General features: G+C 46.7%; 2 protein-coding genes and 1 non-coding gene across 4 annotated transcripts; 2 read left to right on the top strand and 1 right to left on the bottom strand.

Annotated features, from left to right (window-relative positions):
- Positions 1 to 16433: 16433 nt before the first annotated feature.
- MGME1 (mitochondrial genome maintenance exonuclease 1) lies at positions 16434 to 26808 on the bottom strand. The gene is made up of 5 exons (XM_068987346.1): positions 26730 to 26808; positions 24309 to 24883; positions 20717 to 20936; positions 17874 to 18006; positions 16434 to 17526 (listed from the first exon to the last, which is right to left on the bottom strand). Exons 2-5 carry the CDS (start codon positions 24817 to 24819, stop codon positions 17365 to 17367), a joined length of 1026 nt encoding a protein of 341 aa, XP_068843447.1. The 5' UTR covers positions 24820 to 24883; positions 26730 to 26808; the 3' UTR covers positions 16434 to 17364.
- Positions 26809 to 26943: 135 nt separating this feature from the next.
- On the top strand, positions 26944 to 51623 carry SNX5 (sorting nexin 5). 2 transcript variants are annotated; one of them, XM_068986966.1, is made up of 14 exons: positions 26944 to 27157; positions 27409 to 27486; positions 37540 to 37644; positions 38681 to 38791; positions 39633 to 39754; positions 41196 to 41319; positions 42045 to 42140; positions 43276 to 43381; positions 43465 to 43540; positions 44500 to 44539; positions 44638 to 44724; positions 46678 to 46837; positions 49704 to 49789; positions 50904 to 51623. In XM_068986966.1, exons 2-14 carry the CDS (start codon positions 27436 to 27438, stop codon positions 50952 to 50954), a joined length of 1215 nt encoding a protein of 404 aa, XP_068843067.1. In that variant the 5' UTR covers positions 26944 to 27157; positions 27409 to 27435; the 3' UTR covers positions 50955 to 51623. The 2 variants fall into 2 exon arrangements, with proteins under 2 accessions (XP_068843067.1, XP_068843068.1); XM_068986967.1 differs by lacking the exon at positions 26944 to 27157 and adding an exon at positions 36393 to 36448 and having other exon boundaries at positions 27234 to 27486; positions 37585 to 37644.
- On the top strand, positions 32902 to 33137 carry LOC138091923 (small nucleolar RNA SNORD17). The gene has a single exon (XR_011145955.1). It is a non-coding gene; the product is annotated as a small nucleolar RNA SNORD17 (small nucleolar RNA).
- Positions 51624 to 70150: the final 18527 nt, after the last annotated feature.

Genomic DNA, 70150 nt, shown 5'->3' with positions numbered 1-70150 from the left:
CAGTAGTCTTGCCTGGAAAGTCCCATGGACGGAGAAGCCTGGTAGGCTACAGTCCATGGGATCGCTAAGAGATGGACACGACTGAGCGACTTCACTTTCACTTTTCACTTTCATGCATTGGAGAAGGAAATGGCAACCCACTCCAGTGTTCTTGCCTGGAGAATCCCAGGGACGGGGGAGCCTGGTGGGCTGCTGTCTGTGGGGTCGCATAGAGTCGGACATGACTAAAGTGACAGCAGCAGCTATTGTAGCCTGTGGATATAGCACTAACTGCTAGTGATGGGCATTTATGTTGTTTCCAATATTTTGCTACTATTAAGAATGCTACAATGAGTAACTTTGTATATTTGTTATTTCACATATGTGCAGACATGTCTGTAGGATAAAGTCCCAGAAATGCAATTGTTAGGGCTAAGGATAGACCCTCCATAGCATTGATCAATATGGCCCAATTCCCTAACACAGAGATATATCAATTTGATTAGCAGTCTCACAAACAAAGTGTGAGATTGCCCTCTCCCCACACCCTACCGACCTTGTTTTGCCATGATTTGGGATTTAGACCAAGCTGATAGGGGACAAATAGTTTTGTTTTGTTGTTATTATTCAGTCACTAAATCTTGTCCAACTATTTGCAGCCACATGGACTACAGCATGCCAGGCCTCCCTGTCCCTCACTGTCTCCTGGAGTTTGCCCAAGTTCAAGTCCACTGAGTCAGTGCTGCTATCTAACCATCTCATCCTCTGCTGCCCCTTTTTCCTTTTGACTTCAGTGTTTCTCACCATCAGGATCTTTTCCAATGAGTTGGTTCTTCCCATCAGGTGGGCGAAGTATCAGAGCTTCAACATCAGTCCTTCCAGTGAATATTCAGGGCTGATTTCCTTTAGGATTGACTGGTTTGATCCTGCTATCTAAGGGACTCTCAAGAGTCCAGCACTACAATTCGAAAGTATCAATTCTTCAGTGCTCAGCCTTCTTTATGGTGCAATTCTCACATGTTTTGCTTCACATTTTTCTTATTCTGCGTGAGAGAAAGAGGTTGCATGCTTTTCATTTGATTAAGGCCTGTTTGTAGTTCCTTTCCCCAGGAACTGCCTGAATGCCCATTTTTCTGTTGGGATGTTGGCCTTCTTTTCTGTCCAACCAGGAATTTGTTTGTTTGCTGATTTTCTCCTAGATCATCATTCATCTTTCAGTTTTGCTCATGCTGGCTTTTTTTGGCCAAGCAGAAGTTTTGTGATGTTTCTGTAGTTTGAATTGATCCATCTTTTTCTTTTATGGCCGCTGGAGTGTGAATCGTAGTTAGAAAGGCCTTCCTACTCTAAGGTTGTATCCGAATTCTGTCATGCTTTTTTCTAGGACTTTAATGGTTTCATTTTATCACGTATAAATCTTTGATCTGTTTGGACCATTTCCTGGCGTATAGTGGGAGGTATGGATCCAACTTTATCATTTTCCAGATGGCTGACAAGAGATATTTTTTAACAGGGAGCTGGTCCAAAACACACCAGAGAACGCTGTCTTCAGGAAAAGGTCTTATGCCTCGGCAGAAGGTATTGCGAATTATAGTGAGGAGCAGTTTTCTTTAATTAGCAGAGATTCGTGTGTTCAACGAATATTGACTGAGTACCCACTGTGTGTGTGGTACTAAATACCAAGGCTGGAAGAAATGGAGCCAAGTCCTTGCCCTCCAGGAGTACTGTCTCTCTTGGGGGAAGACAGATGAGAAATAAGGAATAAACATATACTTTTTGGGGGGCCACGCTGTGTGGCTTGTGGGATCCTAGTTCCTGGACCAGGGATTGAACCCAGGCCTATGGCAGTGAAAGTGCCAAGTCCTAATCACTGGACCACCAGGGAAGTCTCCTATGTTACACAGTATAGAGAAGATCAGAATTGGTGTCCCATTACTATGACCATAAACACTGCCAAACTTGGCTCGGGGCGGGGGGTGGGCAGGAACGGGGACAGGGCACAGCACGGGCCGGCAGGGACGGCCGCCCTCCACTGTGGGGAGTCTGGGCCTCGGGCCCATCTGAAGGCTGGTTCTCTTGAGCATCTGGTACCTGATGCTGGCTGTCGCCTGCGTGTGTCTCCCTGAGCGTCTCTCCTCATTGTCTCTCTGCGGGTTTCCTCTGATGTGGTGGCTTCCTAGGAAATGTGGTGCAGGGAGCATCAGGCTGCTGTCTCCTGTGAGGAGGCTGCCTCCAGAGCCCTGCTGGGTCACTTCTGCCACGTTTTCTGTCAGAGGCAAGTCCCTAAGGCCGGTCCACATTGAGGGGAGGGAAATGAGTCTTCCCCTTTGGTGGGAGGATGGTTCTAGATGAGCTAATGAGAACCGTCCATGTCTCTCTGTGGCCCTTTTTAGGCAACGAAATCTGCCATCTACAGCAAGGACGGTGGGACAAGGGAAGACAGAGGGACGAGGGAAGACAGAAAAGGTGGGAGTTTAGGTGTTTTGTGTTGGGGAGGTGGGTGGGGACATGTGGCCTGACGAAAGTGAGGGCAGAGAGGAGAGCCTGAGGCTGGGACAAACATGCGCTCAGCTCAGCATGTCTGAGAGCAGGGGCTGAGCAGGGCTGGGCGAGTGTAGACAGGTCAGAGAGGTGGGGCAGCAGGCAGCCGCTTCAGGCTGTTGCAAAGAGGGCAGCTTTTCTCCTGAATGAATTGGGAGACCATTGAGAGTTCTGAACCGAAGAGAAAAGTGATCTCACTGAGGTTGGAGTAGGCTGGTTGAGGCTGCTGTGGGAACAGATTTGGAGGCGGGAGACTTGGGTAGAGGTGGGGAGACCAGCTTGGAGGGCACTGCAGAAATAAAGGCAGGACATGAGGAATGTTTGGACCAGGGTGATAGTGGAGGAGGTGGTGAGAATGTCTAGATGCCGGGTTATATTTTTCAGAGTGAAGCTAACTGGGTTTGTTGATGAATTGGATGTGGGTTATCGTCAGACCATACATCTTTCTTTGTCTGGGGCAGTTTCAGTTTAAATATGAATGACACAATCGTCACCCTAGAGTCAAGGATGACTCCAGAGTTTTTGTGCAAGAGTCTAAGTGCCATTTACTGATATGAGGATGACCAAGCATGAGGAGTTAGGTCTGGGGAGGTTTGGAGTCCGGAGTTCTGGTTTGGATCTTTTCAAGTTGATGAGATGTCCAGGAGTCTGGGAAGGTGAGAGCTCTGCCTCGAGATTGGAGTTGGATAGGGGAGCCCGAGCCTTGCTAGAGCAGAGAGGGCATGAAGGCATGAGGCTAGACGCCAATGTTCCAGGGAAAAGAAATGCTGTAGGTTCATTCATGGGCATGTGGGCAGGCCAGCGTGGGGGTAGGGAGTGAAGGAGGGGCCAGCAACAGGGACTACGAAGGAGCTGCCATTGGAAAGGAGGGGTGCAGTGGGGTGGGCATAACTTCACAGGTATTTTCTATCACATTTTCTGTCGCAAGTAGGTGAGCACCTGCTTGTCCCTTCGAATGAAAATCTTTCCCAGATGTGTGTACTTCCTCATCTTAAATGGAAGACGGTGAACACAATCTGATCTGTTATGAGTGACCCGGTCACTTTATAAACGTCACCTGCTGTCACACCATTTATGGGCAAGGCTTCCCGAGCCACCATGGCCCATGGACTGCTTGTCTCCTCGCCCTGCAGCCCAGGAGGCCACACCTGCCCTGGCTTCACTTTCTTCATGTCCTCTCACCACCCCACTGCCTTTAACCCAGGACTCTCTAGGCTGTGATAGTTAGTCTGAGGACTGGCTTGCAGGGCACACTGGGGTCACAGGTGAAGTGGAGGCTGTCCTGTGACCTGCAGTCTCCACTGAGGCTATTTCTAAGGCTATTTTCTTGACTTCTTCATTCTCCCTGGACAATTGCTTACTGGAAGGTGACTGAGATAAATGGAGTGAACTATTAATATAAGAGCTATTCTGCTGCCAAGTTAATCTAGGTGTTCATTATTTACTAGGCAGTCCCGCCCCATATGTCCCAAACGTTGTTAGATCAGGACGGGGGTGGGGGTGCTGCAGGGAGTGACCGATTAGTTTGCTCACACATGTATTATTCATGGGCCTGCACACGAAGCCAACCCAAGTCCCTGCCTGTCTATTCACAGCACATTTTGATTTACAGAAGGTCAGGAAGATCCCCTGGAGGAGAGCATGGCAACCCATCCAGTATTCTTGCCTGGAGAATCCCAGTGGACAGAGGAGCCTGGTGGGCTACAGTCCATTGGGTCGCCAAGAGTCGGACATGACTGAGTGCACATGCACACAGAGGTAAGATAAATGAGTAGAGCCTGGAAGCGTGTAGGGGTGTTCAGAGCTGTGGAGACGTCATCCAGCAGAGGAGGCACACGCAGAGCTGCGGAGGGGAGGCTGCAGGTGAAACAGGGTTGTCCTGGGGCCTCGGTGAGAGTGACGGGGAGTCTGGACCTGAAAGCCCAGGATCCAGCAGCACTGAGACCAGGTGACTGTTGTGGGTCCTGAAGGTCACAACTCCCCGGTCCCCTTCCCTGGCCTGCAGGCTGCCCCTGACCTCACGGCCCAGAGCTTAGCTCTAGCCACAGTGGACTCTGCTTTCCTCTCACAGCCCAAGCACATCCCTGCCTCAGGGCCTTTGCACGCCCTGGACAGCTGCATGCTCACCTCTTCACTTTATTCTGGTCTCTGCCGAAATGTCACACCATCATCAAGGCCTCTGGGTGACCAGCACCCAGTGAACCATGCCCCTCAGTGCTCTGTCCCATGCAGCCCCCCTTCTACATGGAATCTGAGTTGGTCCCATGACTTACTTTAACCAACATGATGTGTCAGAGGTGATGCTGTGCCAACTCTGGAACTATGCCTTAACGTGGCCTGGCAGCTTCTGCTTTTTTTTTTTTTTTTAATAAAATTTTATTTATTTTAAAATTTTATTTTGTTATTTTTTGGCCGTGCTGGGTCTTCATTGCTGTGAGGGCTTGCTCTGGTTGTGAGTGGGGTCTCCTCTCTAGTGGCAGTGTGAAGGTTTTCATTGCAGTGGCTTCTCTTGTTGTGGAACATGGACTCTAGGGAGCTGGCTTCAGTAGTCGTGGCACACAGGCTTAGTTGCTCCATGGCATGTGGGGTCTTCTGAACCTGTGTCCCCTGCACTGACAGGCAATTTTTAACCCCTGAACCATCAGGGAAGTCCCGGCACCTTCTACTTTTCAATTTGGGGAGCCTTGAGCTGCCACATAAGATGTCTGACCACCTTGCTGGAAAGGCTGTGGGAAAGGCCATATGGACAGGCCAAGCAAAGAGGGAACAGCCCTGAGACTGCACGCAGAGGGGCTCAGCTCTTCTGACATCCCAGCAGGGCCTGGGCTTCTCATCATCCAGCCGAGATACAGGTGTGTGAATGAATCACCTGCAATGTTCCCACCCAGCGAAGCCTCATATGACAGCAGCCCCAGGAATACTCTACGGGGAGCAGAAGAACCACCCAGCTGAACCCAGTCAGTCCGCAGAATCTTGAATGATAATAAAGTGATTGTTGTTTCCATCACTCAGATTTGAGAAGGCCTGTCATGCAGCCCCATGGAACTGGAACACTGCCTGATTACCACTCAAGAGGTAGCCTCTCTGTTTCCTTTCCTCTGTGTTGTTTTTCTTCACAGCACTTAAAACATGACATTTATACACGCATTTGTTTACTGCCTGTCTCTCCCACTGCCCTGCAATCTCCGCGAGGTGGGCATTTTGTTTGTTCTGCTCATCATGTTATCCCTGGGGCTGAGGACACTGCCTGATTCATGGTAGGCTCTCAGTACGTGTTGAATGGATGAATGTGTAAGCACCCACTCTTCTGAGATCAAAACAGCCTTGGTGAGAATGACCCCTTTCCTCTGAGGAAAAAAACATCCAGTCTCCAGCTCGCCAGAACACAGAGATCTTAGTTTGGTCCACCTGCAGCCCTCTGCAGTGGAAGCATAGAGTCCTAACCACTGGACCCCAGGGAAGTTCCAAGAATCCACACATTTTTATTGTACTCCTGCCACATGGAAGATTGATTGGAAAACTAATAGATAAACATATTTAATAGCAGCTTTAAACATATCCTGTTTTATATCTGGGGAATTGCCTCTGTTCCCAGAGAGGGGACAAGAAGCAGGAGGGAAAGGAAGTTGGAAGAAGGGGTGGAGGCACCAGGCCTCAGGTAGATGGGTGGAGGGAGATGACCCAACTGCTCACACCTCCCAGGGCCTTCCCTGCACCCCACACCATGGAACAATCCCTCTGGAGAGGCCTTCTGGGCCCCGGAGTCTGGCCTTCTGTGCCGAGGCTCGAGTCCTGTGGCCACCACGACAGTCCACAGGGTTGCTATTTCAGGTTTCTCCTCGGTTCCATCCGCCTGACGTTTTCTCAACCAGTTCCAAGCCCAGTGCACCATTTTAGCTGACGTGGGGGAGTGTTTCGTGGGGACAGCAGATGGATGGGATGACAAATAGCAGGCTGGTGGGGACAGCTGAGAAGCGCTTTTCCTGTGCCGGAGCTGTAGGCTGCACACGTGCCCTGTGTGGTCTGGACGCGCTGGGAGCAGCAGCCTGCATGGGGCGGTGGGCAAGCTGCGCCCCTGTCCTTTGCTGCCAAGCGTCTTGTCCGTTCATCCAGTTGACCAGCTCACGACTGTCCGGGCAGCAGACAGGGCTGTGATGTGGTCCCAGGGAAGTTAAAGGGAAAGAGAAGACAGCTCAGGGTTAACCAGAAACAGGTTACTGCTGGGGGCTCAGGGCACCCCGAGGGGTGGGGAGCTGGCTCTTCATCCACCACGTGTGACCTGTTGGCTGAGGGTGGCCCCAGGGGCATTTAGCCCCATGGAGCTTTGGTCCACCTGCAACACCATGAAACCTGTAGGCCAAAGTTCTCAGCTTCTTACTAAGAAGCATTAGCTCAGGCTGCTATAACAAAGTACCATAAATGGGGTGATTTAGAAACAACAGAAATGTATTTCTCCCAGTTCTGGAGGCTGCAAGTCCAAGATCAGGGGTCAACATGTTCTAGTGAAGGTCCTTTTCCAGTTGCAGATGGCCACCAAATTCTCACTGTGTCCCCAAGTTGGGGGAGGTGAGCAATCCGGCTCTCTGGCTTCTTCCTGTAAGGGCACTGATTCCATCACCAGTGTGCCCGCACTTGATCATCTGTCTATAGCAGCGGCTAGCAGGCAGGCTCTCCCTTCCTCTAACTTCACCCTTTTGCCCCCACTTCTTCATGCCTGGCCTCGGGGACTATCCACATGATCAGCTCTGTTTATACAGTAGTTTACAGATTAAGAAGCAAAGCGACATACAAGTTCGTTCACAATTGGGTCTTATGGCCAATGAGGCACGTAAGAAGTTACCAGCTGCATTCTGCCATTGAGGAAACCAAGGTTTCCTACATACCAATGGATGGGCCCAAGGTTACGTGGCTAGGAAGTGACAGGTCCAGGAGGCACACCTGAGACCTTGTCCCACGGTATGTCCCCCGTCTTAGAGCCCCTCAGAGGCCCACGGCTGTCATGAGGGTGGGAGGGGGCCAGACAGGCCATTCTCTCCCTCTGGTCTCTGGTCTGGACTCAGTGTTTTCCTGACGACTCGAGACCACTCTGTGTGCTGCTCCAAATAACCTGAGCGCACTACGAAAAAGGCCTCTTATCTCTCCAAATATACTAAAAAGGAAACCTCGGTAGGCTGTAGCTTTGGGCACTTATTTAACCAAGAGAAAGTGGGCCTCAGATTTGACCTTCAGAAAGCAAGGGAACTGAGTTAGAATGAAGAGCACTGTTTTATTTCTGTTGTCTTTATTTTACATTGCCTCCTGTTTACAGCAAGTCATAGCTCCTTTTCAGAGTGGTGGTGAGATACAGTTTGCTTTTGAAATAAATTTCTTCAAATAAGAGAGTGTTGAAAGAAAAACATTGTGTGAATAATTGTCTAAGTGGTCCTTGGGCATGGTGAATGTCCTGGTGGTGGTACATGATTGACAGAATTTAGGAAACACTCGTGCCCAATAGAGATGATACGTCTTCGTTGCTCACAACAATAACACAGCTACTACTGAGTATCGGTTATGTGCAAGGGACTTTACATTTGTTATTTCTAATCTCTATAAAAACCCTACAAAGAAGTTATTATCTTGTCCATTTACAAATTGAGGCTCAAAGACTTTGTGTAGCTTGTCTGGGTCATGCCATTAGCATGGTGGACTGTAAAAACAGCCCCATTTCTTCCCTTCCCTGGATTCACACACCTTTGCAATGTTTTGGCCTTTCTTTTCAATAGGTAGAGTTTAACACTGGTATATTTAAAATGGATACCAAAAATGATCTACTGTAAAGCACTGGGAACTCTGCTCAATGTTATGTTCCAGCCTGGATGGAGGGGGAGTTTGGAGAGGAATTGGATACATGCGTATATATGGCTGTGTCCCTTTGCGATTCACCTGAAACGTGTTATTAATCGGCTATTTGCCAATACAAAATAAAAAGTTTAATAATAAATAAAACAGCAACGAGAAAAGAGGTGGAGTTTATTTCTGTAGCTCTAGACTGTAAACTCCATGTCTCTCTTGTGTCCTCAGTGTCTTGCCCAAGTTGTCACAAAACAGACACTCAGTAAACATTTGTTGGGTGAAGGGGTGAATAAACCTCTAACTCACACCCTGCGTTCTCATCATCCTGTCCTCCTCTATCCTGCCTCACAAAGCCCCCTCTACAGGCCTGTCTCCTCTAGCCTAGATCTACATATAAAGTGAAAGGAAAGCGAAAGTGAAGTTGCTCAGTCCTGTCCGACTCTTTGCTACCCCATGGACTGTAGCCACCAGGCTCCTCTCTCCATGGGATTCCCGACCCAGGGATTGAACCCAGGTCTCCTGCATTGCAGGCAGACACTTTAACCTCTGAGCCACCAGGGAAGAGCTCAGATCTACATATACTACCTTTCAAATTGCCAAGCTCACGAGTGAAGCCACAGCCTCTCAGCAGAGAGCTGACCAGAACTAACCAGAATGTCTCTGGGGGCCACTCTGACCCACCAGGTCTTTTCCTGCTCTCCGGCAGGCTAGCTCCCTTTCGTTGTTTGTCCTTCCACTCATCTCTCTTAAAATTGTTCATGTGACTTTTATCAGCCTCTTTCACTTTCTTGGTCTTGCATTCAGGATGCACACAGGTTCACATCTTGTGCCCACCTGGCCCTTGTGTCATGTTCTGTGGTGGTCACCAAGTCTTGGATTTTTAAAAAATCCCCCACCTTGTGTGTAACTGCTGATTGTGGTGATGGATAAAGAAGCACTCACATGTGGGGCAGTTTAATGAGCGCATACACGGATGTACTGAAGACCCCGCATCTGTCAGGCGCTGTTGATGTGTCCTGTGAATGGGGAGGCGACACAGACATCTGGAAGGGTGAAGTGACAGAAATAGTAGGACACAACTAAGAATGCAAACGGGTGGTGAAAACAGTGGCTCCAGAGGAGGCCAGAGGAGGGTGGAACTGTCACGTGCTGATTGGTGCCAGCTCCAAGGAGGATGGAACGGATGCTTGTCCAGTACCCCTTCCATCTCCAGCATCATCACACGTTTCCTTGAATTAATTTTCCCGACAGCACTGGGGTCAGAACTGTCCCCATTACCTGATGAGGAGAGAGACACAGGGGAGGGGAGTGACTTGCCTGACACTGCAAGGCTGGACTTGGATCCAGCCCGCCCGATGCTGAGGCTCCCCGTCTCTGCTCTGTACTGGTCAGGGCAGGCTGGGGTTCAGGTTCAAGCACTTAAAGAGCTAAGGCTTGGTCAAACAAAGGGATGAAGGGAAATTGTTTTCGGCAAAGGCTTCAGTGCAAACAATAACTCAGAGACATGGGAGCCCATGCTATAGATGGGACTGGCCTGAATGGATGTTTCTAATCACAATTGACCTTTGCTTGTTGTTTAAACTTTCTTTTTCTATCATTTTCTATTCCATTCATTTAGTGACAGTCCTGACTTCTTACAGACATGTTATATGACATCTCAGCATCATTGCTTGTTTAAGCGTGGAAATCAATTAATTAAAAAATTTTATTGGAGTACAGTTTCTTTACAGTGTTATGTTAATCATTGCTTTAACAAAAAATAATTTTATTTATTTTTGGCTGTGCTGGGTCTTCATTGCTTTGTGCAGTCTTTCTAGTTGGGGTGAGCGGGCTTCTCATTGCGGTGGCTTCACGTGTTACTGAGCATGAGCTCTAGGGTACATGGGCTTCAGTTGTTGCGGCTCCCAGGTTTCAGAGCACAGGCTCAATAGTTGTGGCACACAGGCTTAGCTGCTCTGTGGCATGTGGAATCTTCTGGGACCAGGGGTTGAATTCGTGTCCCCTGCATTGGCAGGTGGATTCTTATCCACTGTGCCACCAGAGAAGACCCAGTCATTGCTTTTTAACACCCTATCGTTCACGGAACATTTTTTTAGAGATCTTTTAATATGTATAGTAACCTTGATTAGTATGGATTAATATTTTCATGTTGGAAAGTGTCAGATTTCATTTTCTTGGGCTCCAAAAATCAGCGCAGACAGTGACTGCAGCCACAAAATTAAAAGACACTTGCTCCTTGGAAGAATAGCTATGTCAAACCTAGATAGTGTTTTAAAAAGCAGAGACATCACTTTGACGACTAAGGTCCGTCTAGTCAAAGCAATGGTTTTTCCAGTAGTCATGAGTGGATGTGAGAGTTGGAACATAAAGAAGGCTGAGCACCTAAAAATTGATGCTTTTGAACTGTGGTGTCAGAGAAGACTCTTGAGAGTCCCTTGGACTACAAGGAGATCCAACCAGTTAATCCTAAAGGAAATCAACCCTGAATATTCATTGGAAAGACTGATGCTGAAGCTGAAGCTCCAGTACTTTGGCCACCTGATGCAAAGAACTTACTAATTGGAAAAGATCCTGATGCTGGGAAAAACTGAGGGTAAGAGAAGGGGGTGAGAGAGGATGAGATGGTTGGATGGCATTATCAACTCAACGGACATGAGTTTGAGGAAACTCAGGGAGTCAGTCAGTGATGGACAGAGAAGCCTAGCGTGCTGCAGGCCATGGGGTCGCAAAGAGTTGGACATGACTTAGTGACTGAACATTTTCGTGCACTCATCTTTCTCAGCTGTGATCTTAGAAGTCTTCAGAGCAGACTGTCCAAGGTCTTGGTTTGGAAGGACGTTGACTGGGGCTCAGCTCAGCCCCGGGAGGCAGTTTTTCAGCACAGCCCTGATGACTTCCTGTTCCTGAATCTCCCCCCATGGGACGATGTTTGCTCAGGGAAAGCCTCCCTGGCTGGAGCCTCAGAAGCCACCGTTCTGTAAACAGCTTCGTTCCTAACCTACCCCACTCCAGCACTGGGCAGCCAGGTCTCCATACTGTCATACCAGAAAAAGTGAGGAATCACAAGCTGCCTCAAATGGGAAGAAGAGAAGAGAAGAACTCTCATGTGGTTTGCTTCACGTCAGATGTGTGTGAATGACTGAAATGCCCAATGAGGTACGCGTGGGTCCACCCGTACTTGGGCTTCACCGGTACTTGGGCTTCTTGCCCTAACTGCAGGCCATCTTCTCCCACCACTAGGTGGCAGTCCCGTTTTAACACAGATTTTAGAGGAGCCGGAGGGTTCACTTTCACTTTTCACTTTCATGCATTGGAGAAGGAAATGGCAACCCACTCCAGTGTTCTTGCCTGGAGAATCCCAGGGATGGGGGAGCCTGGTGGGCTGCCGTCTATGGGGTCGCACAGAGTCGGACACGACTGAAGCGACTTAGCGGCTGGCTACATTTATTGGGGTTGCAGTTGGACACGACTTAGCGACACAAACGACAATTCAAGCAATAACACTTTTGAAGCTATAAAGTAAAAATTTTCACCCCATCGTGTTAGCATGTTACACACTCTTAATAGTGAAGATGCAGAAAAGCAGGACATTTCAGCAGCACTGGTGGGAGCGGGAAGGGCTTCCCAGGTGGCGCTAGTGGTAAAGAATCCACCTGCCAATGCAGGAGACATTAAGAGCCGAGGGTTCGATCCTTGGGTCGGGAAGATCTCTGGAGCAGGAAATGGCAACCCACTCCAGTATTCTTGCCTGGAGAATCCTATGGACAGAGGAGCCTGGAGGGCTACAATCCACGGGGTCTCCATGAGTTGGATACGACTAAAAAGACTTAGCATGGTGGGAGCTGGAGCTGACATCACAGTGGTGGGGGAACTGGGCAGTGACGCTCATGCCAGGCACGATGGGGATCCGGTGGACACGGCAGGCCTTATCTTGATGAAGATGAAGCCTGTCGTGTGCCAGGCATGCAGCCACATTTAATCTGCACAGCTCAAAGAAATGCTCTCATTTCCCGTCAACTTACAAATGAGGAAGTCAGCCACAGAGAGGTCAGGTAACTTGCCCAAGGTCACAGAGCTGGTTAGTGGCAGGGCCAAGACCCACATCTGCTTCCGCTGCACTGCATGTGCCTCGCGTGTCCTGTGAACAGGCACACGTGGGCGTGCTCACTGCAGCGCTGTCGGCGGGAGAGAACAGTCTAACAGCTCACGGGTGAGACTGTGAAGTAGGAGGGGACATGCAGAGTGGCTGGGGGCCCTGCGCTGGATTTAGGGCCATCAACCTGGATGTTCTTGAGACTCGTGTTGAGACAGAGGTAGAAACCAACACAGAAAGCAGAACTGCCTGTTATGCATGGAGACCAGCACAGGTGTAAGTTTTAAGACTGCAAAAGGACATGCTAGAAAGAGAATGCACCAAATTTATGATGGTGTTTATTTATGATGGAGGCTTCCTTGGTGGTTCAGATGGTTAAAGAATCTACCTGCAATGCCAGAAACCCGAGTACTATCCCTGGGTCAGGAAGATCCCCTGGAGAAGGGAATGGCTACCCATTCCAATATTCTTGCCTGGAGAGTCCCTTGGACAGAGGAGCCCGGCGGGCTACAGTCCATGGGGTTGCAGAGTCGGACACGACTAAAGTGACTTAACAGGCATACACACATCGCAAGGGAGAGGGAAACAGGATTAAGGAGAAGGGCTTTTATGTGTAATGCCTATTATTTTTTTCTCTCTGTCTCCCCATCTCCCTCCCTAAACCTCTTGAGCAAAAAGGAAAAATCTCAAATCCCACTCTAACTCCAAATAGTGTTTTATGATTGATCTTCGCAAATGCATTTCTTAAACCTGACAGCTATGATTGTCAAGGCACCAGGGAAGCCTTTGCTCACATAAGGTGGTCTCCCTAGAAATTCTCTTTAGTGTAAATAGCTTTCAAGTTGAGCAGTTAGATGCCAGCCAGGACATCTTGTTAACCTGGAAGGAAAGGAAGGAGGTGGTGGGAACCCAGGAGAGTCACTTCTGTCTTTTACTTAGTAACTGATTGGTTTGATTTAAGACAGTGTTTCTCCTTAGGCACCAACTCCAAACGACTAAGGTATTTCTTAAAACATAAAAGGTCCAACCTACCTTGCTTTGGTTTTTGTGTGTAGGAGGACGGTGGGGTAGGTTATAAGCAAATGTATCATTGCTCAGGTGGAAAGATCAGTGATTAAAACAAATTATCCCCTCCAACTCCTTCTAAAGCCTGTAGGCAAATTAAGTAAGAATGACTTTATGTGCTCTCAGTCATGTCCGACTCTTTGTGACCCCATGGAGTGTAGCCCGCCAGGCTCCTCTGTCCATGGGATTCTCCATGCAAATGGGTTACCTAGAAACACAATGACTTAGGACTAACCTGCTTCCTGTATTCACTAGGGTGAATGCTTACGAAAATCGTTATGTTGGATTTTGTTGACAAGCTTTCCTAGAACTGGAAGAGGTTTATAGAGGTTAATGGTCCCAGATTAATGGGGGCTAATGGCTCTGAGCAAGAAGCCAAGTCTGAGGGGGGTAAAAAATTGAAATTTGGCTTTCAGTGCCACCATGGAGCTTTTGCTAGCTGCTAAATGCATTAATAATAATAAGGCATAGGGAGTTTTCCCAGTGGTACAGTGGTTAGGATTCTGCACTTTCAGTGCCAGGGCTTGGGTTCAATCCCTGGTCAGGGAACTAAGATTCCACAAGCCACAGGCCAAAAAAAAAAAAAGTGTAGGATTGCAGATGAAAAAGGGGAATAGTTTTTGAGCAGATAGCTTTGCATCTACTGGATGCTCTCGAAGCTCAGGGCAGTTTGGCTGTTCTGCACTTTTGTGAGAGCTATCTGCACCTCCTTTTCAAAATGTTTGAATTATCCTCAATTAGACTCTCTCCTTGCTGCAAGTCCTGTTTCACTTCACTGGAGGTTAATACGCCACGTCACACTTGGGAGCAGGAGGAATCCAGACACCGGTAACAGCCACGGCGACTCTTAAAAAGCTGTAGCTCCTTAGATGCGCTCTTCTGAGCCTCGGCAGTGAAACTGCATTTCGCTTGACCCCCCCGCACCCCCAGGGCTGAGCATCCGTCACTGGGGAGGCTGAGGCGTGGGGGCTGCAGGGAGGCTGTAATTGTCCTTGCTCCCAGCAGGGCTTCCTGGGCAGATTGAGGGTCCTTCATGGCACAATTGGTGCCACCTTAGCTTGGGAGCAAATTGCCAACATCCACTGGATCATAGAAAAAGCAAGAGACCGCCAGAAAAACATCTACTTCTGCTTCATTGACTATGCTAAAGCCTTTGACTGTATGGATCTCAACAAGCTGTGGAAAATTCTTCAAGAGATGGGGCTACCAGACTACCTTACCTGCCTCCTGAGAAATCTGTATGCAGGTCAAGAAGCAATAGGTAGAACCAGACACGGAACAACGAACTGGTTCCAAATTGAGAAAGGAATACGTCAAGGCTGTATGTTGTCACCCTGCTTATTTAACTTATATGCAGAGTATATCATGCGAAACGCTGGACTGGATGAAGCACAGGCTGGAATCAAGATTGCAGGGGGAATATCAGTAATCTCAGATATGCAGATGATACCACTCTTATGGCAGAAAGCAAAGAGGAACTAAAGACCCTCCTGATGAAAGTGAAAGAGTGAAAAAGCTGGCTTAAAACTCAACATTCAAAACACTAAGACCATGGCATCTGGTCCCATCACTTCATGGCAAACAGATGGGGAAACAATGGAAACAGTGACAGATTTTTATTTTCTTGGGCTCCAAAATCACTCAAACAGTGACTGTAGCAATGAAATTAACACACTTGCTCCCTGGAAGAAAAGCTATGGTCAACCTAGACAGCGTATTAAAAAGCAGAGACATTACTTTACCAACAAAGTTCCATATAGTCAAATCTATGGTTTTTCCAGTAGTCATGTATGGATGTGAGAGTTGGACCATAAAGAAAGCTGAGCGCTGAAGAACAGATGCTTTTGAACTGTGGTGTTGGAGAAGACTCTTGAGAGTCCCTTGGACTGCAAGGAGATCAAACCAGTCCATCCTAAAGGAGATCAGTCCTGGGTGTTCATTGGAAGGACTGATGCTGAAACTGAAACTCCAATACTTTGGCCACCTGAGGTGAAGAGCTGATTTAGTGGAAAAGACCCTGATGCTGGGAAAGATTGAAGGCGGGAGAAGGGGACAAGAGAGGATGAGATGGTTGAATGGCATCACTGACCCAATGGACATGAGTTTGAGTAAATTCCGGGAGTTGGTGATGGACAGGGAGGCCTCGTGCGTTACAGTCCATGGGGTCACAAAGACTCAGACATGGCTGAGTGATTGAACTGAACTAGCTTGGGACTGAACTGAACTAGCGCAGGGTGCAGAATGACAGGTCCAGGGTGTGACTATCTTCACCAGAGAGAACTTGCTGGGTCTGGGCTTCTGAACTCCAGGGTGGTGCTTGGTGGGGCTGGGGCCACACCAGCTGGGACACTCCGAATAGTCTCACGTGATTCCTGACTTTGGAAATTACAGGAATATAGGCTGCTTGAGAGGCTTCCTTTGTGGCTCAGCTGGTAAAGAATCTGTCTGCAATGTGGGAGACCTGGGTTTGATCCCTGCATGGGGAAGATCCCCTGGTGAAGGGAAAGGCTACCCACTCCAGTATTCTGGCCTGGAGAATTCCATGGATTCTATAGTCCATGGGGTCGCAGAGCTGGACACGACTGAGCAATTTTCACTCACTCACTCACTCGGCTGCTTGAAAAGCATGAGAGGTGTGGGGACTCATCACAAAGTCTCCCTCAATCCTCCGCCCCACTCAAAGCTCACGTTCCCTGTGAGGTGACCGTGTGTGCATATACATAGAACACACCCCAAAGCTACTGGGTCAAGATTAAGATGGGTTAAGATTCTGAATTTACAAACCAAATCTAAACAATTCCAGGTTTGTGAAATCACCCTGTAAATGCACATATTTAAATAAAAAGCAAAACCAAAAGCCTTTACTTCATCTTTTATTTCTTATAATTAATGGCTAATGAAAGCAAAAAGTGACTGTAGCACCTACTATTTTAAGATAGCAACTATAACTTAAGTGCTAACCTACTCCATGAAACAGGAAGCCATCCCTCAGGGCTGTAGTGGGCGTTTATTTAGGTTTCCCAAACCCAGTGACTACTAATCAATTTTATCACTGATCACAGAAAAAAAGAAACCAAAACATGTCATTATTATTCCCCATAGCTGGAAAATTCCATAAACAATTTTCTCCATGTACACGGTTCCTTGACTGAAACCAGAAGATAGCTACCAAAATACCCAGAAGTATGATTCTCAGAGAAGGCCCAGCCACTTCTGAGAATTACCTGGAAGGCGGCCAAGGGGCAATGCAACGATACGGGGAGTGTGTACCATCTTTCCGGAGAGCAATGTTTACTGGAGGCTAAGAGATCACATGTTTATTCTTTAAAAATGGTAAATGGATGCTTTCTTCCTCATATGAAATACAGGGAACCCCAAAACCTAAGGCATGATTTAGGAACCTCCACTGGCAGAGGCAGTTAGCTGATAGGAATTCTCACTACACACACACCCTGGGGATGTGTGGCCCCATCCCCACGGTGTGCCCTAGGAAAGCACTTGGCACACCAAACCTCACCACCCTGAATGTCTCAGTGCGAAGACTGAATGTCCTGCCCTGGACACAGAAGGTCTGAGAGTCACCAACACTGTGCCAGTCCAGTGCTGCCTGCCCCTTATCCAGGAAAATGCCAGCCAGAGGTAGCAGAGCTGGTCTTCTATGGGCACGAGTCCAATTCTTTGAATTTAACTTTTCTGGCTTCACCTTTTTAGTTGCAATAATTCCAACAAGTTACTGGTTGCGCCTGTGTTGATGCAGCTCTCAGACCCTATGGCACCTGATCTTAGATCACAGCAAACAGCGACACAACTTCCCGACTGTGATCAAGCACTTCCTGTTCCCATGAGGCTTCCTGCCCCTAATCTAGTTTCTGGATATTCTGGCTCTTTTCCTTCTTTGTATATTCTTCCAGTCGAAGAAGCCACTTTGCCCAGTACTGGGAGCAGAGCTCGGCGTCCATGAAATGTGGGTGGGCAGGGGACCCGTTTTTGTAGGCCACCACGATCAAGCCGCACTGAACCTAGGAAAGAGCAGGGCGATTTCAGAGTTTGTAGCGGCAGCAGGATAGAAGCTCGCCCCCTTTTCACTCCAGGGCAAGCCCAGAGCAAAACAATCAGCACTGAGAGCTCCCACCTCAGTTTCTAAGTCGGGCTGATGATACACAAGAACAGAAAGATGAACATAAAGAACCCGCTGTGATCATTAAAGAACTATTAACAACAAAAAGCCCAGGAAGTGGGGAAAGTGCTCTGTGAAGTGCAGAAGGACAGAACAGAGGAAGCAGTTGCATACACACAGGACAGAACTTGAAGGCGCTATGGCCTGGCATGGGCAAAGCCTGAAGCAAGCCAGGCTCTGCGTCCTGACCTGAAAGCTGTAGTTGGCGTCGTGGTTCACAGCACCGACATATGCCACAACTTGCAGCGGGTTGTCAAATGTGTTTCGGATGAAAGGCTTTGGCTTCTCTGATGTCTTCCAATCAATCACACAAAGCTTGCCCCTAGAGAGAAACCAAAGGAAGCCCTTGAAGGTGACAGCTCAAACTGAGACTCTGTTAGGTTAACCCTTTTCTTATTATAGTTTGCTGCTTGTCACCCAATGACTATGGCTTCCATTGCCCCCAGTTCCAAGCAGACAGCCCTCCTGAGCTTTCCTTGGAACTGAAGAGGTGTTGAGCCCCTCATTCAGGTCAGTGACGAGGTGTGAAGGGGTTGACCACAGGGCTGCAGCAAGGGCCCAGTCTCCCCAGAGCAAGCCTCTAAACTTTCTAGGCTTCTCTTTGGACCTCCACAGTTTAATAGTTGACAAGGGAACTGAAACTACATCTGCTTTGCTTCAAACGTCTATCAGAATGAACCACAACAGACCAGCAGCAAAGTCCCCATTGTAAGGGACCAGGCATCATGGCACCTCAGAAACCAAAGCTGGAGTTCAAGTCCATCAACACTTAAAAGTAGCAGCAATATGTATAAATTCAAATGAGAAGACCTGGTTCCTGTCCTAGAAGTTTACACACAGGGAAGGGATATATTATTTTCTATTAGGGATCTTGGGAAAAGAAAAAAAGTCCTGCCACTTCTTTTTTTTTTAGTAAAATAACCAGTACATTCCTCCCTCTTCCCTATCCTGGTGGGGTTTTACACTTGCCAACCGCGTGTCAAAAGGACTGCAGGGCAGATGGGTTGAGAACCAGTGACCCTCAAGCGCGCTTACTGCTCTGCCTTGACTTCAGGTTCAAAACCAGCTGTTCAGGGGGAGATCTTCCTGTTAACATAGCCCTGGAGTTAGAACCTATGCAAGGTATTTAGTGAACTCCGGGAGTTGGTGATGGACAGGGAGGCCTGGCGTGCTGCAATTCATGGGGTCACAAAGTTGGACACGACTGAGCGACTGAACTGAACTGAAGGTATTTATAAAACCAGGCTAGAGGAGCGCTGTCTAAATGAAAGAAAATGTGAGCTATACACACCATTTAAAGTTTTCCAGTAGCTACATCCAAAAAGAAACAGCTAAAATCTTAATATTTTATTTAACCCAATATATCCAAAATATGATCATTTCAGTATATAATTAACATTTAAAAGTTGTTAGTGAGATATTTTACATTCTTTTTTGTGCAAACTCACTGAAATCTAGTTTGTGTATTTACAGCACACGTCCGTTTGGACCAGCCCTAGTCAAGCGCTTAGCGACCTATGGGGCCCACTGCTACCCTACTGGATGGTGCAGATATGGAGGTAATACATCATCTTCGTAACTGTTTTCCATCCTGTAAAGCTTGACAATCTCTGCAAACGAAGAGAGGTCCCAGCATCCCCAGGGGACTACCATTCCCAGTTCTCTCCCTTGATAAAATCAAAATATCCTACAGTATCAACTTCTGCCATGTACCACTGTTTCCAGAAATGTGCTATAACTTATAGAACTTAATACTATGTAAAAAATTCTTAATAGTATAAACCCAAATTAAAATTGCAGTAAGACAGTCCACAAATAGCTCTTTAACAAATGAAAAGGTGCTTAGCCTAGTTCATTTTGAAACGCAGACTGGAATGATGAGACACAGTGTTAAAACACCCGTTTCCTGTGACCCCGCAATTTCCCTTTCAGGTCTGTACCATAGAGCAATGGTTTGATATTCCGGGTACAAGTGACAAGTGCCTGGAGAATTTAAGAACTATTCGTGCCCAGGCCTACTTCAGATCGACTGGATTTATTCATATCTCATAGGTCACTCACCAAAACAAACCAATGAACCTGTGCACCTGCCGGAAAAAACTGTCCAGACAGAACACGAGGAGACCTGGTCACTGCTACAGTTTGTAACTGTGAAACTCTAGAAATAACCCAGAGCTCCCAATATGGAAGTAGATACAGTTCATTCATACTAAACAGCAGTTAAAAAGAGAGAAGAGGGTCAAAATAACAAAGCTAACACTTTCTGAGCAGATAGTATGCATTTTAAGTACTGTACCAGGAATGTCTCATTTAACCTCTGCAACAAACCTGTGAGGTAGGTACTATTATTTGTCCTATTTTACAGATGAACAAATGGAGGTACAGAGAAGCTAAGTAAGTAGCCCAAAGTTAAGAAGAAAACCCAGAAACCAAACTCAGGCAGCTTGTCTCCAGAGCCCAGTATCTTTTAACTAGAGTTCCATGGGTTATACTAACAGATTTTGCCCCCACCCTCTTTATTGCTCACATGCTTTTTTTGGGGAATATGGATATCTGCAGATTATATCTACCCTTGAAATCTGGAATAAGTGGGGAAAACGGTAACAGCAGCAATTTAAAGATCACAGGAAGTTTTAGTGAGCTCAGTGTTCCTATGCACGTCAAACACTGCATGGAAGCCTTGAAGAAAGTTGATTTTCAGGGCCAACAGACCACGGTGTCGTTTTTAGCAAAACAGGAAAAACAATGCAGGAATCAGATTGGATCTTATGGCTGGTACCTTGCCTGAGCGTAGGGAGCGGGGGGACATGCTGGAAAACAGGCCATCGGACAGTTACACCTTTCCTCCGCCAAACACCCTGACTTGGGCACACAGATTGACAAGGATGATGTGGCTCTCACCTGATGCGACTTCGCACAGGCTCTACCTTGAAGCAGGAGCTGAGAGGAAAAACTAGTGCTGGATGGGAACCATGCGTCCACACAGAATTAACTCACCTCCACACTTGATGTGAAAAACCAAATATACTTACTGATAATCAGCCACACAGTCCAGCAGACCCACATACTGTAAGGTCTCATGTTTCACCGCACTTTCCAGGGCCCGCACTCCACTGATGTCTTTCAAAACATGCTGCACACTTTGGACGTAGCCAGATTCAAGGAGACTTTCATCTCTCTCTTTTAAGTTACCCTGGGGTGAAAGTATGCTTTCCAAGGCTCCATGAAATTGCTTCCCTTGTAAAAACATGTCTGAAAAGAAAATCAGAGGAAAGGGACAACAACAACAAAATATCCCAAACAAAGCTAGTACTAAAGAACAAAAACTCTGTAAGACTCTGAAGAGTGAAATTAAAAATCACATGAATTTCCTTTAAGTGATAACCTCTAAGAAACCATATTTCAGCCTCCTAAGAATGCCTAAGAATGCACTTTGAGAACAAAAGGGACTAGAAGAGCTTAGATAATACAATGGATTAAACTGAAGCATTTCTAGTAGAATTAGGCCAAAGCTAGAATTGAAGATTTGGGGGCTACAGGACCATATCTAGTGAATTCACATAGCACTGTGAATTTTAGAATTCATTTCATGTAGGTAACCAGTAAGTTAACCAGCTGTGATAGTTGTTAGACATTTAGAGAACTGCGCTTGTTTATAGTTCTTTTTACAACCAAATCTGATTTATGAACACTGGTGGAGGCGTCCTTTACCAACAGGCTTAGTGACAGGAAAGGCATGAAAACCAAGGCATGCAGGAATTAACATTGTGGGGCTTGGGGGAGGGGAGGAAAACATGACATTCTGCACCTGCGCTTGCTTTTAGGACGAAAGCAGCCTGAGATAGTGGCTCTGTCCTCATTTTTTTTTTCTCATACACTTTTAAGTTAAGAAAAGAGGACACAAACATATTCAACAAGTGCGAGATATATTATATATTCACTTGACTCTTGATTAAGGAAGGAAAGACAGAGGGTGTTGCTATGCTAAGCACTAAGTTTGGCACTTTCAAACACAGCAACCTGGCAAGATAAGGCTCTTCACTCCCATTTTAATGAGGCCCAGGCAGTGGCTATTAAATTGCCCAAAAGCAAAAAGTTGCATGGGCCTGGCCTCAGAGTCCAAGCTCATTCCAGCCCATCACCCAGAAGAGGAAGAAGAAAACTCAGGGGCCATCAGGTAGAGTGACACACAGAAACAGAGGAGGAAATATATGCTTGGAGACACCCACAGAAAATGGGGAGTCATCTCAGCTAATGAGGCAATGTCAAACCATGTTACCTTTGCCAACTAGTTTTTACAAAGGTTTTGAAAGGTCAGTTCTATTACTGGCAAAAAATGGAATTACTTTAGGGACACAACTTAGAAAGTGAAGTGAAATTCAACTGAGGACCTAAGTTATTCCACTCCAAATTTACCTGGCTTAATTGGATTTATCAGTACATAAAAGGCCTACAAATGTTTAAGACTTATGGAATTAAAACCCAGGGAAAAGAAGTGTAGTTTTCATCTACAGATTAGCTTTAATGAAGCAGAACACAAACATGTTAAAAACAGGAAGGAAAGAAACTGCTTTATCAAGAGCCAAGCTAAGAGACAACCCATTCTCCAGTGCAGTCTTTATCCCTGGCGAGCTCTTCACATGTAAGGTGCGAGGCAACAAACACGAGGATCTGGGTTACAGGATCCCTTAGGATTGTAAAGCTAAGAACACTAAACATGATTCAACTTGTGAAAATAAATTTTAAAAGATTTAAGAGTTATTGCAGATAGCAATTAAGTTAGAGTGTTCCTTGAATAAATTAAAGGAATAAAAGTGCAGTGTTTTCAAGTCTTATATTAACAACAAAAAAATCATGAATCTCCTATATTCTAACTGACAAGCATGGGTATTTTAGAATTAAAAAAATATTCAATGTAGCAAAAAAAAAAAAACCCCAGAAAAAATAACCGCCAGCTTTCCCTCTAGGATCAACACAAGTATAAATCAAAGTCAGACTTTCTTATCCTCTGCAATCTTCAAAAGGTAAATTGGTGCTTGGGAAAATGACCCTGTTTTGGGGTTTTTTTGGTCACACTGTGCAGCACGTGGCATCTTAGTTCCCTGACTAGGGATGGAACTAGCACTGCTGCAGTGGAGCCACTGGACTGCCAGGGACGTCCCTTCCTGCTCTTATTCTTTCTTCTTTATTTTGGGCCATGACATGAATCTGTATGTGACTGCCCTATTATTAAAAAAAAAAAAATTAATTCTGCCTGTTTAAGGTTGATCCTAAATTGACGGAAAAATCATATCATAGTAATCTAGATCTATAAAGTTGACTTCATGGAGTCAACCAGTTTTCTTTCTGCCTGGGATAGTGGGCTGGCTCAAACCAAACAACTCCTCCCCTTTATCAAAGAGCCAGCAAAGTACTTCCTTCCTTTGTGCCAAGAGCTACAGACCTAGGTATGCAACATCCCAGCAGGTTTCTTAGATTCCCACAAGCTGTAATATTTCTGGTTTAAAGAGAATAAAACAAAACAAAACTTTCCATAGGAAACAATGTCCATTTTAAATGCTAGTGTTTCAGATAAAAAACTTAAAATGCCATTAAAATATTTTTTAAAAATGTTGCTCATTTAACAAGCTGAGAAATTTGGTGGTTGTTACTAATTAACCACGTTAAGAAGGTAGTCAGCTCTGGCATCCAGTCCTTGGCTGAGGCAGCTGAGGAATTTATTTGGGGCTTGACCATTTTCACCATATCCAAACACCACCTAAATACTTAACATTTTTCCTTTAAAACACATGTGAACACATGTAAGAATTAAAGATTTTAAAATTAAAAAAAAAAAAAAAAAACAAAAACACATGTGACCACAAGTTTAATGTGCTATGCACACACATATCTTTGTTCTAAGATGCCTCAAAGTATTACTTCTGTATTAAAAATTAAAGTGCTTCTCGACCAGTATGGGTGCATGTCCTGCACTCTAGGAAGCGTGGACTAAAGGATGCTCAGTGCAAACTTAGCTTTAACAACTGTGATCCTGCTGGGGCAGCAGCGAATTCACCTGTACTAACCGTCTCTTCTTTCACCTTGCTTTTGGGTGGAATCTGCTTTACAAAAGCTATTCTCTTTGGTTGTCCAAGTTAGTGAGTTAGGACAGGAGTTGCAGGCTCTGAACATCTACCTCAGTTTACTAAGATCTAAATACAGATCACACGTTCTGACTTATTGCCAGTCTTTAAATTTATGAGTCAGTCTCTGCTGATAAGCAGACCAAGCAGGCATTTACTAGATTCTGAACAGAATGCCTAGCAACAACCAGAACTCCATTATGTGATGATTGACTATTCCATCAAAAAAACAAAACAAAACAGGAAATTCTAATACTTAAGTCTATAGCTTATAAAACAAATGAATTTTATACATCTTTTAGTCAAAGTGCTTGATCTCTCTGCTTTATCTGTAAAATGGGGATAATTGTAACTGTGCTTCATAGGGTTGTCATGATAAAGAAGTGAGTTATAAAAAAATGCTGTTAATACTATCATCTGAAAGCAGCTCCTCACTAGCTATAGGGGTGCCTTCTACTCTGGGAAACATAATAACTGTAAGCATCAGGATTGAGAAGATTACTTGAAGTATATTCAGCAAAGCCATCCTCTCCCAGTTCCAGAATCATGCGCTGCCTCCACTTCTCCAGGTAGAAAGTCTGTTCTGATGTCATGGTCTGCTGCAGGACTCGGGTCACACTTGGTATCGAACTCCTTTGCAAAGGGATTTTCAGAGGAACTGGAGGATCCCTTGCTGGGTCTGGTTTTATGCTTTTCTCTGGATTGAACAGAGGAAACCAGTTTTGTGGAACTCCTGCTTCTTCTTGCTTTGGGGCCTTACTCTTACTCACCGGTCCATAGAGTAAAGCATCTTCCTCGAACAGAGTCTGTGGAGTCTGAGCATGGCCTCTGAACGACAAGACAGACCTGACCAAATCAGAGTATTTTTCCTGGTCCACTTGTTCATAAGGGTTCACTCTTTTCTTCCGGCCACGCAAATAAGAGGAAGTGGAGAAAACAACACGGGGGGCTGCTTCTACAAAAAACCTCTTTGAACTTTGAAGCTGTCTACAGATGGTCTGAAATACCTTCATCTTTAGACTTTTTTTCACTTCCCTCTGGTATGTAATGTTGAAGGCCTTTTTAACTTTTGCTTTCCTATCAAAGAGAAAGTGGTGTTAGATGTGTTAAATGTTTGAACCATGAAAGTGAAAGCTGCAACTGTATATTGCTCTTTAAAATTGTATTCAATAACTTTTTAGACATGTTTAACAGAGAACAAACCTGACTCCATATTGGATCTATTCTTTTAATTCTAACTGTAGTTCCCTGCCAGGGCTTAATATGGTCTTTACACCTTTTGTAGGAGAATGTTATGCCTATAGCTTAGAATATACAGGAGAGCCCATCCTCAGAGTTCTGATCTTTAAAGGTATTAACATGTTTCCAAGCATAAAAAGTTACAGAACAGAAAATAATTGTCTTGTTCGAGGTTTTTAGGAGCATTGTGACCAGACCTCCCCAGGCAGCTACAACAAAGGATTCCTGCACCAAGAAGTTTGCAACAACCAGTGACACTCCCTCCTCTTTTAGGATAAAAGGAGTCTCAATTCTAACTCTGGAAAAATGGCTCTTTGGGGCATTAGTCCACCATCCTCTAGGTCTGCTGGCTTTCCAAATAAAGTTGCTATTCCTTGTCTCAACAACTTATCAGTCAATTTCTTGTCTTGTCCTGCAGCTGAGCTTGGAATTGGTACTATCTGTACAAATCTACTTTTGAAGGACCAGCATTTGTTAAACGTGAACTAGTAGACAGCTTGGGACGTGTCCCTAAAATTCACTATGGTGCCAACTGCCGCCTATGAAGGGAGCTCTGTGTGATACAAAGAAACACAGGACAGGATGCTAGAGGGGCCTGGTGGTCACACTAGCAGTTTAACCACTAATCCCTAAACATCAGATTTCTGAAAAAAAATTTTTATTGGAGTATAGATGATTTACAATGTTATATTAGTTTTAGGTGTAGAGCAAAGTGAGTCAGTTATACATACACATATATCCCCTCTCTTTTAAGATTCTTATCCCATATAGGCCATTGCAGAGTATCGAATAGAGTTTTCTGTGCTTTACAGCAGGTCCTTGTTTGCCTATGTGCTGTGGTGTCCGACTCTTTGCTACCCCATGGACTCTCTAGACAAGAATACTGGAGTGGGTTGCCATTTCCTTCTTCAGAAGTAGTGGGGTATGTGTCACAACCCTTTCAAATTGTGGTGCTGAAGAAGACTCTTGAGAATCCCTTGGACAGCTAAGAGATCAAACCCAATCAATCCTAAAGGAAATCAACCTTGAATAGTCACTGGAAGGGCTGCTGCTGAAGTTCCAATAGTTTGGCCGCCTGATGTGAAGAGCGGTCTTTCCAATAAGGAAAGATTGGGTCTTTCCACTAAGACCCTGACGCTGGGAAAGATTGAAGGCAAAGGCAGAAGGGGGAAAGAGAAGATAAGACGGTGAGAGAGCATCACTATCTTCACCGTCTGAGCCATCAGGGAAGTTCACGTCACCAACTTGATGGGCGTGGATTTGATCAAACGCCAGAAGACAGTGGAGGACAGAGAGGTCTGGCGTGCTGCAGTCCACCTGCTGGGCTGCAGTCCATGGGTCGCAAAGAGTCGTGCACGACTGAATAAGAACAACAATATGTCACTCCCAAATCTCCCATTTATTCCTCCCCACTTCTCCCCAGGAAACCATAACATTGAAAACCAGACTCTCTGAAAAGTAGCATGGAGGGAGAGCTCTCATCTAACCCCTCACACCCCCTACAGTGGGCGCCGCTAGGATCCATTCAACACTGGGCACTCGCGCTTCCAACCGGTTTGAACCGCCAGGGGCGGTCAGGAGGGCCCCGCCGCCATGTACGCGCTTCGGCGGAGCCCCACAGGACCAGGCCGGCGGCGGACCCTCGCGCGAGAATCACAGTAGGGAACAGCCGGCAGGGAGGTACCTCAGAAGCCGGTGCCCTCCGCTAGCTTCAGCGCGCGAACGACCCCGCGGGCTGGTCCTTTCGTCCGTCCCGCGCTTTGCCCTCAGGCTAGGCCCCGCCCAGGCACGGCGGCCCCAGCAAGCACTGCGGCGCTCATGCCCCGCCCCTATACCTGGTCCCCCAGCTTCGTCCATCCTCCGGCGCTCAGTGCGGGAGGAAACTCTCCCTCCGCCGGGAGCGCGGGCGCCTCCAAATCGCGCCATTTCTCTCTCGCGAGGTCTCGTGACGTCAGAGCTCGTCGCCATCTTGGGCTCTGGCTGAGTAATAAATTCCTCCGGCACAGGCGCGCGCGCCCTTTCTTGAGACGCGCCTCTCTACTAGAGCTCCTGGGCTTCCGCGTCCCCAGGGCGGCCCTGCGGTTGGCGGCTTCCGGGTGGCCCGGAGCGAGGGTAGGCCCCCACGTCGCTTCTTTGCCCGGCTCCAAGATGGACGGCAGCGGGGACGGGGGAGGCCGCCCTGGGGGAGCACGTGGGGGCGCCGCTCGCTTTTCCCGGGGCTGCTGGGACGGTGGCGGAATCTCGAGGCTTCCCTCCGCCGTCGGGCAGGGAGGCTGGCGGAGGCGGGGCCGCGGCCGCCCCTTCCCCTGAGAGGCGCCCCGGCGGTGGCGGCGGCCCAGCCTCTTCTCTCCTCGCACACCCAGGCGGCCCCGCTCGAGACCCGCGTCGCCATGGCCGCGGTTCCCGAGGTGTTGCAGCAGCAGGAGGAGGACCGCAGTAAGGTGAGGCCCTGGCCGCGCTCGGGCTCCGGGCCGGGAGGCCCCACCGGGCCTCTGAGCCCCACGCTCCTTTCGCGGGCCCCCAGGGTACCCCGCCGCCCTCCCTCCGCGTGGTCCGGGGCGCTCCCGGGACTCGGGCCGAGGGCGCACGCTGCGCCTGTGCGGTACACAGTTCTCCCCCGGGGAGCCCGGCGGTGCACGTGAAACCCACTTTGCACGGTGCGAAGGAGCTCCGAACCGCCCCCACCCTTCCAGAAATTCTGGGGAAATTCCGCCCAGGCCGAAGTCGGACTAGCGTGCCCTGCAACTTCACTAAGCGCTCAGTGCGCCGCTGCGGGACTTGGGTCATTTTATGAGGTTCTCAAATAGCTGAACTTTTCGCCCTTTACACGTGTGTGGATGTTAAATTATTCTTCCCTGCCACTCGCATCTGGAGATCTAAAAGGTAACCAGTGCAATAAATGCCTGTCACCGTAGCCGATTAAAGATCGAATTAGGTCTCCGCTTTTATTGGTCCTGTCTTGGCCAGTTACTTTGGAGAATACAGGGGTTGGTGTGAGCCACCGCGGTTTGTGCAGAACCGTCAACAGAAAAGTTTTTCTAACAGAAAATTGAAAAATGGTAATCTAGAAACTCGAGGAGCTCTCAGATTTAGTCTGAAAGTCATCGCTTTAGAAACCAAAGCACGTTTTATGGTCCACAGGTCTTTGGACAGACCTTTTCATCTAGTAGGGGACGGTTGTACCGCTGCTGGGTTAGTTACTGAAAGTGTGAGGAGAGCGTTTTCGTTGGGGGTGTTTTTATTTCTTTCAAAGCTGAAAGAATTTTTTTTTTCCCCCCTCCCTAAAGCCAGAAGTGGGAACTTGAGAAGACTTTTGCTAGACGATTCCAAAGGTAGTTTTCTCTCTAGAAGTTTAGGTGACCGAATAGAAATTTTGATATCCCTCACCTTGCATCTCCTTTTTCGACCCATAATTAGTTTTACACTGCTGTTTAAAACTTCAGTCGACTTTTCTGTTTGTTAGTATTGTATATCCCTGATGGGTTTTAAGTACCTTCACCACCCTCTGACCCTCCAGCAGGACAGGATTGTGAAGGCTACTTCCTTCTGGTTTTAGTGACTACAGGAAAGGACTGTATAGAATTATTGCCCCGATTTTTTTTTTTAATTGGAGAAGTAAGGAAATAGGAAACTTAAATGTTACTCTTAACACAGCTTCATTTTTCTTTCTCATCTCGGATACTGGTCCTATGATGTGGATTAAGATGGTTTTTGAAGTGAAAGTTCAGGCTTATTCGACTCTTCAACCCCATGGACTGTATAGTTCATGGAATTCTCCAGGCCAGAATACTGGAGTGGATAGACTTTCCCTTCTCCAGGGGCTCTTCCCAACCCAGGGATCGAACCCAGGTCTCCCACATTGCAGGCAGATTCTTTACCAACTGAGCTCTGAGGTTTTTAAGAAACCAACATTAAAATGGTTTTTAATGTTCACCAAAAAAAAGGGAGTTCCAAATGGAACAAGAGTGAAATAACAGACGGACAGATCTTGGGCAGACAGTTATATTGCTGTAATACAGCTTTGTTAGATAACCGAAAAATTTTGCTTTTTTGCTGGAAATATTAGAAGTTTAAACTTTGCGATTATCTGCTTAGGGATTTCCATGAGGATAGGGGTTCTTCAAAGTTGGCCCCACTAATAAGTCAGGGAGCATAGTTGATCTCGAGGATTTTTAATCCGTCTACAGAATTTTTGGCTTGCAAAACAGAAGAATTGGCCTGTATCCAGTAGTCTGGTGCTTCCATTTAGTGGTTTCCATTTGAGCTGATGGTGTTGATTTGTCCCTTGCCCAGAAAGCAGTTGCATGATTAATTTGGTTTTTAACTAATCCTGTACTGATGGGAAAGATTGTGTTATGGTCCTTAAGTTTAGAAAAGTAAGGTTTTGCCAAGTCCAGCCCCTGGAACAGTTAACTAAAACTTTGATACGATTAGGTTCATCTCCAGGAAATTAGTGCCCCCCCCCCGCCCGGGCCAAAACATACACTGGTTGGATCAACATCCTAAGGTGTCTGTGGTTTTTAATGGTTAGGGAGAAAAATTGGGTTATGCAGAACCTTGTTCCCCTGAGATATTTATTCAGGCCTCCAGTCATTTGCATGTTCTCCAGGTCTCCTGTTGACATCAAGGTCCTTTAAACATCACACTTAGGTTCCCACCCACAGACTGTGTGTCTGTTGTGATCCTGTGAGTCTTGCCAACCTGTAGCAAATGGAGTGTGGGTCCTGATTGTCTCCTGGGGTATTTTGTGACTCTTGTTAGTGAGCTGAAATCAATGTGCCAGTGTACACAGCTTTGTAAGCCCGCTCCCCACCGCAGCCTAGCCTTGTTACTTTCACCTTAACTTTTCACTGGTTGGTTACCTAGGCTTTGGATGGTGTTTTCCTTTTCAGAGCCAGTCATTAATGTTTTACCTGCTGGTGCTCTGGTTTGTAGGCAATTAACACGTGTGGAAGTTGTCTGTAGGGACACCACTCTACCAGCCTAGATGGAGTGTCCTATAACTTACATTACAGAGACAACCTGAATTTTCACCAATACTGCAAAGTCCAGAGTAACTGATTCTTGTGGGCTGAAATTTTCCACTGTATATGGCATGACTTTAAATTCGAGAAGTATGAATTCTCAGAGTTGCCCACGCCTTAGTTCTGGATCAGCAACTTGCACAGAGTGTCTTAAGATCTCCCTTTGTGAGTATTACCATGACAGATCACGATCTGCCCACTTGATCTGCTGTGGGAAGAAATGGCCCAGGGAGATTATGTGAGAATTTTTTGAATTCTGAGATCTAAGTTCTTTGGTATGAGACCTAGTAAGACTAAGATCTAGTAATGTAGAGCTTCAACTTGAACCAGGGTTTCTTAATCTGAGCACTGCTGACAGACATTTTGGGCTTCCTTAGTGGCTGTCAAAAATAAATGCAGACATTGTCAAATGTCTTGGTTGAGAATCACCAGTTTAGACTTTCTAAGATGGTATGGTGGGTAGCTCAGCTTATGTTAGAGGCTAATCTTTAATGTGCCAGTTTGTTTCTAGGTTTTTTAGATGTTTGAGAAATTCTAAAGAAATAGCATAAAACATAAGCATTGTTGACTATCTTTGACATTAATAGAATTAGCTTTCACTCAGTATTGAGGAACCTGATCAAAAGATGCTGAAGGGTTCTGGGTAGTGGAGGGTTACAAAGGCTGCTGCGCTTAGCCTGTTGGAGTTCCCCGGCCACTTTGGACAGTGGAAACCTGAGGCTCTGATGCCAAAGTGGTGTGGGGCAGAATTGAGTTGACTGAGACTGTGCTGCAGGTTAGAACGTGGTTTAAAAGCCTGCTTTTTAAATGTATTGCTCTCTGTTATCCTGATTGCTTGAGGAAATTAGGATATAGTACCATTGACCAGTGGTGACAGGCACAGGCAGTGAAGTTAGGTAGAATTTACGGAAGCAACCTTTCTTTATAGAGGGAAGGGATGCTGGGACAGCTTGTCTTGCATGAATAGCAGATTTGTTTTCTATGGGTCTAAATTGAGAAGTATCTTTACATTACTGTGAGAAACTTGCTCCTTAACCCCCACCCTGAAAAGGATACTTCACCCCCAACACCTGTATGTTTTCTAACTAGCCATTGAGTTACTCCTTTAAAAAAAAAAACCACACGATTATTTATGTATTTTAGCTGCCCAGCTCCCTGACCAGAGATCAAACCTATGCCCCCCAGCACTGGGTAGCACAGTCTCAGTCACTGTACCATCAGGGAAGTCCCCACGGAGTAACTCTTACAAAGAGATTTCCCCCTCTTAAAGGGGAAAGTGAAATTTCTCAACTGTCTTGTACCCCAAAGGCAAAAGATAAATACATAGGTAAGAGTGAAGGTGCAAGAGCAACTGACCTTCAGTGCAGACATTGGGTCCTTGGCTTGACTTCCCCTCTTTATTTTTACACATTTGGTGTAAATTGTTCAGACAATGATACATGGTCTGGAGACAAAACTAGTTTTCTCAATAGTTGCTTATGCTAACCTGTGGTACGTGTTTTCTGTCGGAAGAGTTTATGGTTTACTTGTTTGCGAGGGGTAGCTCCACAAGCCCTTGTGTCTAGTCATAGTGCCTGTGGTATGGGGCACAAATGCAAGTGTTGCCAGCCTTATCCTCAAGAGCAGGACATAAAAAGTTCGCATGTGTGCTGGGGGGTGCCGGGTAGCTGGTGAGTGATAAAATGAGGTTAAAATACTTACATCTGAAAGATCTGGGAAGTGTGGTACCTTTACCTAAACACAAGAATTCCACCAGGAACAGGCAGCCTTCTATTCTCTCTGTTGCCTTTTGTGTCTCAAACTCAGACGACACAATCCTAAGCTTAGGCAGCTCTGTCCATGTTGCTGAGTAATCTTTGTTGGTGGTAAAGGTAGATTTTTTTCTCAAATTTTCCTCTTTGATCTTGGGTTGAACATAAAGTAAGACTGCTTTGTAAAGAGTTGTGGACTTGATAGAGTGGGAACTTTTGGTAGGGAGAAGTGAAGTGAAGGTCATTCAGTTGTGTCAGACTCTTGTGACCCCATGGACTATACAGTCCATGTCGTTCTCCAAGCCAGAATACTGCAGTATTCTGCCTTTCCCTTCTCCAGGGGATCTTCCCAACCCAGGGATCCAACCCAGGTCTCCCACATTGCAGTCACATTGTTTACCAGCTGAGCCACCAGGGAAGCCCAAGAATACTGCAGTAGGTAGCCTATCCCTTCTCCAGTGGATCTTCCCAACTCAGGAATTGAACCAGGGTCTCCTGCATTGCAGGCGGGTACTTTACCACTTGAGCTATCAGGGAAGCAGTAGATGAAGGGTTTTAGGCACTCCAGTACTCTTGCCTGGAAAATCCCATGGACGGAGGAGCCTGGCAGGCTACAGTCCATGGGGTCGCTGAGGGTCGGACATGACTGAGTGACTTTCACTTTTCACTTTCATGCATTGGAGAAGGAGATGGCAACCCACTCCAGTGTTCTTGCCTGGAGAATCCCAGGGATGGGGGAGCCTGGTGGGCTGCCATCTGTGGGGTCGCACAGAGTCGGACACAACTGAAGCGACTTAGCAGCAGCAGCTGTGAAAGGAAGAAACTAGTCTGTGTGTGCGCGCACGTGTGTGGCAGCTACATCCTCTGTAGCAGTGGTATGTTGATTCTCAATAGAATTTCTGTGCTAGGAGATGTTTATAGGTCTTGTAGTTCAGCCTTTCACCTTGTGAACTCTTGAAAATAATCCAGATATCTTGTAATTAGATGGATTTCTCAATGAATTTCACTTTAGCCAATGATTCATCTTAATCTCTTTTTGGTTCCATCTTGGCATCTGACTAGCTCATGGGCTTGCAGCCTTGTGAAATGATGATTCAGTTTATCCATTCGCTGAGTGCGCTGCACTGACCTTCTTCCAAGCCTGGATTCCTGTTCTAGGAACTCTGGGTTACGTGGTTGCCAAATGCCCTGCAGTCTGCTGTGTTCTACTGTGGACGGCTTGTGTGTTGGTGGACTACTGGTAAGAATGGCTGGTGTCAGCAGGGATGGGTCCCTGTGGGCTCATCTCACCAAGATGAGTGGTGGAAATCTGATCACTTGCTGCAGCTCTTTACCTGGTTTTTAATTAGTGACTTTCCATAGCTGTTACATTTGTGAGTAGAGAGATCTTCTTGAAGTCTTTGGTTCTGTGTTCCTTGAAGACTGAGGTACAATATTAGCAGGGCTGGAATTACAGGGAGGGGAGAGACAGTAGTGGAGGGAGGAGATGAACCACAGATACAGTGCTACCTGGAAGGGCAGAGCTCTTGTGTTGCTCATAGTTCAGTTTTTCCTGTACTGGTGCTCCAGGGCTGAGCTGGCATAGAACACAGACAGGTTTCAGTTAGCTTCAGGGCAGAAGAACTAAAACCATAAAGAGAAATTGAGAGAAAGATAGATGTGATACTAGAATTTCTTACAGAACATTTCCTTCCTGTGAGCTGAAACAGTGACAGAGCAGTGTCTGTTTCATAAGGCTGTGTCATGTGAGTCTGCGTTCAGAACTTGCTGCAAATCCAGTAATTTGGATTTTCTGCAGCAGAGCATTTTTGGATTTATTTCCTTACTAAAGTGTATTGGACTAGGCATGGCATCCCTCCCTTTCCAAATGAAATAATGGCTCCATGCTGCTTACATGGGTTTATCTGTGGTTTTGGTCCTGTCCCCAGTAGGGGTCTTCGGTATGTTAGGCAGTCAGGTGAAGGGATAGCAAAGGAGCATCCTTCAGAGAGCATCAGTTAGATGGGAAGAACCTGGTGTAGCCCATGCTGGCTGGGTGCTTTCTGCTCTGGGGCTAGAGAAGGGAGAGGCACTTAAATGTGAAAGGCAGGCTTTTCCTCTGCCTGTGGCGATTTCCATGTAACATTCACGTTAAGCTGGAAACCAGGGCTGGCATATTTCTTGCATGTATACAGAACTGGTTAGATTTAAGTAATGTTAAGCTAGACCCCATTCTAGCAGATGAGAGTCACTGTGGAGATGGTTTCTTCACATTTTTTTGGTCATTTGGCCTTATGGTAGTAGCGTAAACTGGAGTCTGTACCCAGTGGTAACGTTTATTATACTTTATCTTCCACTGAAGGTTCTGAATTTCTGAATCTAGCTTTGTGTGTCTTTGCCATCTCTGAACCACTTCACCTTTTGAAGAGGGGGTTTTGCAGATGGTGTTAACTTGGCCTTGTACAAGTGAGTCAGGTGTGAAATCCGGACCCTAAGTGTCCTTGGCAGCTCAGAACTCTGCACACCATCCTTTGGGCAGTGTCAGGTGCCCCAGCTCTGATGAACAGGTGAGGGAGTGCACAGGGGTTTGGTTTTAGTTTTTCTCCTTTTCAAGTTCTCTTATCAAGCATTCAGATTCCCTTTCTGCGGGGTCACGAGGCATGTGAAATCTTGATTCCCTGACCAGGGAGCAAATCTGCACACCTCCTAGTGGAAGCACCACTGGTAACCACTGGACCATTAGGGAGGCCCCCCAGATTTCTTAAAACAGTTAAAATTTTGTTTTCCAAATGAAGAAATGCTTGTTTACTCCCTGTTCTTCTCACAAAGATCACTGTAGTCCTTTACAACTTGCCTTCCACATAGAGTAAATATATTTTAAATTTGGTTCTCACAAGTGGCCTAAGGGGATGAGAAACAAAATTAACATGCCTAAGGTTAGACTTGGTTCTGAAGCCTCCCTTCACACGCGTCCCGCGGGGCTGAGGCAGCTTGGGGATGCTTGCTGAAACTAGGGACCAGGTGGTGAGAGGGGCTTTGTGTGGAGGCGTGCCACCTGCTCCTGTACCCTCCACCCTGTTGGTTTATGTATTTAGGAGGTACTGTGGCATGGGAGTGTGGGGTGTTCGTTCTGTTGATGGATCAGAAAAAGGAGTGCTGAGCTTTTAATCACACTGGATACTTCCGGAGTGAGGATACAGTGCTGACTTAGAAGCTTGAAACATTTCGCAACGTTTTACTCCTCTGTGATTTATCTCTTCCTTGTCTGGAGAGCTACAGTACAAGGAAGTTCCTTTACTTGTGAATAGGGGCGGGTTTTTGAGTTGGTGAGGGTTTGCATACTCAGAAATTTTGCACCTTACTTTTCAGACAATTCCTTAAGGCCCAAATGCAAACTTTTCATGTTATCTGTTGTGAGATTTTTTAAAATTGTTGATTGCTTTGTCTGTGGGAGAAGGGTATTATATCATGTTAAGGGGAGAGATTAAGAAGCTGGGTGCTTGATGTCTTGTTAAGGTGCAGTCTTTCCAACCTCGAATGGGCTTTGTTACCTTTGTGTCCTTATCACACTGCTGCTGCTGCTGCTACTGCTAAGTCATTTCAGTCGTGTCTGACTCTGCAGCCTACCAGGCTCCTCCATCCATGGGATTTTCCAGGCAAAGTACTGGAGTGGGGTGCCATTGCCTTCTCTGCCTTATCACACTATCTCACAGTAAAAAATGCAATAGCTTTGCTGACCAGAAAGGAAGACAGGAAAACAGTGAGAAGTCTGGGGTTACCTGTGTGGTGGAGGTGTGGGAACAGGGCCGACCTCAGCATCCACCTGTGAAGCCCATTGCAGCTTTGATTCCTGCTGTGATGAGCCCATGTACATCTGCCTGGGTGCGCCACCCCTAATTCCGGAGGCAGTGCTGGGTGGTGCTTGCTGGCTTATGGGGCTTAACACTTAGATGGAATTGTCAGCATGTTCAGAAATTGAGAGGAAGCCAGGATTTGTGACCTCTTGAGGCAGCAGAGTCTCAGGAAACGTGACCCTTGTTGCTGAGCTCAGGAAAATGCTCCTTAGTCTTGGCCCCGGGTCTGCCCTTTCTTTCCACCATTAACCAGACCAGCTTTATTCATGTACCGATTCTGACACATAGAAACATTAAGATCAGGCGGGTGGCCGGTACTCTCTGCAGTCAGACTATTGTGAGTTGTGTGTGTGTTGTGAGGTCTTTCTGAATACTGTATTTGCCCAGTCATGAATTATCAAGAGGGAGGTTTTATCAGAAATGTCAAGAGCCAGAGTCACAGCTCTGATGAAATGAAGTATCCCTGACCTTGAAGCTTTATCTTTGTTTGCAGAGATTTTATAAATGGACATGTGAAAATTAAGCCAAACAAGCAAATATTTCATAGGTGTCATCAAGAATTTATTTGAAATACATGTTTAGGTTGACATGGCAGGAACTGTTAAGTATGTTGTGGTCTCACAAATAGCTGATGTTAAAATCAAGTTCTGGTGGCAAGAACATGAGGCTTAGTTCTTCTAGCTAGGAAAGCTGTTGTTACAAGGCTAACTCTGGCTATTGCAATCAATTTTTTTCTTAGTCACAGTGCTGAAGAAAAACGGGACGCACTGACTCTTCCTGAGACACTACAAAGAAGTAAGAAGTAATCCCATACATTTTTAGAAAATATATTTAATCTTTTTATACTTGACAGAACCAACTTTCCTCTTTGGTGGTTTTATTTTGAAGAAAAGAATTCAGAGGGAAATACTTGGGATTCCCTGTTCCCTCATCTTCTTAGGTCCAGTCTCCACTTGGCATCTCCATCTTCCTGTGTTCAGTAACCCAGCATGTCCCGGCAGCCTCCCTTCAGCTCCAGCTTACAGTTGTGGGCCTGGGGAGGGATGAGATGCTTAATCCATGCAATTTCTCATCTGACAGGCCTTCAGATCCACTGTCAGCCTATCTGTCTTAAGAATGAAAGAATTTACCATATTTTAGATAAAGTAGGAATTTTCTTTTTAAGAGAAACCATTTAGCCACTTTTTCCCAAAAAATACACTTCTTTAAAGAAGTCTTTAAAAACTGGCAAAATTGGAGTTGAGTATTATTTTCCTCTTGAATTTCCAGCTCACAAAAATAAGTTATTTTTGTTGCCATGGTAGTGCTCACCCTTCTGCTTTATTTATATGTAATCACAGTGGAATTCTGATAGTTTATACCTTTGTTGGTTTTTACAGTTCATCTCCTGTTCTAGATCTCTCATCTTGAGACAGTCCCTGAATATACATAGGTCCACTCTGGAGCGGATTTTTTTCTCCATCCAAGATCTCACACCACATGACTGTTCTTTGTACCTTCTGTCTCTAGGTTATCCCAGCTTCTAACACCTCTTGAATGTTTTTGTAATTTGGGCATGTATGTAGGAAGTTCACGATTTCATTTTAATCTATTTGAAGCCTTCTTAGTACAGTTCTTTAAGTATTTGGTTAAATTTGTTTTTCATACAAAGTATGTAATGTACATGAGAATCACATAGTTGCTTTTTTTAGATTATGGGAATCCACTGGACGCACCCATGCACTGAAGAGCAGTTGTCCCCACAGTTGCAATAGATAACCTCAGCTGACTGTGCTAAATGGCCATGGATAGATTGCTAAAAGTTATTACCAGCTCCCCATTTCTGGAAGGATGCCTTTTAGGACTAAAGTGGACTTGAGACTAATAGCTTAAAAAATGTATTTCAGCTGAGATCTGTGTCAGTGGACCTGAATGTTGATCCCTCGCTTCAGATTGACATACCTGATGCACTCAGTGAGAGAGATAAAGTCAAATTTACAGTGCACACCAAGGTAAGTGACAGAATGACTGCAGTAGTGAAAACAGTGCCAGGTTACATCTGCTACAGTGGGCGTGAGCTGAAGTGCTGCTGAAGGGTAGCACTCCTGAGGGAGGCCCCTCCTCAACTCATGCCTGCTCCTGTTAAGCCCTGTGCACTGTAGGGGAGCCTTGGGCCCACTCTGCTGGTGTGAGTGGGGCTTGTGTTCTGCCTGGGAAGCACACCAGTCCTGCACAGCTCCACCGTTGTTTCTAATTTGCATGTGTGGCAAGTGCTTGCTTTTCCCATCTTTGCTCAGTTCTTGGCCATCACTTAACCTGTTATGATTCAAGACTTTTTCTCCAAATTTTAAAAATTTCATTTTCAAGTGTAACTGATTTACCATGTTGTATTAATTCTCCAGGTTTCTAATTTGACAAAGGCACTATGCCAGTCTGAAAATGACAGAAAGTTTAACTTCTCAGAGCCCTTTCAGGAACATTTTTAGCCTTTCTCCTTCCATGCTAGTCAAGTGTACTCAGTGCTTGTCTTATGGCAGGCACTGTTTTAAGGGGGTTACATGGACCTGATTTTCTGGACATGCTTTCCATTATGATTTTTTCTGATGGCCATCTTACAGGTGAGGGACTGAGGTATAGGTCTAGATGGAGTGGCGTAGGCACAGTCTGAGGCAGGACGTTTGGAGCGAGAGCTTTTGGCGGGTGCCTCCCCCAGCACGTGTGTGTCCCTGAGGTCCTCTCCCTCATGGGTTTCTCTGCTGCCCTGGTGCGTGATTAGCATACCTGTTCCTCAGGAGGCAGTGTGCGTATATCTGTCTTGAGTCAAGCTGAAAGGTGGAGCTGTGTGACTAGAATTCTTTGAAGAACACATTGAATCTTAGCTCTGACTTTCCTAGTGGTAGGGAGGTCATGTGTTGCCACTTTGTTCTTTATTAGATCTCTTAAAAACCAGATGATTTATTGTGCATTTTTCCCATTGTGCACTGCATGAAACCCAAACCACTTTTTCGGAAAATGGTAGTTAACTGTCACTTTGTTTTTTCTTTACAGACCACACTGCCCACGTTTCAGAGCCCAGAGTTTTCTGTTACAAGGCAACATGAAGACTTTGTGTGGCTACATGACACTCTTATTGAAACTACAGACTATGCTGGGCTTATTGTAAGTGCATTTTGAATAATCAGATAATTATCAAAGCCAGTTTCTAATACCTTGGTATTCATTTTGTTTTGAGAGATTTACCCACTTTGTATAATGGGTGTGAAAATAGTCTGAGTTCATCTGTCAACTAGAGTATATGTTAGCTGTTACTGGTAAAGTCTAAAGTAAGTGAAAACAATGTTAGAAGCACAGTTTTATAGTCTACAGTCTAAGAGGGTAAGCATTTCCGTGGTGTAAAGTCTTGTCTACTTTTGGGTGTGGCATTTCCTTTCAGCCATCGAGTTGAATTGATCCTGGTGGTGGTGGTGGTGGTTGGTGTGTGTAGTCTGCTGAGAAGGCAGTTGTCTTTGTGCTCAGCTGTGGAGAGTTGATGCCTGGCTACAGAAAGAGAGCTGATTTTAAATGACAGAGAAATGTGGCTTGACCTGCCAGGCCAAGAATCTGGCCAGATTGTTAAAATCAGTACTGAAGCTTTTAAGAATGCTCATGCAAAATTAGAATCTTAATCTTTTGTCCTGGAATAAAAAAATTACTTGTAAGTCCAGAGATTATTACCTGGATGGTGCTTCTTCATTGGTTTTATTTTAGCCTTGGTTGTAATATATCAATTAGATAGTTGCAGCGGGATATACAGTTTGTCTTATAAATTGTTAAGCTGTTAACCGAACAGATGTCAAAGTGAGTGCCCAGTTGTAGGGAGGACCCTTCTTTTTTAAATGGCCAAAAGGAATGAGGGTAAGAGAAAGCACAGTTGACTTTCAGAGAGCCCCGCTTCCCCCACCTCCTGTGGGGTGAGGGGTGGGCCGTGAGGGTGCTCAGGAAGTCAGTACCTTGCCTGCAGATCCCGCCGGCACCGACCAAGCCTGACTTCGATGGCCCTCGAGAGAAGATGCAGAAGCTGGGAGAGGGTGAAGGGTCAATGACGAAAGAAGAATTTGCCAAGATGAAGCAAGAGCTAGAAGCGTAAGTGACTTTCCTTGATGGGGCCCTGTCTTCTGAGGAGAAAAATGACATTGTACAGCAAAGAGAATCTGCCAGCTAAGGTTTTCAAGTGTCAGTTAATGAATGGCGTGGCTACTGTCAATGAGTTGCATGGGAGTATGGGGGCCTGGTCTTTAGATGATTCCCTGATGATACTTGGAGAAGGAAATGGCAACCGACGCCAGTATTCTTGCCTGGAGGATCCCACGGACAGAGGAGGCCTGGCAGGCTACATACAGTCCATGGGGTTGCAAGAGTCAGACACGACTTAGCAACTGAACCACCTGGTGATACTGTTTAGACTAATTTTTCTCTTTGTAAACAATGCTAGTCATGGAATGTTGGTCTGGCAAAGTGAAGAACTAAACTTTAGACTGTAATGTACAAAAGCTTTCTTCCCTGACGTTTGTTTACTGGAAATACAGTTGAAATTAGATTGTAGCAAGTGCTGTTAACAAGGAAATGGCTACATTGATGGCTTGAAAGAAGTCCAGGTCTGCAAGAAGCTTACTTTAATCTGATTGTAATTCTTTGAAACAAAAATGGTTTCTTTATGCTATAGTTGGAGGTTTGCACGAACTACCATCCTGCTCCTTCCTCTTGCCCGTCTCCTTTTCGTTGGGGTCCATTTCAGCAGTTCTTGCCAATATGCTGCCACAGGCCCAGGTGAGCTAGGCCCGGGCTCACACTTCTGCCAGGCCTGCACGGGCAGCTCTGAGGATAGAGCACCAAACTTGGAGAGTTGGTCTCCTGCTGTTGAGTGTAGAGTGTATAGGTTGAGATAAAGCCACTTTGTAATTTCTGATAGTTCCCAGCTTTGTTAGACTCATGGCTGTGTACATGGCTGCAGAATTAAAGGACTGTCCTGGTTTTAAAGAAGCCATTGTTGTGTGCTGTAATTGCACGTGGGTTTGGGCTTGACAGATGTGTCCATCAGCTCTGGTTATGCCACTTCCCCTTCCATGCTGCTGCTGCTAAGTCACTTCAGTTGTGTCTGACTCTGTGCGACCCCATAGATGGCAGCCCACCAGGCTTCTCCATCTCTGGGATTCTCCAAGTGAGAGCACTGCAGTGGATTGCTATTTCCTTCTCCAATGCGTGAAAGTGAAGTCGCTCAGTCGTATAGCTTCAGTTGTGTCCGACTCTGTGCGACCCCATGGACTGCAGCCTACCAGGCTCCCCTGTCCATGGGATTCTCCAGGCGAGAGTGCTGTAGTGGGCTGCCATTGCCGGCTCCATCCCCTTCCATGGCTGTTCCACAAATTCCCAAATTAGAGCTGCCTCATTACCTAGCTGGATGCTGCATTAAGCCAGGCTGCTTGGGGCCAGTTCAGGTGGTGTGTGTGGCTGTGGGGGAGTGCGCTGGCGCCCAGGAGTGGCGCTGGGTGGTGGGCTGAGCGGCACTGTGTGCCTTGTGTTGCAGGGAGTACCTTGCTGTCTTCAAGAAGACGGTGTCTTCACACGAAGTCTTTCTCCAGAGGCTCTCTTCCCACCCTGTTCTCAGTAAGGACCGCAACTTCCACGTGTTCTTGGAATATGATCAAGATGTAAGTCATTTTAATTCCATTTCCACAATCTAATTGCAGTGTACAAAAAATACATAGTTTCTGAAAAACTGACTTTCAAAGTTGGATTTTCCTTTTCCCCTTCAGTTAATTTTGGGGTTATTTGAAAGTTGATCCACATTTGTTTTTTTCACTGAAAGGAGACATATGGTTGCCTTAAAAGGATACATTCTTTTTCTTTATTATATATGAGTCAAGCACTGACTTACAAATTTCCTCTTAGTCTTCTAACCAATGAATAATAGCATAACAATTCTACCCAGAATTTAAGGGCACCAAGACGTGATGCCTAGATAGTTTTTCAAAGTATGTCCAGGGTCATAGAATATGCAAGAGACTCTGGTTCAATCCTTGGGCCAGGAAGATCCCCTGGAGTAGAAGATGGTAGCCCACTTAAATATCTTGCTGGGAAAATTCCATGGACAGGGGAACCTGGTGGGCTATAGTCCATGGGGTCGAATAGAGTCAGACATGACTGAGCACGCACACACAAGACTTGACGCATAGATAGTTTTTCAGAATACCTCCTGAGTCATAGAATTATCACCTGTCCTTAGGTTTAGTTGTTTTGCTTAATATTTTAGATGCGGTTACAGTGGGGTTTAAGGTGTCTTGGGTGTGCTTATATTAGTGAACAGTTACTATAGCTGTGTTCAGAACTTGATGGAAAATACATGTACCATTAACTGTTTTGAATTTCTTTTCAGCTAAGTGTCAGGCGAAAAAATACTAAAGAGATGTTTGGTGGCTTTTTTAAAAGTGTGGTGAAAAGTGCTGATGAAGTTCTATTTTCAGGAGTTAAAGTAAGTGGCTTCTAGCTGTTTAAGAAAATTCTCTTCGTGTGAATAGGTGACCTTTTCTTTCTTCAGAATAGGTATTTGTGAAACAAATGGTATTAGCTTCTTAAAATGGAAATATTTTCAAGTTTTGTTTATTTTTATCAACTTACTGAACTTTGGCTCATTTTCCCAAAATACCTGTTCTTTCCCAAGAGAAGGGATAAGAGCCTCACGCTTCAGTTTTTGTTGTCTCCTTTTCTGTAAGGAAGTGACACTCCATTATCCTTAAGAACATAAGCTACATGGCCAGTCTTTGGTGCTGCTCTCCACAGCTGCACATCCCTGCAGCCCCTGCCTTGTGTGGAGCTGAGCACCTGACCAGTGTGGTGCCCTGGTGTAATTAAGGGACCGAGGTTTCTGTTTTGTTTACACGCTGGATTTGTAGGCCTTTGGTAATGAAGAAAACAAAATATGAGAAGTAATTTTACCTGTTTCTTTTTATACTGTGGCTACTAAGTAGAAAGTTCTAAGTGGCATGTTTGGCTCACGTTATTTCTGTTGGACAGTGCTGTTCTGGAACATAAATAGATGTCCAAGTTTCTCAGTAGCGTCCTAGGTGTGGTTTATTTCTTTGCTTCTCAGTTACTGTCTGGTGTCTGATTTTGCCACTTGTGGTCTTGAGTAAGGAGACTAGGATGTGGGTAACACAGGCCTTGTCAGAAGTTTGGAAGCTCTTGGGCTGTCTCTGGGTGGTGGTGACGGTGTGCTGATACCTGTCTGTAGTAGGGGTGTTCGGCATCCCTGATCAGTGCCCCCCAGATGCCAGTATTGCATCCCAGGCCATGTTTCAGAAATGCAGGTATCTAAGGCAAGGTAGCAAGACCTAGCTGGACCACCACTTTAGTGGAATTGCTGCTGGAGGTCAGCAAGGTTTACTGGGCTGTGCTAAATGGCTCTTCAAAATGGTTCTCTCAGTGTTTCTTGCCAGCCTTTCACTTTTGCTAATCCCTGGTGTGAAATGTTAATTTTAAAAATTATTTAAATTTCCGTGGTCCTTAGAGGTTAAACTTCCTATGCCCGAGCTTATTTTTAAAATATAAAATATATATTCTTATGTAGAAGTTTCGCTTCTTTGAAACTTTTTTTCCTTCCCTTTTAGGAGGTGGATGATTTTTTTGAGCAAGAGAAGACTTTCCTCATCAACTACTACAACAGGATCAAGGATTCCTGTGCAAAGGCTGACAGGATGACCAGATCTCATAAAAGTGAGTGCACTCACCCACTAGCCCCCTACTTCTGCTCAAGTGCCAGCTCTGTTCACATGAAAGGGCTGTCCCTGTTCCCACAGATGTCGCAGATGATTATATCCACACCGCAGCCTGCTTGCATAGCCTGGCTTTAGAGGAGCCTACAGTCATCAAGAAGTAAGTTTTTGTTGGGAGACATTTTCTCTCATCCCCTAATTGAAAACTGTTGTGCAATTAAGAGTATGATGGATAAGGGCTGCATAGTTCAGTTCTGTCTTGAGTACAAGCCCATTGAGGGTGGATGGTCTCCAGCATGCATTTTATACACCCTCCAAACAGGAGTACTTCTAAGCCATCTATAGGGAATTCAGGGCACTTCTGTACCAAGTGTGGTAACTGTTGTCAAGGACTTGATTGCTGTCAGACATATATGTGTCTGTTTTCGTGGTTTTTTAAGTTAATCGTTGACTGCTCTGGGGCTATTCTCATTATGGTGCATGGACTTCTTGTTGTGGAGCTCAGGGCTCTAGGCATGCAGCCTCAGTAGTTGTGGCACAGGGGCTTGGTTTCCCTTTCACAGCATGTGGAAGTCTCCCAGACCAGGGGCTGTCTCCTGTGTTGGCAGACAGATTTCTATCACCTGAACCACTGGGTGGTTTGATTAATTTGTTTGGATTTGTCACTGAGTAAGGTTTTTCAGTGTCTCTATTCAGGTTATTTCTGGTATGAGATGGTACAGTTGGCCCCCTCCATATCCATGGGTTCTGCATCTGCAAACTAGAAGAAACTGCAGATAGAAAAACATTTTTTAGAAAGTTCCAAAAAGTGAAACTTGAATTTGCTGCACATCAGCCACTATTTGCATAGCATTTACATTGTACTTAAAACTGTTTGCATCCATTTACATTTTATCAGGCACAGGAAGTAATCTAAAGATGATTTAACATATATAAGAGGGTGTGCATGTATTACCTATGTCAGGGGCTTGAGCATCTGGATTCTAGGGTCCGGGCAGGGTGGGGCAGGGTCCTGGAGCCACTGCCTAGCTGTTACCATGGAATGACTGTTCTACTAGGCTTGGTCTAGTGGGTGGTAGTGTATTTAAGACCTTAAGTCAGAATCGTGTATATTTGCAGGTACCTGTTGAAGGTGGCTGAGCTGTTTGAAAAACTTAGGGTAAGGATTTTTACGCTGGTCTTCACAGTATGCATTTTATAGTCTGTAGATTCCTGCTTAGATGACGGTGACCTTTGCTTTGTTTTGTTGTTTAACAGAAAGTGGAGAGTCGAGTCTCCTCAGATGAGGACTTGAAGCTGACAGAGCTCCTGCGATACTACATGCTCAACATAGAGGCTGCCAAGGTGAGGGCTTCTCCCAAACAGGGCCTGGTGATGCAAGTGCATTCTCTGGGTTAGAAATGCAGGGAGATGGGAATTTGTTAGGATCGTTCATGTAAGTGATGTCACCCTAAGTAAAGAAGTAAACTGAGGCAAATGCCAGTTTATTCAGGAAGAGCAGAGGAATTGCATGCTGCATGGGAAGCCACAGGAGATTGCATTGAAGGTCTGGAGTGGGCTATATTTTGGGGCAAGGAGTGCAAAGACAAAGAGTCTGGGAAGGCATGTCATTGGCATGAGGGCGCTGGTCCCGAGCAGAAGCTCATTGGCTGGGCGCTCACTGCTCGGGAGGGGAGGTCAGGCTGGGTCTTCTGTGCCTCAGGTATTTGTGGAAGTTAGTCTCTAAGTTTGTTCTATTCTGAGGGTGTGTGTGTCTGCCAGGTCCATCTTCAATTGAGATCTTCTCAGTGACGTGCCTTCTTAGGTGTGATACCGAGTCCTTAGTGTGTCTTCTTCAGGGGCCTGGAGCCAATAAGTGTTTGGGGAGTTAATACAGACAGATAAGAGTTTGGGGAGTTAATATGCTGCTGGATGGGGACATAAGTGGACATACACCTAAGGGGCTCTTTCTGAGGCAGGAAGGGCTTTGGGGTTTGTGTTCTTTTATTGAATTGTAGTTGTCACTGCATCCTTTGAGTCATGAAGCATCGCTTAACCAAAAGCAAGATGAAGTGTAAGCAGAGTGACATTTGGGAATGGAACACGCATTCTTCACTGTCTACACTGTCCTAACGACATGTTTAAATTATTTTTACGTCATCATTATCTTTCAGTCACTAAGTCATGTCCAACTCTGTGACCCCATGAACCGCAGCACACCAGCTTTTCCTGTCCTTCACTATCTCACATTCGTCTGTTGCTCAAACTCATGTCCATTGAATCGGTGATGCCATCCAACCATCTGTCCTCTGTTGCCCCCTTCTGTCCCCAGTCTTTCCCAGCATCAGGGTCTTTTCCATTGAGTTGGCTGTCCGCATCAGGGGGCCAAAGTATTGGAGCTTCAGCGTCAGTCCTTCCAGTGAATGTTCAGGGTTGACTTCCTTTAGAATTAACTGGTTTGATCTCCTTGCTGTCCCCGGGACTCTCAAGAGTCTTCTCCAGTGCCACAGTTAGTATCAATTGTTTGGCTCTCAGCTTTGTTTATGGTCCAAATCTCAAATCTATACATGACTACTGGAAAAACCATGGCAAAGTGGTGTCTGTTTTTTAATATGCTAATAAGTTCATCATAGCTTTTCTTCCACGGAGCAAGTATGTTTTAACTTTGTGGCTGCAGTCATGTCTAGTGATTTTTGGAGCCCAAGAAAACAAAATTTGTCAGTGTTTCCACTTTTTCCCCATCTATTTGCCATGAAGTGCTGGGGACCAGATGCCATGACCTTTTTTTTCTTTTTGGATGAGTTTTAAGCTAACTTTTTCCCTTCCTTTCACCCTTATCAAGAGACTCTTTAGTTACTCTTCACTTTGTGCCATTAGAGTGGTATTATTATCTGCATATCTGAGGTTGTTGATACGATTTTTATATGAAATGTATGAAATTAGGCAGCATAAAATTTTAAGCTAATGGGGAAAGGTCATCAGGAAGTAGAAATTCTTTTCCCCATAGTTTAGTTTTATTTTAAGCGATTAGTCTTTTGACATGTTTTCTTTTGGGAAATAACCCTGTGGTCATCTCTTGATGCATTTTGAGAAGTCTGGGAAGACTCAACATTGCATTAATTAATTGCCCTTCCCTGCCTCATGTTGAGATCTTAAGGGATGGAAGTACATGAGGTGGCTGCCGTCTGACTTTTCAGGCAGTAAACCAAGGTACTTGTCTTGTTTTTAGAGACTTCAGATGGTCTTCCTGTTCTGTTCTAGAGATTCTTCAGTATAGGTTTAACTACCATGTATCATGTCTGTTGATTTGCCTTCTAGGATCTCTTATACCGACGCACCAAAGCCCTCATTGACTATGAGAATTCAAATAAAGCGCTGGATAAGGCCCGGTTAAAGAGCAAAGATGTCAAGCTGGCCGAGACACACCAGCAGGAATGCTGCCAGAAGTTTGAACAGCTCTCTGAATCTGCAAAAGAAGGTGAGTGAGGCCGCTTCTTTTTTAAAAAATATTTGTATTTGCTCTGTCAGATCCTCATTGCAGGATGTGAGATAATCTCGTGGTTGCGCATGACTCCAGTTGTGGCACGCTGGCTGGCTTCGTTGCTCCTCGGCACATGGGATCCTTGTTCCTGACCAGGGATCCAACTCATAGCCCCGCCATTGCAGTGCTGATTCTTAACTCACTGGACCTCCAGGAAAGTCCCTACTTTCACTTTTCATTGGGAAACAATTTTAAAAGTTTACAGAGAGAAGTTGTCCAAATGGTGCAGAGGATGCGCACGTGTCCTCTGTGCCACCTGCACACGTTCATGAGTTCCTAGTGTAATTTTATAAACACATCTGGGTGTTTTTTTTTTAACTGTTTGAGATTAAGTTATATCCTTAGTTGTTTTATCTGTAAAAACTTGGCTATGTTTCTGCAATGCAGTTACCATTGTGGGTTGCATTTAGTTTTCACTCTAAAATCTCCCTTAACCTGGAAGGAACACATCTCAGGTTTAGTTTGGTTTTTTTGGTTTGTTTGTTTGTTTGTTTTAAATCACATTTGTCTTTTGGAAGACTGATTTCTTTTTACAAATATTAATAGGTGTCCCTCACTTTTGTTTGGTCTATCTCCTCACGATTGGGTTCTGGGTGCTGTGTAGTTGTGTCCTTTCGAGGGCATCACATTTGAGGATATGTTGAGTCCATCATCCCCTCATATCTGTGTATTTTGATGACACGGTCAGGGGTTTGTCCACTGTGTACTTGACTTTTTTATCCTATGAGCTACTGATGAACAGACTGTAGGAGACTGAGACTGGGCATCGCCCTTCCTCCCTGGATGTGGCCAGAGGCAGTTGTCTCTCCTGCACTCTAGCCCTCCTTTCCAGGCCAGCCTTCAGTGCTGTCTATCCTTTATTAGCACAAGCTTTCTCTTCTCTCCCTTACTTTTTTAAAATCATTTTTACTAGAATTCTGGATTCCTATTTTCCAGAAGTTATAAAATTTTTCAGTGTATTGAGCTATTTTGGTGCTTATATTGTCCAGAGTGAGCCCATAGGCATGCCTTTAAGCTGCGTGTGCTATGACACCCCCGTATTTTTGAGCGTTTAGATACTCTGTTTTAGTCTTAGACTTCTCCTGCTCCAGCCGTGAAAATCACCATTTCTTCCAGGAGCCCATGTTGAGTACACTGTGTGCCCGTTGCTTCTGGGGTGCTGCTTCTCCTAGACTCTTGCACTGACAGTGAGGAAGTGTCAGGGTGTGTGCATACACACCTGCTCCTCAGGGACCATGAGTCCATGATAGTGACTCAGTTCTGGTCCATCTCCAGGGTTCTTTCTTGCCCTCTACCATTCCTGGATAATGGGCTTTTAAAAATAATTTAGGACTTCCCTGGTGATCCAGTGGTTAAGATGCCACGCTTCTAATGCAGGGGGCACAGGTTCAGTCCCTGGTCAGGAAACTTAGATTCCACATGTCAAAAATAAGAAGATAAAACATAGTTTTATAACTTTATTGGGAGATGGCATACCATTTCCATTAAACATGAGTGTAATAGGTAGTCTTTTCCATAGGGGATCTCACTACCGTGAAGCTCTTAGGGGCTGTGGAACATAGCAGAGCAAAAGTTGAAGAGTGTAGTCTTACAGAATGTGAGTGTGCATTATGGTGGATTGTGTACTGGATTCATCCTCAAGACACCCTCCCCCTTCAAAACTAGGTTTCCATGTTAAATCCATATCTCATAAGACTGTTCTCTCAGAACGTTCCCCTCCTCCGTGGATCTGAAGGGTTCTGCTCCTTTGTTTTGGCTGAGTCTGGCCAGGACCATGGGGCCCTCCCTGGGAGGGACTGGGCTCCTCTGTGCAGAATCTCTGCTCATGGCCTGTGGACACACCCATGCGGCTGCCTTTGGGATTTCTTTTGGAGAGGCACCTCCTCCTCACTGCCCTGTACTTAAAGTAAAACTAGCTTTAAAAGAAAAAACAGCTAATTTAAATGTATAAGGAAAAAGGACACTTCAAAGCTACTGCATTGAAATCTCAGGTAATTATATAGACCAGAGTTAGTGGCTTTGATAATTTTTGCGTTTTTCTTAAAATGGTGCCAATTTGGGCCAAACTCTGTTGCGGAAGGTTTGTGCTGATGGCATTTGATAAGCCTGGGTGTACTGCCTGTAAAAGTGCAGTGTCCTGTAGGGTTACCAAGATGAGGGGCTCTTAGCCTCCTGGCCCTAGGTTGAGGCTCTAAAGTTGTGGCTGACTAGATGGGAGCTGTTGGACCAGCGCAGCACGGTGGGCAGGCGCCCTGGGAGATGGATGGGTGTCTCTTGAGTTCTGCCTGGTCCTGGAGGGAAGGAGGAGAGCTTATTACGACATCCTGCACGACCAGCCTGATAACGTCTGAACTACTGTCATTAACGTCAGTATATGTTTCTGAGTTTTTACGTGGCTCTTAACGTGACATTTCTTTTCTACTCAGTGCTGTGTAGGTAAGGTTCAAGAGTGTGAGTTTACTTCTCAGACCCTCAGCACCCCCTGAGGCTGAGGGGGATTTAATCAAAGGAAGTTTAAAATAACCCATAAAAAGACCCTTGCTGCAAGTCAGTGTGGCCCCCTCCCCGCCCACTCACCACACACACTGCATCCTGGAGGGAAAAGGCCAAGCAGCTCAGCTCAGGGAACCCCAGGTGCTCAGGGACAGTTTCCATGTCAGGTGTGTGTTCCGATGGCAGAGAGAAGTGAAAGGTGAGGTGTGGTGGGAACCAGAGCTCTGGAGATCATTTTGTTTGTGAAAATGAGGTATGGAAGTTAAAGACGGAAATTGCTCAGTTTTTCTTGGTAAACGTTGTTTTGTAGAGCTAATCAATTTCAAGCGGAAAAGAGTGGCAGCGTTCAGGAAGAATCTAATTGAAATGTCTGAACTGGAAATAAAGCATGCCAGGGTAAGTCTTACCTTCACACGAGTCAGCTTTGGAGGGTGTTGTTCAAATTAACTTCCAATTCACTATTCCAGTATCGTCATGCAGTTGGGGCTGGCTTTGTGGTCTTACTCCCCTGTGGGTGGATGGGAGCCACTTGATGGAGTATTTTTTTCCACTGCAAACCAGAAATCTGACATGTAGTCTTGATGAAAAGCTGCTTTGTGAGAAGAGCATTCTTGGTGGCAGTTACCCTGCTTCCCTCCTGACGCCCTGTGGGCCATGCTGTGGAGGGCTTGTCCTAGTAATTTGTAAGCAGCCATCATAGTAATTGCAAGCTTAAATTTGCCAATTTGCTAACTTTAGACTTCTGTTACTAATTCCTTTTTGGTTTAAAAAGGAAGAAAAATGTCCTTATATATGTATCGTGTAAAGGATAATTTAGCTCAGAAGAGATGGAGAGCAGTGCTGGAGCACGTTAGAGTCCTGCCCAAGCTCTTCAGGGTTTTTGTACCCTGGCCCGAAGCTCTTTGGGTGGTTGCTAGGTGCAGCTGATCCTGACCCCCTAGGGTGCTGTCTGGTCCAGGGCGGTTGGGTCAGTGTCACTGCTCATCTGCACTGGTTAAAGCAGGGAGACTGGACATTTGTGGTGTGTTGAATTCCTTTATTTTGACCACAACAGAGATGTTTCCTCACTTGGTTCTTTAAGTCCTACCATATCTGACCTTCTAAATTGAGTTTTAAAGTGTCGTCTGTATGTCATCTATACATAATGTTCTGAGTATTCTAAGTTATTTGAATTCCTTTAAAGTGAAAACTTTGTAAAACATATCCTGCCAAGTCCTATGGGAATATTCATCATTTGTAATCTCACCCACAACTGATTTTTAGCAACTTTTTATCCAGTCTTTCCAAGGCCTTTGACCTCTCATTTATGTCGCGTGTAGGTTCAGCCATATGAGTGGGGTGGGCGTGGGGTGAGGGTGCTGAGGGCAGTGACCAGGGCGAGGGGACTTGTGGCTCAGGTGTCACTGCATGGAAAACAAGCACCAGCCCAGACGTCCGTGGGGCTGAGGCCTGAGCTCAGGTGACTTGGAGGTGGGAGGTCTGGAGCATTCACTGGATTCCTTTCTTCCAGAACAACGTGTCCCTCCTGCAAAGCTGCATCGACCTGTTCAAGAACAACTGAGTGAAGGACTGAATGTGAAGAAAGCCAGCATCACTTGCACTCAAATCATTACCACAGAGGATTGACTTGATTTATCTTGACTTCAGTTTAAAATTATGTGAATACATATTTTGATTTCTAAAGATCTTAACACTTAACCATGTTGGTTTGAAAATATTTCTATTGCATGCTCCTTGGACATAACTAATCTTGATGCAGTTAATACCTCAGTGGGTAGAATCTTAAGTACTGGGTTCTCCTCTAATTTGTAGTAATGAAGAAGGGGTGCGGAATCACGTGCCTTCTGGAGCGAGTGTAATCAGCAAGGGCCCCGCACATGTCATCTCAAGTTTCATGTGCCCGTGTCCCTGTAATTTAGGGTAGGTACCTGTTAATGGCAGATGAGTCAGCTACTCGTTGCAGGTAACAGACATTCCATCCCTTTGTCAAGTGATTTTCCCCTTTCTTACTCACAGATCAGTAGTCACCTTCAGCTGTTTGTACTATAACAAGAGCAAGAAAAATACCGTATCTTTATATATACCCTTTGCAACTCCGTTTTTGTAGCTGGGATACAAATATTTGTGGGGAGAGGCTTATCTTGAGGGTATAAGAACAACTAATATGAACCCCTCCCTTCCTGGTGGGGGCACAGTATGTGTGTGCTTGGACTTTTTATAAAGCATCCAATAAAATAATCCATGCTCTCCTGTCTGTGGAGTGATTCTGGGGGAAACAGGCCCAGTGCGTCGAGGCTGCAGCCCAGCTTTGGGGTGGTGGGGTAGTTGCCTGGCACTGTCCTGGCCTCTCTTCTCATCTTCACATTCAGGGGACAGGCCTGTTCATAAGGGTCCGTCTGCCCCATCATCCGTCACTGAGCCTTGAGGTGGTATCTGCCAGATTTCCACCTCTGAAGTTTTATTACATCTTTTATAATTATTTGAAAGATACACTTGGAGACTGTAAAAAAGTTCACCCACCCTACTGCTTTTAGCAGTCTTAATCAGTTATAACTGGTGTGGGGGTTGTAAGACATTGGTTTTGAACAAATGTTAAACTGATGTTGAAGTCTTGTCTTCCCAGCCAGTTAAGCAGCTAAAATTTACTCAACAGGCCTGGACACAAGTCGTTCCTGCTCTTGTTGATTTAAACAGTCTGGGTTCCTAACCGTGTCTCCGTCCTCACCTGGCATCCCGGTAACCAACACTCAGGTGTGTCTGGGGTTGCACCTGAACCCAGGAGTTGTGGCTGCCGGCCCACCTTGCCTCAGGGCTTAACGAGGGTTTGGACAGCCATTGCTGGGTGTGGTAAAGGCGGCCAGGATGCTGGGGACCAAGTTCTGGTCATGCTTGGTGGCTCAAGGGGCTCCCCTTCTGAGCCAGCCAGGTCTGTAGTGCAGCAGAGCTTTAAACTAGGTGCCCCTCACAGTAATGTGTTGTGTTTACCTTCTGCACTAACATCTCACTGGTCATGAAGCTCTATGGGGTTCTGGGTGGGTGGGGGCATTTCTAGTCCTATCGCCTCTCACCCCATGTCTGGAGCCATTACTGCCTTTCTGCAAACCTGGGCTCTTCCCCAGGGGCCAGGAGAACTGGGTGCCGAGAGGACAGGCTCCCACCCCCACACCCCTCAGCAGGGACAGAGCCAAGTGATTCCTTGTTGCCATTCAAAAGGTGTTCACTTTTCTGTTTATAATCTTTACTTCTGACTACTAGAAAGGAATTCAAGCTATAAGCTAGGAAGGAGAAATCCTCAATCATACTGCATCCCATGAAAGTCGGTTACTGAATGTTTCTGATTTCCCCTCTACCTATGCATGTGGTGGTTGGTATTTTACAGAAAATGATCCAGGGCTTGGCTTCTTCAGCCTTGGAGTCCAGAAGCCTGAACACTTGTGCATCTTTTTGTCTGGACTGTCAGTCCCACCAGAAAAGGCAGGACCCCCTGCAGGCAAGTGTGGAGGAGGTGAGGGTGGGCCTCACACACAGCCCTACCCCCGTTCCAGCAGCCTTCCTCCCCATCCTGCAAAGGCTTCACTTAGACACAAAGATTTAGCATAGCCATTTTAGGAGGATTTTAATTTTAATTGGGTCTTTCTTGCTTTACAAAACCTCTTTTTAAAGCTTGTTAAATTGTGAGACCTGTAATCTTGGGAAAAGAGAGCCCGTAATCCCATCCTCCAGCCACTCATCCTATACCTGCCTTTCGGCTCTTGCATTAATTCATGTGGTGCACCCTCAGCCTAACAAGGGTTTTTAGCATCAGTCAAAGAGGTGGAGGTTTTGAGGGGTCAGGAAAGACTGGCCTTATTTTTTAACTCCCATGTCGCAGACTTGTCATTTTGGTAGAGTTTGAAGACGGGTGGGAATGATGTGTCTGAAACCTGGTGTGCTGCAGTCCCTGGGGTTGCAAAGAGTCAACAACAACTGAAAAACACTGCAAGGTCACAGGAGGGGACTCCTCCCTGTTCCTGAGACCAGGTGAGATTCCAGAGCAGCAAGTTAAAGCCCTGCTAGGTTTAGGCTAGGGCCAGTTTTTCCCAGATTTCAGACCTAATATGCTAATTCCTGGCCTAGTGATGGAATGCTCAGCTCCCTGCAGGCCTGGCCTGCCAGGGAAGGGAGGTGCCTGCAGACAGCTGAGCGAGTCACTCGGGGATGAGTCACTCATCTCTGCTCTGGGCAGTTGATTGTATCATCAACCTTGTCAGTGTCTCTAGCAGGCAAGTGGCCAGGCATGGACTTAAGGGCAAGAGTGGGAGGAAGAACCCAGGAAGAGGCTCCTGAGGACCAGGGGAAACACAGCCACTGAACGCCCACGGGCAGGTGATGGATGAAGTCCATTTGTTCCAGGAAGCTGCCCTGACCCAGACAGTGGCAAGTCGGTGGATTTTTCCAGAAGGAAACTGCTGCGAAGCCTGTGGGGCTTGCTGCACAAGTGTTTCTTGTTTGTGTCTTCAGTCCTCTGGACCTGTCTGCACTGCCGCAGAGCGCTTGTCCCAAGAGCGGTGCTGGGACAGAATCGGCCCCAGACAGGCCAGTGTGGGCAAGCTAAGGAGGGCGGCAGGGGTCAGGGTTGTCAGGAAGCCCCTGTTCACTGCCCTTCCCTCTAATTTTATTTTGTCTCCCAAGTTTACTCGCCACGTCTGATTATGACCTTCGTCTACAAAAGACCCTTCTGATGTGACATAAAGGCCCAGTCCTCAACTGCAAAGCCCCACCTGATTTTCAGCTGCTGCCCTGAGGAGGTTTGCTCCCAAGGCGTCCATACCCCATGTGTGCTTCTATAATGGGACCACCCGCCCCAGGAGTCTGATCTCCCCTCGAACCCAGGCTGGCTTTGGTGACATGCTTGTAATCCATGGGATGGGACAGAGCAGCACTGTGGGTGGGTGCGGGTGGAACCTTCCCATAGGGACAGGAGGAAGCCTTGCTTTCTGCTCCGTCTGGTCTCTCCCGGAGTCTATCTGTCTCTCCAGCTGGGATGCTGGGAGAAGCCAGGCCACGTACAGGAGGGGCCAGCTAAGCCCAGCCTTGAAGCCCTCCCAGCCCGGGAGCCAGGCAGGTGAATGAAGGTATCTCCAGACCCACGGTGACCAATGGGACTTTCTGTATGATGGATAGGAAGGTTCAGTGTGGTCCAGAGGGGTGGTAGCTGGTTCAGAGCTACTGTGGGAGACTTAAAATGCTGAAGCCCGGGGACTCCCCTGGTGTCCAGGCTTAGACTCCTAGATCTACGTGACCTACCCCCCCGCAAAAAATAAGAACAAAATGTGTTAAAATTGCTGATCCCTGGGTCGACCCCCAAGTTTCTGATTCCAGTGTAGGGGGTTAGTGGACAGCACTCACCCCTGGTTCTAATGTAGAGGCAGGATCAGGGCCCCTTGTTTAGGTGAATCCAGTCATTACCATGAGCCAAGTGCTCATTAGACCCATTTTACAGATGAGGAACATGAATCTCAGCTGGACACACAGGTCAGAGGGTGCCTGTGGGAACGCTTGGTCCTCCTAGAGTGAGAAGCCAAGCTCTGTTCAGAAGGCTGTGGCTGGAGCTCCCTGGGTTTTGGCGAGGGAGCCCTCAACCCCTTAGGAGGTGGGTTACGTCTCCCCAGGGCCTGGGCTGGGACCGCATCTAATCAGCCTGATGAGAGACTGAACCGCCCACTCCTGCCCTGTGAGCTGCTCACTGCCCTTCCCTCTAATTTTATTTTGTCTCCTCAGCAGTTTCCCAGGACCTGGGGGCTGCAGTGGGAGTCCCCTCCTTGCCTTAATGAAGGGGCTGCTTTTTCCAGCTGGCTGACTCCTCTGGGGGTGAGGGGGGTGGTCTGCAGCTGTGTGCAGAGCCCTGCAAGGGGAGGGAGAACCTGTTAGCAAGCTCTCTGGAGTAGAGTGGGAGGCAGTGGTCCACCTAGTGCTGTTCTAGGTGCTTTTCCAGACGCTTTGTAGAAGCGTCACAGGACTGTAGAGAGCAGGGGCATGGCAGTCGGATGCCCAGCATCTGGCTCTGGGTGGTTCCCTCGCCTGCATCCCTGCCTTGTGTTGGGGTTTAATTCTGCTCATTTTCTTCCCAGGCTCGTTCCTCTGACTGGTCTGTGTCTCCTGGGGGTGAGGACTCTGATGCTTTCTCATCACCCAGTTGGTTTGCTTCTGTCTCCCTCCACCAGCCACTCCCAAAGCTCACACCTCTGCACTTTTGCATGGGGACAAGGGCAGGGTTGGGGGGGGGGGGGTGGTGCTCTAGTGGTTGACGGGTTGCTCTGAGCACAACAGGAGGGCCAAGATGGAGAGGTTTGGGGCCCCCTATGTATACCTAAGGGCCGTTGGAACATCAGTCTTGTCCTGGGTAATAGTCCCAACTAGTTGGAGGAGCTGTGAAGACTGAGGGAGGTGGTCCAGGCAAAGGCTTTGGAAGCACAGTACTCAGTGCATAGTAGGTGCTTCTTGAAAGTGACGTTGTCCCCTTATTTGTCCCCACCGGCTCTTGGTTGAGGGCCGTGCACACAGCAGACTCCCATTTAGGGCTGTTTGTTCCACTGGTTTGGAGCCATTTAATAACAGGTTCTCAGACGCTCAATTGTGTCCAACTCTCTGCAGCCCCATGGACTGTAGCCCGCCAGGCTCCTCTGTCCATGGGATTCTCCAGGCAAGAATACTGGAGTGGGTTGCCATGCCCTCCTCCAGGGGATCTTCCTGACCCAGGGATCGAATGTCTTACATCTCATTGAGTGTGAGATAGTGAAGGACAGGGAAGCCTGGCATGCTGCAGTCCATGGGGTTGCAAAGAGTCAAACGTGACTTAGCGACTAAACAATAACAAAAATACCATCTGGGAAGCCATTTACCTGGGGGCTAATTCTAGGAATTCCATCTCTGCCTGGGTTCTTATCTCAGGCGTCCAGAGGGCAGTCAGAGGTTGACAGGTGGTGACTTTTCTCTGGCCAGGCAGGCAGCCCCTGCAGCCCCTAGACCCCGGCCCCAGACTGTGGAGCTGCATACCCACAGGGGCCATTTAGCAGGTGAAGCTCCTTGGCTGGGGGTGGGGAGGAGGCAACCCAGCACTTCCCCTGAAGGAGGTGAGTCAACCACATGAGCCCTCTGCTCCCCGGCCCTGCTCTGTGGACACCCCACGCCCTGGGAGCCACTCTTTGGTCTCTGTCCTGCCGGGCACTGCAGGTGCCCTGGGATCCACACCAACCACCAAGGTCACCCACTGCTGCCCCTGCACACACAGTGGGCCCTCTGTCCCGGGGCCCAGCTGCTCCCCCAGGGAGGGACCCACCCAGAAAGGGGCAGGAGCTGGGAGTCCTCGGCCATGGTGGGGTGGGTTGGAGGTGGGAGTCCACAGGCCCAGACCCCAGGCCCTTGCCTCCGCACCCCCTGCCAGGCCTCCCGAGCCACACCTTCTGCCCTGATCTTGTGAAGAGCCTGAACCCCAGCAAACAGAGCGCTCTCGGGAGCTCCAGAGACTCACACTTGGTGGTTTTCCTCCCCAGTTACAGAGGAGTCTGGCGGGCTACAGCCTGTGGGGTCGCAGAGAGTCAGACAGGACGGAGCACGCAAGCGCTCCTCAATGACCAGTTTCTACTTCAAGGAGCCCACAGGGGCGAGAGGGAGGTTGAGGGGCAGGAGGCAGCTGCCCGGAGGTGGCAGGGCACCCCCTCCTTGCCCCTCTCCCTTAGCCTCTGAAGGTCTCAGTGCAGAGGGGCCCCGAGGCCAAGGTCCAAGAGCCCCGCTGTAGTCTTCACACTAAACAAGTCTGAGCTGAGGTCAGCGTCTTGAGGCACCAGGGATGCCAGAGCTTCTACTGCAGGGAGGGCAGGTCAGCCGCAACCCTGAGGGTTCTGGTGGGGTCTCCCGGCTGGGGGTTCTGTGGGGCCCTGGGCCAGGAAGCAGGAGGCGCCTCTATCCAGTGGTCTGACTGAGCACTGGACAAGACGTGCCTCCAATTACCCCCATCTCCTTGGACAAGTCACTCAGCCCCTGATTTCCCATCTGAAAAGTAAGAGTGGAAGTGTACCCAGGGGTGAAAGCGTCCCCAGTGGTGGATGGAGGGAAAGGGGGCCACTAGGCGATGTGGAGACCCATTCACCCTCTAAAGGCATCAGCGTTCAAAGGCAAAGACCAGGGCCGTGAGTGTCTGGAGTGAGCCAGGCTGAGGGGGGGATGCCCAGAATGACTCTACCCAGGGTGGTCTATAACCTGATGAACAGGAGTCACAGGAGCATGAGGAGAACTCATCACTCACTCTACCAACAGCCTGAACCACGTGCTGGGCACGAGGGACAGCAGGGGATGAAACACACACCATCCTTGCCCTCCTGGACTTTATTCTGCTGTGAGTGTGGGGGCAAGAGCAACAGTAAACAAACGAGCAGGTTCGTAGAGGTGTTGCGATGCTGCTTTGCTGAGACACATGTCTGGGAGGGTGAGCAGGGCTGGAGCTGTTATTTTACATGAAATTGCCAAGGGTAGCTTCACTCATCAGAGGCCTGAAGGTGATGAGAGAGGCCCGTGGGTGTTTGGGAAGAGAGTCCAGGTGGAGGAAAAAGGAAAGAAAGAGCAAGGATATTCTAGAGGGAGGGGACATACATATACCCATGGCTGATTCCTGTTGATGTTCGGCAGAAATCAGCAAAATTCTGTAAAGCAGTTATCCTTCAGTTAAAAAATAAGTAAATTTAAAAAAAAGAAAGAGCAAGGACGATGGTTGTCCAGTGGGGCATTTTTAGGGTCCGTTTCCGTTAGCTAGTGCTGTGTAACAACCACTCCAGCACCTAGTAGCTTAAAATAACAGCTCTTGATTTTTAATGGCTAGACCCAGCCAGGCAGTATTTCTGGTACCTGGGCTTACTCCACCAGCCAAGGTTGGCTGCCAGGCCGGCGGGGGCGGGGGCTTGGAATGACCACGCCTGGGAAGGGTGGTCTCGGCTCTGTGGAGTCCTGGCCCTCAGCAAGCCTCACCCAGCATATGTTCATGGCCTCTGGATAAGCTTCCAGGAGAGTGAGTCTGGGCTAGGAACTGGCACTGTCACTCCATTTTTAACTTAATTTCTATTGGAGTATAATCGCTTTTACAATGTGGGGTTAGTTTCTACTGTACAACAAAGGAAGTCAGTCATACATATACATGTATCCCCTCCCTTTTGGGTTTCCTCCCCATTCAGGTCACCAAAGAGCACAGAGTAGAGTTCCCTGTGCTATACAGTAGGTTCTCATTAATTATCTGTTTTATATTAATACACAGTATCGATAGTGTATGTGTTAATCCCAATCTTCCAATTCATCTCACCCTCCCAGCATGGTCACTTCTGACATATTTTGTTAACTTATAAGATTCAAGGGGAGGGCTATTTGACCCCGCTTTTTGATGGAGGTGCTGCAAACATCAAGGCCACGTTTGCAAGTTCCTACAATCCCCTGTGTTGCAAGTGAGCAGCCAGTGCTCAGAGTGACCCACCCAAGGCCACATGGCCACGGAGACTCCAACTCAGCCTGGTTTAATGTCACAGTTTGTGCTTTTTTCGTGAAAACTTCTTCTTGTCCCCCAAGTTTCTTAAATTGTTTAATTTCCCCCAAATTACATGCTAAGGGAGAAACTACAGAAAAGTAAGTGAAGTCACTGAGTGGCAGGACAGAGAGGTGAGACACCCAATCGTCTTGCAGGCTTTCCTTCTGCACAAGTGTGACTTCCCCCTCCCCTGCTGACACCCCACCCCCAGGGCCTCCTTCCTGGGCTGGAGGTGGGGGTCCTATAGGCAGGGATGAGACCCCCTGGTCAGAGGGATGGCCTGGACAACCTGGTGGAGGGAGGGAAAGGCATTCCTGGCCAAAGTGGTGGAAGCAAGCTCGCTGCTTCTGGGGGCTGGGAGAGGTGAGGAGGACGCCTGGCCCCTCCACCCTCCCTAGCTGCCCTCCCCCCACACTCGAAACCAAAGGAAGATGTGCCCACCCACTTCCCGCTGTGGGTCTCGACTTACTCTTCTGTGAAACGGGTCTAATGGGCCTCACACCTGAACGGGCTTAGAATCACCAGGGAAGTTGCTAAAAATGCACAGTCCAAGGCTCCATCTCTGGGTGAATGGAGGGGTATGGGGGCGGGAGTGCTCGGGGGGGGGGGGGGAAGTACATTTTTACCCAGAGCCCTTCGGGGGCCTCTGATGACAGCCCTGCATGCATATCAAGAAGCTCCTTGCCCCCCATGGATGCCCCCGGGACCCATGAAGCACCCGCTGCAGTAGGATCAGATTCACCTAGGATCTTCCAGACCTGGTGCTCGTCATAGACCACAGGCGGCCCTTTGGTGCTACGCCTTTGCCAAACACTGCCCACCGACCGAGCCCCTGGCGTGGCTCCCATCCTGGCCACTGATCCCAAGCGCCCCAGCAGCATCTCAGCCAAAAAGCCTTGAGGGCAACATGTGTAAAGGCCCCTCTCTGGGGCCCTGCAGAGGGGAGCTCTGTGGCCTGGGGATCTCGGGGCTCCTTCCAAGGACTCTTCTTCGGCCAGGCTCCCTCTGTGGCCTGAGCCTCCTGGCCTTGTGCTGCTCCTCACTCCATCAATATTTGTTTCTCCCCTGGCTGCAAACAGCTCAGTATTTGCTTAAAGGGCTGAGCAGACGTGGCAGCCCTGGGGGCTCCCTCCTCTCTGCAAACAGGCTCCTCGGACAGCCCCGCCTCTGCTGGGCCCAGCACAGCTCTCCCAGGTCACTTCACATTGAACCGGTCGTCTGGCCCCACACACATTGAGTGTGGTCCCAAGCACATTTCCCCCAAATATCCCCCAAATGCTCCTGGCTGCATCAGGGCTCCTGATCCCAGCTTGAACAAGCCACATGGAGGCTGTGGGGACAGGATGTGAAACAGATTTTCATGTGGTTTTCTAGGAAACCAGCTCCTGGCCTGGGTGGGTGCGGCACACAAGCCTGGGAAGCCCCAGCTGGGACCCCAGAGTTGCAAAACGCTATTGATTAGTGTGTGACTGGCCCTCGGACAGGCCACTGAACATTTTTGTCTGCCAAATTTATTCATATTGGTGTTGTTCAGTCGTGTCTGACTCTTTGCAACCCCATGGACTGCAGCATACCAGGCTTCCCTGTCCTTTACCATCTCCTGGAGCTTGCTCAAACTCATGTCCTTTGAGTCAGTGATACCATCCAACCATCTCATCCTCTGTCATCCTGTTCAGATGGGATCTTGTAATTTTTGTCTCCTCGGAACCTAGGGACCTTGGCTCTTACCTCCCTTCCACACACAGCAGAATATTTTGAGGTCCGTCGCCCTAGTTTTGACCATTGCTCACATCAACACAGGTGTGGCAATTGTTCCTTTCCTAAGATGGACTTTGATGGCAAACTGGACGTTTGCTGCTTCTTAAAACACTTTTCATTTTGAACTACATTTCAAGAAGTACTGGTAGCAAAGTTGCGAGGACAGTACAGAAAGCTTCCCATCCTCCTCTACCAGCCTCCCCAAACTTACAAACATGTAGCCCAGTGGTCAAGTCAAAGTTTAACTGACACTAACACCCTGAGTCCAAGCTGAGGCCCTGCGTGAACCTCGCCGGCTTTTCCACTAAAGTCCTTCTTGGCTCCAGGAACACATCCAGTACCCTGCACACGCATCTGCTTGTACTGTCTCTGCTGCGTTGCCCTTGGCAAAGGTTCCCAAGCTGTTCCTTGTCTGTCAGGACCTGAATACCCGCGAGGAGTGTTGACCAGTCACCTGGCCAAAGGCCCCTCAGCCCAGGCTTGGTGGGGTCCTCACAGCTGGGTGGAGGACCTGCGCCTGCGCCTGGCCAGGGCACTGCAGACATGGAGCCTGGGATCCCGGGCCACAGGGTCACGGTGTTGACTTGTGCAATGATGCCTGGCTCTCGGCTTCCCCAGTGGCTCAGCTGGTTAAAGAACCTGCCTGTCAGTACAGGACATGCAGGAAACAAGGGTTCGATCCCCTGCGTCTGGAAGATCCCCTGGAGAAGGGAATGGCTAACCAGTCCGCTATTCTTGCCTGGAGAATCCCATGGACAGAGGAGCCTGGTGGGCTACAGTCCATAGGGTCGCAAAGAGTTGGACACGACTGAACTCGCACACGTGTGCACACACTGGGCTCTCTGGTCAAGAGGTCCCAAGGGGCTTTCCCTCTGCAAGGTCATAGTCACTTCTCACCCCTGCCCCATGAACAGACACCTCAGGGGAGATTCCTGGAGGCTGTTCAGGTGCCTTTTCTCCTCAAACTTTCCACGGTTCTAGCCTCCATCAGCCAGCAGATCTTGTCTTCAACATTGCTCTGTTTTTCCCTCCCTCCTCACCTTCTCTCTGTGTATTGATCAGATTGTATTGATCAGATTTCCACAGCAAAAAAAGAGCTGTCCTTTCTGCTCCATGGACTTATTTAATCAGGTAGCTATTTCTATCAAGGTGGACTTAGGGATCTTCTATTCTGTGACTGATAATCTGATAGAGTCATTTTTTACTTTATTCCCAGTCCTGCAACCCTGGCTGCTAGGAGCGCCATCAGGACTCCTGAGTCCTGTGGACCAGCCCCCGTGTTTCCTGGCTCCTTATGGTTTCCCGGGATTTTGCTGCCCTTCCTTCTCACTTGGCTAATCGTTAGATATTCTGCTTGGGTTCTGTGGGCCTTTGAGGGCAAGGTCACACCTTCTGTTTGATATCCATTATGGGCTAGACTATACGTAAAACATATTCCTTAGTTGACTGGTGTGTTGGCAGAACTGTGTATTCGAAGGAATCCCTGCCACGTGGAGTTAGAAGTTGTGAATTTTGTATGGGGAGCTGTTCAAACCAGGCAGAGTCCAAATCAGCTCCAAAATGACTGCCTTTTACAGTTCCTGTCCCTTCTATCTTGGAGTCCCCCCAGGGAGCTCCCTGGGGTCTGAAAGCTGGAGGACACTGGAGTCACACTGACTAGGAGCTCCTTTTGTGTGGCACAGGGGGGCGTGCCGAGAGGTCATGAGGTTAACCTTAACCTTTGTTTACAAGCTTCACCTGATCTTACCAACTCCTGAGAGAGCTGGGAAGTCCTTAGTTTGGGTTCCCTCAGAAGTCGACCTGTTGCAAGGATTCAAAGGCAAGGGCTTTCTAAAGGGTGGTGATCCCTGGGGGGCTGTGGGGAAGGGAGACAGAGCTTAGGGTTAGAGTTAGTTCTGGCTTCTTATTCTGACTCCTCACCGCCTGACCTGCATTCCCAGCCTGTTCTGCTGAGCTCCTGGGCCTGGGCTTCCCTTCTGGGTCTGGAGTGAGAATTCTGGGCTGGGAGACCTGGGCTCTGTCATCAGCTGTCTGCGGTTCGTTGTGGGCCCCGGGTGCAGCCCTGCCTCCTTGAACAAAGGGGGAATCATCCTGGTCTGGCCCACCTCCTGGGACCACCTAGGACTTCAAAGCAGATGATGTGAAAAAAGGGCTGTCACAGTCCAGGGCCTGGCTAACTTCCTGGGCTCCAAGAAACGGAAAGAGACAATGAACATATCAAAAGAAGTCCCACCTTCCTGGTTTTCGGGAACATGTGAGTTAAAAGTTCAACTGTGGGAATTCTCTGGTGGTCCAGTGGTTATGACTCTGTGCTCTTACTGCCAAGGGCCCAGGTTCCATCCCTGGTGGGGAAACTAAGATTCTTCTCAGGATGGCCAAAAGAAAAGAAAACACTAGTGATTGGTGTGTGTGTGTGTATGTGGAGGTTGGGGGAGGCTGTCTTAGCCCCTTTGAGGGGGCAAGTTGACACGGTCTATTATAATACAAAAATGTCCACATCCGATAACCAAGAGAATCACTTCTTTGAATCTGCAGAAGCGTGACATCGTGGGTGGGTGAGGCTGGTCACAAAAGCACTACTTCTCCGTGATCCTGAGCAAGCTCCAGCCTTTATTTCCAACCTGTCACAAATGAATACATTTTTTACTCTTACAGTAGAAATGAATTGCTAGAGGAATAAAGTTTTTAAAACACAAAGGCTTACAAAATACTATACCCCCTGTTGAACATGTCTATTGGTGCCACTTTCTCAGCAGCATGTGCTCACCTCGTGTCTCTGTGTCACATTTGGGTAATTCTTGCAATATTTCAGAATTTTTCATTATTATCATGTTTGTGATGGTGATGATTTTTATTGTGAGATTTGACATAGCATCACTCTACCAAATTGCTATAAAAGTTTCTCAATGTTTACCCCAGCCCGGGGCACAGGACCACAGACCCTGTGCTGTGATGCTCAGCTGTGCTGCTTGCAAAACAAACAGGAAAGAACCTAAATATTTATTAATTAAAGAATGACTATATAAACATGTTATGTGCACAGTATAAAATCCAGGTAAGGGTAAAAAAAATAAAAGTGAGAAAATTATAAGACCTAACATAGAAAAGTGGCTGAGACTCAGAACTGAAAAGATACAGTGCTCTTATGTGTTAAATGTAAAAAAAAAAAAAAAGCAAACAACCCACAATAAAACAACACTTTATGTTTCCTATGGGCTTGTGAATACGTGTGAAAATGTATAAAAACGGGACTGCAGACACATCTGTCTGGTACAGACACCTTGCTTGGTTGCACGTCACTTTATTGTGCTTTGCAGGCATTGCTCTTTTTTTTTTTTTTTTTTTACAAATTCGACGTTTGTGCCAACCCCACGTTGAACATGTCTATTAGTGCCACTTTCTCAGCAGCATTTGCTCACTTCCTATCTCTGTGTCACATTTGGGTAATTCTTGCAATGTTTCAGAATTTTTCATTATTATCATGTTTGTGATGGTGATCTGTGAGTGGTGATCTTCAGTGTTAGTACTGCAAAAGATTATGACTCCTTGAAGGCTCAGATGATGGTTATCATTTTTTATCAAGAAAGAACTTTTTTGGGGAGGCTGCACCACGTGGCCTATGGGAAGGAAAGTACTTTTTTTGGCATATGAAAATTTATTACTATTGTGCTTTCATCATCAGAATGTATGAGCTTGGTCTTTCCTTCTTACCTTTGTATAAGGTCAAAACAAATACATGGCTACTTTGATAACCTTAAAGTGTACTCCAGGAATGTTGCCAATAGCATGTCCCTTGTGACCAAAGCCAACAACCAGAACGTCATCATTTTCCTCAATAAAATTTAAGCCACCATCATTGAGTACAAAAGCTGTGATCTTTTTTTTTTACCATTCTTGATTAGCTGAACCCTGGGACACTTCCTGATGGCAGAATCTGGCTGTTTGGTTTCAACCCCTGCTTTTTCAAGCACAATTCTCTTGGCATGAGAAGTGCCTCCAAAAGGGTTGGCCTTCAGTGCTATGCCCGCATGGGCTTTCTTGTACTGTTTATCATGCCACTTCTAGACTGGTCAGGGGCTATGGAGCTTCCTGGCAGTATGAAGGCTGTGACACTTGCCCATCCTGCCGGTATCACAGGCCTGAGTGAAAAGGAAAGTACTTTATAATTAAGGTATATACATTGCCTTTTGGACATAATGCTACCACACTTAAGCGACAGTGTGAACATCTTTATGTGTCCTGGGAAACCAAAAGAATTTGTGTGACCTGCTTTATTGCTGTGGTCTGGGCCCAAGCCTGCAGTATCACCAAGGTCTGCTTGTATTGGGAGTGGTGAGTAAAGGGGGAATCTTTCATAAGGGCTTAATGTTTATGAAAAGAATACAACCAAATATTACTTGCATAATGTAAAAAATATGACATCTGAACTGTGGTGTTGAAGACTCTTGAGAGTCCCTTGGACTGCAAGGAGATCCAACCAGTCCATCCTAAAGGGAATCAGTCCTGAATATTCATTGGAAGGACTGATGCTGAAGCTGAAACTCCAAAACTTTGGTCACCTGATGTGAAGAACTGACTCATTTGAAAAGACTCTGATGCTGGGAAAGACTGAGAAGGGGACAGCAGAGGATGAGATGATTGAATGGCCTCACTGACTCAATGGACATGAGTGTGAGTAAACTCCGGGAGTTGGTGATGGAGAGGGAGGCCTGGCGTGCTGCAGTCCCTGGGGTCGCAAAGAGTCGGACGTGACTGAGCAACTGAGCTGAACTGAACTGAGGCAACGTTGATCTAAGGCAGGCAGGCTACACTTAAAAGTGAATTTTCCAGACTCTGCCCTACCTCCTAACAGAGGGATAAACCACCCAACTCTGCCCTGCAGTGAGATGTGATTAAATGAACAGTAAGAATCAGGTGCAGACTGGTGAGAAAGAAGGCACAGTTGCAACCTGAGAGGCTGGGAGGAGGAGACTGGCTGGCTGGTTGTAAACAAGCCTTGTGTGAAGGGGCCAGCAGTCAAGGAGAGAATTTGGATTTTAGGTTCAAACAGAGAGTAAAATTCTAGCTCCTGCCGTCTGAGTTGAGGGTAGGCTGAGCAAAGGAGTTAGTCTCGGCTCCTTCCTGAATCCCAGCTCACATGGAACAGTAAGGGAGAGAAACCCTCAGAGCTGAAGAGGGTGCAGAAGTTGTTAGCTGGCTCAGCAGCCAGGGTTAGGGTTAAGTTGAGTCAGTTCCTCTCTATTTCTATTTTTCTGACAGTTTTTGTTTTTTAAAAAATTATAGATAGATGTTGAATTTTCTCAAACGCTTATGTCTATCCATTCATTCATTCTGCATTCTGGGACCCCATGATACAACCACCCCCCAACCCCCGTCCAGCAAATTCAAAGACATCATGACCTCCTTCATTGCTCCACTTCTGCCCCTCCCCAGCATTGTCCCTGATCTACTGAATCACTGACATCATTCAAGGAGTATTTTTTTTCCATCTTTAAAATCTCCCTTGAGAAGCTCACATCATCTATGTGGTAACCCTGCCAAAAAATGTTTAACCTGAGTCCAGTCATGAGGAAACAATCAGACAAAGTCCCCAGTGTTTGGGATGAGCTACATGACAATCAACCCGGACCCTTCAAGCGTGTCAGTGCCGTGAAAGACAAACAAACAAAAAAAAACCAAGGACTGTTTCTGATTAAAGGAGAGAACAGAGCTGTGACAACCAAAGGGAATGCGTGGACCCCGATTGGCTACAGGATGGGCAAAGAGAAAGCAAGTGTAAAGAATGTGTCTGTTGCTGGGGCATGTCCACACGGTCTGTGCGCGGGATGACATTATTGATTCAATGGTCCGTTTCTCTGAGTGGGATGTGGCATTGAGCTCACGGAAGAGAATGGTCTTGTTCCTAGGAAAAGCACACTGCAGTATTTAGGAGTTATCTGCACCCCAAGATGACTATGTGTGTGTGTCATGGGGAGGGGTAGTAAATGAGGCAGAATGTGAACAAATAATGAATTTAGGTAAAGGGTGAAGTGATGTGTGTTATACTCTTCTTTCAACTTTTTGCAGGTTTGACAGTTTTCACAATAAAATATTAAGCAGAAGAAGATCTTCCCTGGATGCACATCTGCCTACAGCTACACCCAGTTTTTCCACCGATTGACGCAGCCAACCTTCCGCATAGAGTCTTTGACACTTGGGCTTTCACTCCTCCCCCGGCCCATTCATGCGTCTGTCTATTCCCGGCTGGCTTCTGCCCATCGCCACACTGGACCTGCCTGGCCCAGATCCTCACCGCCCCCATGCGGCCCACCCTGCAGTCACGTTCCACACAGGCGGCCACTCCTTCCTCTCCAAACCCTCTTGTCTCTCAGCCTCCACAACACTGGCTTCTCCTGGTTTTTCTTCTGCCTCGCCAGACTCTTCTTACTCTTCTTCACTTTCTCCCCTTTCTCTACTCACCCTCGAAAGCCTGGGTTCCTAGGAGCTCAGACCCTTTCTTTCATTAAGTCTTTCTTCAGGTGTTCCTATAGATTTAAAGAATGAATTTGTTCTAAAGATGCCCACACTTAACAGCTCTCCTTTTTTTTTTTTTGCTCGTTCTCTTGGTGTTTTAAAATTAATTTTTTTTTTTGCTTTTGAAAACTTTATTTCAACATAACTATACTTATAAAAATTAATTAATTTTAGTTGAAGTACAGTTGATGTACAATGTTGTGTTAATTTCTGCAGTATAGCAAAGTGCTTCAGTTATACACATATATACCTTTTTTTCATATTCCTTTCCATTATGGTTTATCATAGGATATTGAATATAGTTCTCTGTACTGTACAGTAGACCTTAGACAGTTCTCATTTGACATTGCTCCTTGGATATTTTGCAGACATCTCAAGTTGAACTTTTATTCATTTATTCTTCCATTGAGCACATACTGAGCCCTTACTATGTGCTAGGCACTTGCTGGAAACACTGGGGAAGGGGAAGAAGGAGCCTGTTATAGCTGCACTGTTGGAGACATTCTTAGAGACAGGTAATGAACAAATAAGAAAGAATTTGAGGGTGGTAAGGACTCTGAAGTTGGCGCTAGTGGTAAAGAACCTGCCTGCCTGCCAATGCAGGAGACATAAGAGAACTGAGTTCAATCCTGGGTGGGGAAGATCCCCTGGAGGAGAGCATGGCAACGCACTCTGGTATTTGCTGGAGAATCCCACAGACAGAGCCAGGCTACAGTCCATGGGGTTGCAAAGAGTCGGAGACAAGTGAAGCAACTTAACACGCATGCATGCACATGGACTCTGGAGAGACTAAAATGATGAAAGGGATGTGTTTTAGAGACTGCTTGGGTGGACTTACATATTTAGGGTTATCTTAGATGTATTTTGAGGGAGGTGCATTTAAAAGAATGAGCTCAGGATGAGATGCAGGGGTAATGTGACAAGATTGTGAGAGGAGGGGTTTAATGCCCTCTGGATGGGAGTGTGCTTGGCATGTTCTGGAAATGGATGTGTCCCCAGAATCAGAACCTTGATCCTTTCTTTTCCTATCTGGTTTGTATTTTAAAATTTCAGGGCATGTAAGACCCTGTCACCAACTATATCTGAAAAACCTTGAATTGACCTTGCATTCTTATTTTGGGGTCTTCTTCAGATCAAGAACAGTTCCCTCTCTGAGCTTGACAGTACCTTGATTCTTTTAAGAGCAGTGAGTCAGAATGTCAGGACAAGATGCAGATGTTTGTCAGAGTTTCACCTGTCCTTTTACCTGTGTGTAAAACACAAGGAATAAGCTGGCATCTGCTTGAAGGGGGATGGTTTCCATTGTCGGCTGGCTCTTGGAGACCCACTGCCAGCCCACCCCAGTCTTCTCCAGCTGGTCTTGTGTTCCTGGAGACCAGGAGGGACAATGAGGGAGAGTCCTGGGACTTATAGCTAAGACATTGCTGAAAGTATCCTTCCTGGCAAAGTGGAAAGAGTGACCTGATTCTTATAACCTTTCCCAGTAGAAGTTGCAGCAAATGATGATAAAATCTTTGTACCTCCCTCAGGGCTGGATCCTATCAGGCCTTGCTAATGAGGCAAAAATCCATCTTTTTTTAAATAGGGAGTTGAAACTTATCTTTAAAAGGATCAGAAACATGCTTAGACCTTAAATTTTTCTGAATGAGCAACACATTCATATCTTTCTAGAATTTAAAAGAAATTAAAAACATGCCCCAAATATTTTCCTTTTATTCCTGTCCCCAACCTCTCAGTTTCTACCTGCCTCCATCTCCTGCTCTACAAACACATAACCACTATTATCACTTTTCTGTGCATCCCTTTGTGAGACCTGCTCAGAGCCCCAGAGTTGATATAAGATTATTTTATACTGAAGATATTTGAGATTCAACAGATGCAGAAAGAAGTCTTCTTGGAGCTTCCTTTATCTGACTAAAAGGAGAAATTTCTGAGAAATGAGGATCATCATAAATTTCCTCTTTGGGGCAGGAGAGAGACCAAGAATAAACCTTCCAAAAGCCCCTCTTGGGAGAGTTTCACAGTGTATGAAGAAAATGGAAGGACCTGCATGAACAAACACCATCACAAATGTTCTACTGGCCAGTTTGTTTTCCTAAAACCCATTTTTCTTTCCTAAAGAAACCTGCTTGTTCTTCCTCTAGAAGTCTTTTTCCTCCTCTTCCATTTCCCCTACTAAGTGAGGTGTGTAAGTAGATAAGGCCCAGATTCTAAGGACTACTCTTGTTATTGAGGACTCTTGCATGGATGAATAAATAAGCTCTGCTTTTTCTCTTACTACCGTGCCTTTTTCAGCTTAATTTACAGGCCCCAATCACAAAGCTAAGAAGGCAGAGAAAAGTTTTTCCTCCTTGGCACTTGCAAAGACTTTTTGGGAGTGGTATATAAAAATATAGCCATAAGTCTTTTTGTGGATATTTGTTTTAATTGCACTCTGGGAAATATCTGAGCGGATTTGCTGGGTCACAGGGTAGTTATATGTTTAATGTTAAAAGGAACTCCAGAATTTCCCCAAGTGGTTGTTCAATTTTCAGTTTCTGCCAGCAGAATATGAGAATTCCAGATGCTCTCCCTTCTGCCAACACTTGGTATTGCAGTTCTTAATTTTAGCCATACTTGTGGGTATTACATGGTATTTGGCTGTGGTTTTATTTTGCATTTCCCGGATGACTAGTCATGCTGAGCGTCTTTTCATGGGCTTGTCAGCCATCTGTATATCCTTTGTGAAGTGTCTACTCATGTCTTTTGCCCATTTTTTTTTTCCATTGAGTTGTCTGCCTTCCTACCAGTAAGCTGTGCAACTACTCTCTATGTTCTAAATGCAAGTTTTTTCCTAAGGTCTATGTGTGGTGACTGTTTCCTGCCAGCCTGTGGTTTGCCTTCTTAGAACAGAAAGCTTTTTTCCCCCAAAACTTATTCATTTTTAATTGAAGGAAAAT

Source organism: Capricornis sumatraensis, chromosome 15 (genome assembly GCF_032405125.1).
Source record: "Capricornis sumatraensis isolate serow.1 chromosome 15, serow.2, whole genome shotgun sequence".
Classification (NCBI taxonomy): Eukaryota; Metazoa; Chordata; class Mammalia; order Artiodactyla; family Bovidae; genus Capricornis; species Capricornis sumatraensis.
This window is presented reverse-complemented; position numbering and strand designations above follow the sequence as displayed.

What these genes read in the sequence shown, in the direction of transcription:
- MGME1 (XM_068987346.1), bottom strand. Translation starts at nt 24,819, where the DNA reads ATGAAGGTATTTCAGACCATCTGTAGACAGCTTCAAAGTTCAAAGAGG. An exon ending in GACTGTGTGGCTGATTATCA is followed by an intron (nt 18,007 to 20,716) that starts GTAAGTATATTT and finishes GTTTCTCTCTAG; the next exon opens with GGGCAAGCTTTGTGTGATTG. An exon ending in ACGCCAACTACAGCTTTCAG is followed by an intron (nt 17,527 to 17,873) that starts GTCAGGACGCAG and finishes GCTCTTTCCTAG; the next exon opens with GTTCAGTGCGGCTTGATCGT.
- SNX5 (XM_068986966.1), top strand. Translation starts at nt 27,436, where the DNA reads ATGGCCGCGGTTCCCGAGGTGTTGCAGCAGCAGGAGGAGGACCGCAGT. An exon ending in TCAACATAGAGGCTGCCAAG is followed by an intron (nt 44,725 to 46,677) that starts GTGAGGGCTTCT and finishes TTTGCCTTCTAG; the next exon opens with GATCTCTTATACCGACGCAC. An exon ending in CTCTGAATCTGCAAAAGAAG is followed by an intron (nt 46,838 to 49,703) that starts GTGAGTGAGGCC and finishes GTTGTTTTGTAG; the next exon opens with AGCTAATCAATTTCAAGCGG.